This window comes from Leuresthes tenuis, unplaced genomic scaffold, assembly GCF_036924035.1.
Source record: "Leuresthes tenuis unplaced genomic scaffold, fLeuTen1.0.hap1 SCAF_4, whole genome shotgun sequence".
Lineage (NCBI taxonomy): Eukaryota > Metazoa > Chordata > Actinopteri > Atheriniformes > Atherinopsidae > Leuresthes > Leuresthes tenuis.
This window is the reverse complement of record NW_027325358.1, coordinates 29,905,394-29,976,846: the sequence shown is the minus strand read 5'-3', so window position 1 is coordinate 29,976,846 and position 71,453 is coordinate 29,905,394. Positions and strand designations below refer to the sequence as shown.

At 43.0% G+C, this 71,453-nt stretch overlaps 12 non-coding genes across 12 annotated transcripts; 11 read left to right on the top strand and 1 right to left on the bottom strand.

The window, feature by feature from the left end:
* Positions 1-12,566: 12,566 nt before the first annotated feature.
* Positions 12,567-12,754, top strand: LOC140306135 (U2 spliceosomal RNA). Its single transcript, XR_011915492.1, has one exon. It is a non-coding gene; the product is annotated as a U2 spliceosomal RNA (small nuclear RNA).
* Positions 12,755-13,165: 411 nt separating this feature from the next.
* LOC140306286 (U5 spliceosomal RNA) lies at positions 13,166-13,279 on the top strand. The gene has a single exon (XR_011915608.1). It is a non-coding gene; the product is annotated as a U5 spliceosomal RNA (small nuclear RNA).
* A 298-nt stretch (positions 13,280-13,577) lies between these two features.
* On the top strand, positions 13,578-13,765 carry LOC140306148 (U2 spliceosomal RNA). The gene has a single exon (XR_011915503.1). It is a non-coding gene; the product is annotated as a U2 spliceosomal RNA (small nuclear RNA).
* A 28,710-nt stretch (positions 13,766-42,475) lies between these two features.
* Positions 42,476-42,666, top strand: LOC140306103 (U2 spliceosomal RNA). Its single transcript, XR_011915462.1, has one exon. It is a non-coding gene; the product is annotated as a U2 spliceosomal RNA (small nuclear RNA).
* Positions 42,667-43,054: 388 nt separating this feature from the next.
* On the top strand, positions 43,055-43,168 carry LOC140306348 (U5 spliceosomal RNA). Its single transcript, XR_011915664.1, has one exon. It is a non-coding gene; the product is annotated as a U5 spliceosomal RNA (small nuclear RNA).
* Positions 43,169-43,443: 275 nt separating this feature from the next.
* Positions 43,444-43,634, top strand: LOC140306203 (U2 spliceosomal RNA). The gene has a single exon (XR_011915554.1). It is a non-coding gene; the product is annotated as a U2 spliceosomal RNA (small nuclear RNA).
* Positions 43,635-44,045: 411 nt separating this feature from the next.
* Positions 44,046-44,159, top strand: LOC140306320 (U5 spliceosomal RNA). The gene has a single exon (XR_011915639.1). It is a non-coding gene; the product is annotated as a U5 spliceosomal RNA (small nuclear RNA).
* A 275-nt stretch (positions 44,160-44,434) lies between these two features.
* On the top strand, positions 44,435-44,622 carry LOC140306194 (U2 spliceosomal RNA). The gene has a single exon (XR_011915545.1). It is a non-coding gene; the product is annotated as a U2 spliceosomal RNA (small nuclear RNA).
* A 14,893-nt stretch (positions 44,623-59,515) lies between these two features.
* Positions 59,516-59,706, top strand: LOC140306051 (U2 spliceosomal RNA). The gene has a single exon (XR_011915415.1). It is a non-coding gene; the product is annotated as a U2 spliceosomal RNA (small nuclear RNA).
* Positions 59,707-60,117: 411 nt separating this feature from the next.
* On the top strand, positions 60,118-60,231 carry LOC140306319 (U5 spliceosomal RNA). Its single transcript, XR_011915638.1, has one exon. It is a non-coding gene; the product is annotated as a U5 spliceosomal RNA (small nuclear RNA).
* Positions 60,232-60,506: 275 nt separating this feature from the next.
* Positions 60,507-60,694, top strand: LOC140306193 (U2 spliceosomal RNA). The gene has a single exon (XR_011915544.1). It is a non-coding gene; the product is annotated as a U2 spliceosomal RNA (small nuclear RNA).
* Positions 60,695-63,408: 2,714 nt separating this feature from the next.
* Positions 63,409-63,599, bottom strand: LOC140306100 (U2 spliceosomal RNA). The gene has a single exon (XR_011915460.1). It is a non-coding gene; the product is annotated as a U2 spliceosomal RNA (small nuclear RNA).
* Positions 63,600-71,453: the final 7,854 nt, after the last annotated feature.

Genomic DNA, 71,453 nt, shown 5'->3' with positions numbered 1-71,453 from the left:
GGGTGACTTAGACAACATCAACATGGAAATTAACTCAGCACACATGGTTGTCACAGTGTTATGTATCGCAAAGAAAACTATTCTCATGAACTGGAAAGCGAAGAACAATCTGTGTATTAACCAGTTTAGAAATTTTCTTTTAGATTATATTAGCATGGAAACAATGTCTGCCTCCTCAAAACATCAATTGGCTGAATTTCATTCTCTCTGGTCCCCTCTGATTAGTTTTATCACATAGTGGTGGTGGTGGGTTGCTGGGTGATGGTGGGTCTCAGGCCCGGGCTGCTGCGACTGGTGTGACCGGGTGGTTTGTTTGTTTGTTTTTTGATGTTATTTGTTTGTTTTTTGTAGAGGTCCTCCTGGGTGGGGTTGGATTGAGTGGGGTGGGGCGGGATGGGTACCTTCTGGGGGTACAGTAGCTCCCGGAATATGGTCGCTGCAGGCCCCGAGCCTGGTGGACATCAGGCCCTCCTACCCATTGTTGGCTCCCAGGTAGCGGGGATGCCTATTGCAGCCAGTCCCTGGCTGCCCTCTCTGGGGGAGAGTAGCTCCCCCGGTATATATCCCCATACCCCTCTCCCTTCTGGCTCCTGTACACAGCACACACTCACACATGAAGGGTTTTGGGGGCGTGTGTGTTCGGTGGGGTGTAGTGGATGGGGCCACGTAGGTGGTCCCCTTTGGTTGCACTCTGCAGTTCCCTGCCCCTGTTTTAATTACACCTTAGACATTACTACTTATCAAACACACTCACACACACACATTAGGTCTTGGGGGGTGGTTACACTGAGTGGCATCTGGTGGGCGGGGCTCTTTGGGTATGTAGGCTGCCCAGAGTGCCGCGCTCCCAGTTCTACAAGTTTGGCTGCCCCTCAATTTTAATTGCTCACTATTAGAAAATATTGAAGAGCCAGAAGGGTGAGGGGAGGGGTCTTCTTCGCACACCCCTGCTTCCTGGTGTCTGCTTGGGGCAGGAGGGGCCAGGAGGATTAATTAATTGTTCTGCTGGTTCGGGGTCTTTGGTGGCTGGGGGGTTGCTGGCCTCCTGGTGTGCCCGCTGCACTACACCCCAGCAGAGTCGAGGGAGGTAGGATGTGTGGATGTGTGGATGTATGGGACGTGAAAGTGTGTGTGGTAATGATTGGGCCTGGATCTGGGACTTGCTGTCGCCTGGCCTGCCTGTGTTTCTCCCGATGGGGCATCAGCGTTGCCTCTCCCCACTGCTCGCGACTTCACCCACCTGTGGGCACGTCTTGACTCCCAGGGCACTTGGCCAGGGGCGCTGGGGCAGGCGCTGACCCACTTTGTGGCTGTCTGGGGCGCTTGGCCCTCCTGGGTATTGGGTGGGGCCTCTGCCGGGGGGTTAGGGGGCGCTCGGGCTCCTGGGGCCCAGGTCCAGTGCACGGCCCATGTCTGGGCGGCTGGGGCCTGGCGGGGTCGGTGGGCTGTTACCCCTGGTTCCCGGAGTGCCTCTGCCCTATGCTTATGGGGGCTCTTTCCGGGGGCTTCCTCTGCAGTCTTCTGGGTGGATGCGTGGTTGCCCCTGCAGTGGGCTGCCTGGGTTCTGTGCTCTGTGGGGGCTGCTGGTGGCCTGGGTCTTTTGGCCCTCTCTGCCTGCTTCTGATTGCTTGGGGGGGGGGGGGGGGCTGTGGATTGTGGCCCTGTACGCTTATACACTCATAACTAAGCACGGTTATCATGTAGGTCCTGTGCCATGGGTGTTGCATGTTCTCACACACACACACACACATTCATTAGTCCAGTAGCATGGTCACTAAGCAGTTGATGTATTATCATGTCGTCTCAGGTCATCTATATCCACAGCTGTGTTGTATGCGATTGCCGCTTCTTGTGCTGGTTTTTGTTTGTTTGTGTGTTTGTTTTTTCTCTGCTTGTCTGCTTTCAGGTGCTCCTGGTGGCGCTAAGGCTGGATTCCCCTCATAGGCCATGGATTGTTGTCTGTTTTGTTTTTTACAGGTGTAGCAGCTGGTTGTCTGGTTTTTGTTTCTATTTTTGTTCTGTTTCCTCTTCTTTCCTCTTCTTCTTTCCTTGTCCCCCGGTCCGGTTCAGTTCAGTTCATGTCATATATTGTAAACAGAAATAAATAAATGGGCATCAAGGGGAGCTTTACATTTATAAAACTTCCCTTGGCAAAACAAATCTGTTTGGCATCAAAGGTATTCAGACTACAATTCTTCTGACATAATGCTGAACAGGACAAGGGGAAAAAAAAGTAAAGAAGACAGTTCTGCCGAAAGCCAGGGATAGACCTGTTCTAAGTTCTATACTTTTTAAAAGGGGCGTGTTTATCAACTATGGAATTAGAAGATTTACAAAAATGGTCAAGTGCTAGATCTTCATCTGGGATTTTAACAGTGTCATATAACTATTCAACAGATCAGTTAAAAAAAAGCCTGCTCATGGAGATGTTTCAGGATCTGGATACCAAGCGTGGACCTAATGTTTTCATTTTTGCAATTCTGATACAGGCTATTGAGCAGTGATAACTAACACCAAGTTCAGATACTGCGGATTTTCTACCTTTGATTTGTTAAGATTGAGCCAATCAGGGACAACCTTGAAGGATCTCTTTGGTTTTGTAGGATCAGTAATTACCTGAGAAAGGTTGATATTGGTACACACCTTTTTTAAATGATCAGAGGCAGAGTTCAACTTGTTTAAATTAAAATTGCCACACAGAGATTGGGTTTAGGCCACATGCACACAGAATGACATCAACAAATATAAGAAATATTAAACATTTACACATAGATTTTTGAATACATGTAGAGGAATGATACTTTGAAATGTGCTCATTGCGGAGTTATGATCAGTTGAGTAATGAAGGTTGAACTATTCTAGGAAAGAGGTTCTATTCCCAGCATCATGATGGACACTCCTGATATAGAAGGTTTCGCTAACGCATTGGAATTGTTTTACTATTTTCATATGCATGTGCAATGAAGAATTGCTTGCTGCTGATAAATGCAAAGAAGAACAGCTTACACATAGATGCTCACATATAGGCTGCTGAATGCAATGAAGACCTGCTTATCAAGTAAAGTTCAATGTCAATGTGTAATATTCAATTAGGATTTGCAAAACAGTGAAGTTAAACAATGAATGGGTCCATAGTCGGTATGAGAAGACTACAGGAATATTTACCTGGGTGTACGTTCAAACAGAGATGAGAAAATTGCGATAAATAATTGTTTGTTTGTTTGTTAGTATGTATAGGAATGTTATGTGTATAAACTGTGTTGAGTTATAGTTACTCAGTAGTGTCTCAGTGAAACAACCGACGGGGGAAGCCTTGCGGTGACAACAAAAGCAGTGTTTTACTGATCAGTCAAGTTGCTCCAGTGTACTCCATACAAACTGGTTGGCTACTGAAGGGATAGAAAATGGGGAATACTTGTTTTAAAGCAAACAAGGAATTAGATGGGAAAAATACATGTTTTAACGGGACCCAGACAATATTAAATACTCAGACAGATGGGAGAAGAAGTGTAGTTTTGTAGGAAATCACAAAATTATTACATAGAATTAGTGAAATCAATTGAAGAATGCCTTTCTGAAGAGCTGTTTACCACAGATGAGCAGCTTTGCGACCAAGCACATTGTAGATCGCTTTACTGCCAAAATGATCTAATTTAATGGATTGGTTTAGACATGCATAACAGCATTTTAAGAACAAAGAGAGAAACAAAAAGGGACAACGCTTCATGGTGGAAGGTGATGTATAAATAACTGTGTATATGATGAAGGGGGTGGCAACACCCATTCCGAAATCCCGCCATTCCGACATCCCGCTATTCCGACATCCCACCATTCCGACATACCACCATTCCGACAAACCACCATTCCGACATGCAAACGTCCCACCATTCCGACATCCCACCATTGCGACATCCCGCTATTCTGACGTTCAAATGTCCCACCATTCCGACAAGGCTTTCCGTATAAGGAAATGTGTGTTACTCAACAGGTGAGTCCCTTCTTTCTGTTCATGCAATTTATATGTTTAACACATGTTTATAGACAAGCGTTATTAAAAACACAAAGTCTCGGCAACTGGAGGAGGAGATGCAGTCCGCGGTGGTTTTCAATCACACACTCCAATGCCACTTGTTTCAACTTCCGAAAATTTAATCCAGGAAAAAAAGGCTTACAAACATGGACCAAAACGGCTCCATAACACGCACAAGAATCCAAAAGAAACGAAAGTTAACTAAAAGAAAGCAAATAAACAGTATGAAGTGGTCAAAATTGGTTTTACGCATGCCTATGTGCGTCTGGCACATGCGTCTTCGGGCTCTCCCACGTTGGTTTGTGGATGAAAGCTATATGTTCAGCTGTAATGTCATGTAAAAACAATCTCTACATGACATTTAGTCCCAGGTGTGACCAGTTAGGTGCTTAAGATATCAACAGGCTGTATAAAGCTACAACCGTTGCGGCTGTGTGTTTGTGCCAAATGCGCAAAACCCATCCGCGCTTCCCAAAATTGGAGTGAGTACTCATAAATCACGTGAATAACATGAATAAACGTTTTTACTGCATTTTGTTGTGTTTTATACGTTCTATGCTGTCATTTCTATCTTCTCCTATTGGCAAGGCAAGTTAGAGTGCTCGCAACTGTGTCCTGTGCAGTAGCCGTGATATCTGTAATTGCAATTATTACTTTTGCATATGATGACAGCGTGCAAAAGACGCATGGGCTCTGTGGAGAGCTCCGCTCCAGCTGGCTGCTGTGACAGCTCACTGACACTGTATTTCTGCTTAATCAGTTTCAGTCTCGCCAGAGTTACATTAATATCTGTATTTTTATATTTGAAATTCAGGGGATTTTGATAATAGATTATTAAAGTTTGTTTGCGAGGCTGTGGCCTCTGCATGTGCAAAGCTTGTGCGCCAAACTTTAGGGCGTATTTGCGCCGGCATATCATTAGTGCAAAATGTTTTGGGTAAAAAATAGGCTATTAAAAGGAACTGTCGGAATGGCGGTATGTTAAAAAAAACAAAAAACATACCGCCATTCCGACCATAGGAGGAAAAAAGTGTCGGAATGGTGGGACGTTTGATAAAAAATTAAGTGTCGCCATTCCGACAATTGGAGACCCATGTCGGAATGACGAGATGTCGGAATGGCAGCATGTAACCATGATGAAGGAGAGACCATTTGAGCAGCACAGCCATTTCGTAGCACAGGGACAGCAATCCAAGTTACAGGATCTCCCACGTGGTATCACCTGTCACATTGTGTCAAGGCATCAAAAGAAGAAAAAATCACCAAACTCAAGGACAAAAAGACAAAGACTCCGGTGAACGAAGACAGAGGACTGACAAACCAGAAATACAAAAGGATTCTCGATATCAAGATCCAGAAGAAGAGGCTAACAATGCCACGAACACTTACGATGCTGGGAATGATGCCAGCAATGAACAGAGAAGAAGATTCAGTGTCATCAATCTGCATTACGTGCCTCTAATGAGGGGGTGAATATAGAATCCTCAACGATTACAACGTCTCTGGGAACTGTGACAACAACAAGGTTTAAACCATTTTGATATATATTGTAACCTATTGTCTAAGGAATAGTGCTGAAAATGAGGTAAATCTAATCCACCACTGTCCTTGGTCTTCTGTAGGGTTTTTAAACTAATACGTGGTGGTTTGTTTTTCCACAGAAATTTGGAGATGCATGAATCTAGTGACTTAAACCAAGTAGCAGATGGTTTTATGGGGATCATTGAGAACAAATAGTTAACTTTTGGTAGTATCATCATTTTAATGGATGTAACTCTCCCCATAAGTGATATAGGTAAGGACTTCCAACGAGAGATCGTCCTCTACTGTCTTTAATAATTGCACATAATTTAGCTTTGTTAGCTCTGAGATCCTGGAGGAAATGTTTATGCCTGAATATCTAATATTTCCTGACTGTAAAGTGATCGCAGGTATATTATGGACCCTACAGTTAATGGGCAGAACTGTGGTCTTAGACCAGTTGATAGAGTAGTCAGAAAGTGCTGAGAATTTATTTATGAGTGTGATCGTGTGACTGAGAGACGTCTGTGAGTTCTGAAGGAAAAGTAATACATCATCAGCATAAAGACTTATTTTATGCTCAATATTTTGGGATTAATTACTCACAAACGGGTAAGAAAAGGTAGTATTGCCAGACCATACATGATCAAAACAGGGAGCGGAGGGTTTTGGCTACAAGAAGGTTTGAATGTCCGACCATAGTTTGTAAAAAGCGGGTAAGAAAAGGTTACCATACATCATCAAAAGCAGAAGTGGATGTGTTCGGCTACAAGAAGATTTGAATGTCCATCAATAATTGCTTTAAAACATGAAAGAAAATTTTCGAATATCAAACCGCACATGATCATAAGCGGGAGAGGAGTTGTTCAGCTGCAAGAAGGTGTGAATGTCCACCCATAATTACTGAAAAATGGGTAAGAAAAGGTGAAAATGCCCAACCATACATCATCAAAAGCAGGAGTGGATGTGTTCGGCTACAAGAAAGTTTGAATGTCCGACCATAGTTTGTAAAAAGCGGGTAAGAAAAGGTTCGAATGCCCGAACATAGACCATCAAAAGAGGGAGCGGAGGTGTTCCGCTGTAAGAAGGTGTAAATGTCCGACCATAGTTGGTAAAAAGCGGGTAAGAAAAGGTTAAAATACCCGACTGTACACAATCAATAGCGGGAGCGGAGTTGTTTGGCTACAAGAAGGTGTGAAAGTCCGACCACGGTTTGTAAAAAGCGGGTAAGAAAAGGTTCGAATGCCCGAATATATACCATCAAAAGTGGAAGTGGATGTGTTCGGCTGCAAGAAGGTGTGAACGTCCGACCAAAGTTTGTAAAAAGCAGTTAAGAAAAGGTTCGAATATCCAACCAAACATAATCAAAAGCGGGAGCAGAGCTGTTCGACTGCAAGTAGGTGTGAATGTCAGATCATAATTTGCAAAAAGCTGATGAGAAAGGGTGAGAATGTCCGGCTATACACCATCAAATGTGGGAGCGGAAGTGTTCGGCTGTGAGTAGGTGTGAATGTCCAACCATAATTGCTGAAAAATGTGTTAGAAGAGACTAGAATGCCGGACAAGACATCATCAAATGCGGGAGCGGAGTTGTTCGGCTGTGAGTAGGTGTGAATCTCCGAGCATAGTTTGTAAAAAGGGGGTAAGAATAGGTTCGAATGCCCGAACATACACTATCAAAACAGGGAGCTGAGGTGGCTCAGCTGCAAGGTGTGAATGTCTGACTATAGTTTGTAAATAAGGTGCGAATGCCCAACAATGTATAATCAAAAGAGGGAGCGGAGGTTTTCGGCTACAAGAAGGTTTGAATGTCCGACCATAGTTTGTAAAAAGCGGGTAAGAAAAGGTTACCATACATCATCAAAAGCAGGAGTGGATGTGTTCGGCTACAAGAAGATTTGAATGTCCATCAATAATTGCTTTAAAACATGAAAGAAAATTTTCGAATATCAAACCGCACATGATCATAAGCGGGAGAGGAGTTGTTCAGCTGCAAGAAGGTGTGAATGTCCACCCATAATTACTGAAAAATGGGTAAGAAAAGGTGAAAATGCCCAACCATACATCATCAAAAGCAGGAGTGGATGTGTTCGGCTACAAGAAAGTTTGAATGTCCGACCATAGTTTGTAAAAAGCGGGTAAGAAAAGGTTCGAATGCCCGAACATAGACCATCAAAAGAGGGAGCGGAGGTGTTCCGCTGTAAGAAGGTGTAAATGTCCGACCATAGTTGGTAAAAAGCGGGTAAGAAAAGGTTAAAATACCCGACTGTACACAATCAATAGCGGGAGCGGAGTTGTTTGGCTACAAGAAGGTGTGAAAGTCCGACCACGGTTTGTAAAAAGCAGGTAAGAAAAGGTTCGAATGCCCGAATATATACCATCAAAAGTGGAAGTGGATGTGTTCGGCTGCAAGAAGGTGTGAACGTCCGACCAAAGTTTGTAAAAAGCAGTTAAGAAAAGGTTCGAATATCCAACCAAACATAATCAAAAGCGGGAGCAGAGCTGTTCGACTGCAAGTAGGTGTGAATGTCAGATCATAATTTGCAAAAAGCTGATGAGAAAGGGTGAGAATGTCCGGCTATACACCATCAAATGTGGGAGCGGAAGTGTTCGGCTGTGAGTAGGTGTGAATGTCCAACCATAATTGCTGAAAAATGTGTTAGAAGAGACTAGAATGCCGGACAAGACATCATCAAATGCGGGAGCGGAGTTGTTCGGCTGTGAGTAGGTGTGAATCTCCGAGCATAGTTTGTAAAAAGGGGGTAAGAATAGGTTCGAATGCCCGAACATACACTATCAAAACAGGGAGCTGAGGTGGCTCAGCTGCAAGGTGTGAATGTCTGACTATAGTTTGTAAATAAGGTGCGAATGCCCAACAATGTATAATCAAAAGAGGGAGCGGAGGTTTTCGGCTACAAGAAGGTTTGAATGTCCGACCATAGTTTGTAAAAAGCGGGTAAGAAAAGGTTACCATACATCATCAAAAGCAGGAGTGGATGTGTTCGGCTACAAGAAGATTTGAATGTCCATCAATAATTGCTTTAAAACATGAAAGAAAATTTTCGAATATCAAACCGCACATGATCATAAGCGGGAGAGGAGTTGTTCAGCTGCAAGAAGGTGTGAATGTCCACCCATAATTACTGAAAAATGGGTAAGAAAAGGTGAAAATGCCCAACCATACATCATCAAAAGCAGGAGTGGATGTGTTCGGCTACAAGAAAGTTTGAATGTCCGACCATAGTTTGTAAAAAGCCGGTAAGAAAAGGTTCGAATGCCCGAACATAGACCATCAAAAGAGGGAGCGGAGGTGTTCCGCTGTAAGAAGGTGTAAATGTCCGACCATAGTTGGTAAAAAGCGGGTAAGAAAAGGTTAAAATACCCGACTGTACACAATCAATAGCGGGAGCGGAGTTGTTTGGCTACAAGAAGGTGTGAAAGTCCGACCACGGTTTGTAAAAAGCGGGTAAGAAAAGGTTCGAATGCCCGAATATATACCATCAAAAGTGGAAGTGGATGTGTTCGGCTGCAAGAAGGTGTGAACGTCCGACCAAAGTTTGTAAAAAGCAGTTAAGAAAAGGTTCGAATATCCAACCAAACATAATCAAAAGCGGGAGCAGAGCTGTTCGACTGCAAGTAGGTGTGAATGTCAGATCATAATTTGCAAAAAGCTGATGAGAAAGGGTGAGAATGTCCGGCTATACACCATCAAATGTGGGAGCGGAAGTGTTCGGCTGTGAGTAGGTGTGAATGTCCAACCATAATTGCTGAAAAATGTGTTAGAAGAGACTAGAATGCCGGACAAGACATCATCAAATGCGGGAGCGGAGTTGTTCGGCTGTGAGTAGGTGTGAATCTCCGAGCATAGTTTGTAAAAAGGGGGTAAGAATAGGTTCGAATGCCCGAACATACACTATCAAAACAGGGAGCTGAGGTGGCTCAGCTGCAAGGTGTGAATGTCTGACTATAGTTTGTAAATAAGGTGCGAATGCCCAACAATGTATAATCAAAAGAGGGAGCGGAGGTTTTCGGCTACAAGAAGGTTTGAATGTCCAACCATAGTTTGTAAAAAGCGGGTAAGAAAAGGTTACCATACATCATCAAAAGCAGGAGTGGATGTGTTCGGCTACAAGAAGATTTGAATGTCCATCAATAATTGCTTTAAAACATGAAAGAAAATTTTCGAATATCAAACCGCACATGATCATAAGCGGGAGAGGAGTTGTTCAGCTGCAAGAAGGTGTGAATGTCCACCCATAATTACTGAAAAATAGGTAAGAAAAGGTGAAAATGCCCAACCATACATCATCAAAAGCAGGAGTGGATGTGTTCGGCTACAAGAAAGTTTGAATGTCCGACCATAGTTTGTAAAAAGCGGGTAAGAAAAGGTTCGAATGCCCGAACATAGACCATCAAAAGAGGGAGCGGAGGTGTTCCGCTGTAAGAAGGTGTAAATGTCCGACCATAGTTGGTAAAAAGCGGGTAAGAAAAGGTTAAAATACCCGACTGTACACAATCAATAGCGGGAGCGGAGTTGTTTGGCTACAAGAAGGTGTGAAAGTCCGACCACGGTTTGTAAAAAGCGGGTAAGAAAAGGTTCGAATGCCCGAATATATACCATCAAAAGTGGAAGTGGATGTGTTCGGCTGCAAGAAGGTGTGAACGTCCGACCAAAGTTTGTAAAAAGCAGTTAAGAAAAGGTTCGAATATCCAACCAAACATAATCAAAAGCGGGAGCAGAGCTGTTCGACTGCAAGTAGGTGTGAATGTCAGATCATAATTTGCAAAAAGCTGATGAGAAAGGGTGAGAATGTCCGGCTATACACCATCAAATGTGGGAGCGGAAGTGTTCGGCTGTGAGTAGGTGTGAATGTCCAACCATAATTGCTGAAAAATGTGTTAGAAGAGACTAGAATGCCGGACAAGACATCATCAAATGCGGGAGCGGAGTTGTTCGGCTGTGAGTAGGTGTGAATCTCCGAGCATAGTTTGTAAAAAGGGGGTAAGAATAGGTTCGAATGCCCGAACATACACTATCAAAACAGGGAGCTGAGGTGGCTCAGCTGCAAGGTGTGAATGTCTGACTATAGTTTGTAAATAAGGTGCGAATGCCCAACAATGTATAATCAAAAGAGGGAGCGGAGGTTTTCGGCTACAAGAAGGTTTGAATGTCCGACCATAGTTTGTAAAAAGCGGGTAAGAAAAGGCTCGAAAGCCCGACTATACACAATCAAAAGCGGGAGCGGGAGGTTTTCAGCTGCAAATCCTTCACTCAAACCAAGTGAAAACTGCTTTGTCCTTCATATTTATCAATTTCTAGATTGACTTCAACAAAGAACAACACTGGATTTTGCAGTAGAAGAAAGAGCAACACTGAAGGATCAGTAATCCGAGAATAAGCTTATTTTCATACGTTCTGCATGATTTGGGATTTTATGTATAAAATGAATTCCTTCACTCAAACCAAGTTAAAACTGCTTTGTCCTTCATATTTATCAATGTCTAGATCGACTTCAACAAAGAACAACATTGTATTTTGCAGTAGAAGAAAAAGCAACACTGAAGGATCAGGAATCCGAGAATAAGCTTCTTTTCATACGTTCTGCATGATTTGGGATTTTATGTATAAAATTAATTCCTTCACTCAAACCAAGTGAAAACTGCTTTGTCATATTTTTCAGCAAGTATGGTCGGACATTCACACCTACTCACAGCCGAACACCTCCGCTCCCGCATTTGATGGTGTATAGTCGGGCATTCTCACCATTTCTCATCAGGTTTTTACAAATTATGATCTGACATTCACACCTGCTTTTGATGTTGTATGGTTGGGCATTCGCACCTTTTTTTTACCCATTTTTCAGGAATTATGGGTGGACATTCACACCATCTTGCAGCTGAACACCTTCTCTCCCGCATATGATCATGTGCGGTTTGATATTCGAAAATTTTCTTTCATGTTTTTTAGCAATTATTGATGGACATTCAGACCTTCTTGCAGCTGAACACCTCTGCTCCCGCTTTTGATGGTGTATAGTCGGGCTTTCGAGCCTTTTCTTCCCCGGTTTTTACAAATTATGGTTGGACATTCAGACCTTCTTGCAGCCGAAAACCTCCGCTCCCTCTTTTGATCATACATTGTCGGGCATTCGCACCTTGTCTTACCCGCTATTTACAAAACATGGTCGGACTTTCACACCTTCTTGTAGCCGAACACATTCGCTCCCGCTATTGATTGTGTACAGTCGGGTATTTTAACCTTTTCTTACCCACTTTTTACCAACTATGGTCGGACATTCACACCATCTTACAGCGGAACACCTCCGCTCCCTCTTTTGATGGTGTATGTTCGGGCATTCAAATTTTTTCTTACCCACTTTTTACAAACTATGGTCGGACATTCAAACCTTCTTGTAGCAGAACACATCCACTTCTTCTTTTGATGATGTATGGTTGGGCATTCGCACCTTTTCTTACCCATTTTTCAGGAATTATGGGTGGACATTCACACCTACTTGCAGTCGAACAGCTCTGCTCCCTCTTTTGATGGTGTATGTTAGGGCATTCGCACCTTTTCTTACCTGCTTTTTACAAACTTTGGTCGGACGTTCACACCTTCTTGCAGCCGAACACCTCCGTTCCCTCTTTTGATGGTGTATGTTTGGGCATTCAAACCTTTTCTTACCCGCTTTTTACAAACTATGCTCGGACATTCACACCTTCTTGTAGCCGAACACATCCACTTCTGCTTTTGATGATCATGGAAATCTCTGAGTAGAGTCGCCTTACTTGTTGTGACTGTGCCGATGTTCGAAGCTGGAGTGCAAAGTTGTTGCTTGAATGGTGCTTGCTGGAGCGTGCGGTAGTGTAAAGTTATACCATTTAAAAGGGTTGAAGAGTGCTCAGTGCAGCGGGTGGGCGGAGGTGCAAAGTGACACTATGGCCATAAAACGAACACCGCTACAAGTGCGCATTGTGCCAGGAAGGGCCCTCGGACGTGAACCAGTGGACAGATATCGCTTCTCGGCCTTTTGGCTAAGATCAAGTGTAGTATCTGTACTTATCAGTTTAATATGTGATATGTCTATGCAAGGACTACATATTAAATGGATTTTTATCAATAGGAGTTGAAAAAGGAGCTTGCTCCGTTCACTCCAAGCATCGACCCGGTACTGCAGTGCCGCTGGGAACGGTGCGCTCTCCTCTGCTCTTGTGAAAAAGCAAACAGCGGTGCAAGATGGAAGTTTCAGGGAGCCTAAGATGAAACTTTCTTTTAATCTGCTGAGAAAAGAGAGTGAATGCGAAGCAGACTTTAACACGGCTCTGGGAGCGAGCCGAGTGTGGGCTAACCGGGAGAATTGCTTGAAAGAAACGCGACACCGAATGAGCAGTCAGAACAAAGCCTCAATACGGTGTTCCCGTGTTGTTTGTGGCAGCCTTGTCTTTTGCACAGAGTAAAAGACAAAGCAGCCATCGAATAGGGCCCGATTGTTCCTACTTAGTCAGCCGAGGAGCAAGGGGGGGGAGCAAGCGTCTCAACCAAGCAAAGCTCACCATGGGGAAGGTGGCTATGCCAACTAGCCTGATGCCCTGCTCCCGCAGTGATGGATAATCGTACACTGGTTTCTCTTCATAATGTACAAGTCTTTCGCCTTTTACTAAAGACTTCCGTGGAGAGCAGCACTAATGAATTGTTTCTATTTTTGGCAGGCTTTACCTTTGCGGGTGAAGCCCTTTCTGTCTGTGCAAAAGAAATCTTGTTACTGTGCAGAGTGACTTCTCTGAGTAGATTCGCCTTACTTGTTGTGACTGTGCCGATGTTCGAAGCTGGAGTGCAAAGTTGTTGCTTGAATGGTGCTTGCTGGAGCGTGCGGTAGTGTAAAGTTATACCATTTAAAAGGGTTGAAGAGTGCTCAGTGCAGCGGGTGGGCGGAGGTGCAAAGTGACACTATGGCCATAAAACGAACACCGCTACAAGTGCGCATTGTGCCAGGAAGGGCCCTCGGACGTGAACCAGTGGACAGATATCGCTTCTCGGCCTTTTGGCTAAGATCAAGTGTAGTATCTGTACTTATCAGTTTAATATGTGATATGTCTATGCAAGGACTACATATTAAATGGATTTTTATCAATAGGAGTTGAAAAAGGAGCTTGCTCCGTTCACTCCAAGCATCGACCCGGTACTGCAGTGCTGCTGGGAACGGTGCGCTCTCCTCTGCTCTTGTGAAAAAGCAAACAGCGGTGCAGGATGGAAGTTTCTTTTAATCTGCTGAGAAAAGAGAGTGAATGCGAAGCAGACTTTAACACGGCTCTGGGAGCGAGCCGAGTGCGGGCTAACCAGGAGAATTGCTTGAAAGAAACGCGACACCGAATGAGCGGTCAGAACAAAGCCTCAATACGGTGTTCCTGTGGTGTTTTTATAAAATGCGGTGTAAAAAAAGGTGTGAATGCCCCATAGAAAACTAAAAGGTGGAGCGGAAGTGTTCAGCTGCAAGAAGGTGTGAATGTCCGACTATATTTGATGAAAAGCAGGTGAAGCAAGGTCTGAATGCCCAACCTTACATCATCAAAAGCGAGATCAGAGGTTTTTGGCTGCAAGAAGGCCATAGTTTGCCAAAAGCGGGTAAGGTGCGAATGATCGGCTAAATATCAACAAAAGTGGGGGCGGAGGTCTTCGGATGCAAGTGGGTGTGAATATCCCACCATACAAGTATGGTGGAGAGGAAGCTGTGAATGGCCGACCATAGTTTGCAAAATGCGGGTGAGAAAAGGTGCGAATGTCCAACCATACATGATCAAAACAGGGAGCGGAGGTGTTTGGCTGCGACAAGGTGTGAATGTCCACCCATAATTAATGAAAAGCGGGCAACAAGTAGGTTCGAATGCCCAACCATACATCATCAAAAGCAGGAGTGGATGTGTTCGGCTACAAGAAGGTTTGAATGTCCGAGCATAGTTTGTAAAAAGCGGGTAAGAAAAGGTTCGAATGCCCGAACATACACCATCAAAAGAGGGAGCGGAGGTGTTCCGCTGTAAGACGGTGTGAATGTCCGACCATAGTTGGTAAAAAGTGGGTATGAAAAGGTTCGAATGCCCAAATTCGGCTGCAAAAAAGTGTGTTCGGCTGCAAAAAGGTGTGAATGTTCGACTAAATTTTGTAAAAAGCGGGTAAGACAAGGTGCGAATGTCCGAACATACACCATCAAAAGAGGGAGCGGAGGTGTTCCGCTGTAAGATGCTGCGAATGTCCGGCCATAGTTGGTAAAAAGCGGGTAAGAAAAGGTTAAAAAACCCGACTGTACACAATCAATAGCGGAAGCGGAGTTGTTCGGCTACAAGAAGGTGTGAAAGTCCACCAATAATTACTGAAAAATGGGTAAGAAAAGACGTGAATGCCCAACTATACATCATCAAAAGCAGAAGTGGATGTGTTCGGCCACAAGAAGGTTTGAATGTCCGACCATAGTTTGTAAAAGGCGGGTAAGAAAAGGTTCGAATGCCCGTACATACACAATCAAAAGAGGGAGCGGAGGTGTTTCGCTGCAAGAAGGTGTGAATGTCCGAGCATAGTTTGTAGAAAGTGGGTAAGAAAAGGTTCGAATGCCAGAACATACACCATCAAAAGAGGGAGCGGAGGTGTTCCGCTGTAAGAAGGTGTGAATGTCCGACCATAGTTGGTAAAAAGCGGGTAAGAAAAGGTTCGAATGCCAAAATATACACCATCAAAAGCGGAAGCCGAGGTGTTCGGCTGCAAGTAGGTGTGAATGTCAGATCATAATTTGCAAAAAGCTGATGAGAAAGGTGTGAATGACCGACAATAATTGCTGAAAAATGTGTTAGAAAAGGTAAGAATGCCGGACCATTCATCATCAAAAGCGGGAGAAGAGGTGTTCGGCTGCAAGAAGCTGTGAATGTCCAGCCATAATTACTCAAAAACGGGTAAGAAAAGGTAGTATTGCCAGACCATAAATGATCAAAAAAGGGAGCGGAGGTTTTCCGCTGTAAGAAGGTGTGAATATCCGACCATAATTGGTAAAAAGCGGGTAAGAAAAGGTGCGAATGCCCGACAATGTATGATCAAAAGAGGGAACGGAGGTTTTCGGCTGCAAGAAGGTCTAAATGTCCAACCATAATTTGTAAAAACCGGGGAAGAAAAAGGCTCAGAAGCCCAACTATACACCATCAAAAGCGGGAGCGGAGGTGTTCAACTGCAAGAAGGTCTGAATGTCCATCAATAATTGCTAGAAAACATGAAAAAAAATTTTCGAATATCCAACCGCACATGATCATAAGTGGGAGAGGAGGTGTTCAGCTGCAAGAAGGTGTGAATGTCCACCCATAATTCCTCAAAAATGGGTAAAAAAAAAGGTGCGAATGCCCAACCATACATCATCAAAAGCAGGACTGGATGTGTTAGGCTACAAGAAGGTTTGAATGTAAGAGCATAGTTTGTAAAAAGCGGGTAAGAAAAGGTTCGAATGCCCGAACATACACCATCAAAAGAGGGAGCGGAGGTGTTCCGCCATAAGAAGGTGTGAATGTCCGACCGTAGTTGGTTAAAATACCCGACTGTACACAATCAATAGCGGGAGCGAATGTGTTCGGCTACAAGGTGTGAATGGCCGACCATTTTTTGTAAATAGCGGGTAAGAAAAGGTGCGAATGCCCAACAATGTATGATCAAAAGAGGGAGCGGAGGTTTTCGGCTAAAAGAAGGTCTGAATGTCCAACCATAATTTGTAAAAACCGGGGAAGAAAAGGCTCGAAAGCCCGACTATACACCATCAGAAGCGGGAGCAGAGGGGTTCAGCTGCAAGAATGTCTGAATGTCCATCAATAATTGCTAGAAAACATGAAAGAAAATTTTCGAATATCAAACCGCACATGATCATATGCGGGAGAGGAGGTGTTCAGCTGCAAGAAGGTGTGAATGTCCACCCATAATTCCTGAAAAATGGGTAAAAAAAGGTGCGAATGCCCAACCATACATCATCAAAAGCATGTGTGAATGTCAGATCATAATTTGCAAAAACCTGATTGTGTGCAGCTGAACACCTCTGCTCCCGCTTTTGATGGTGTATAGTCGGGCTTTCGAGGCTTTTCTTCAACGGTGTTTACAAATTATGGTTGGAAATTCAGACCTTGCAGCCGAACACCTCCGCTCCCTCTTTTGATCATACATTGTCAGGCATTCGCACCTTGTCTTACCCGCTTTTTACAAACCATGGTCGGACTTTCACACCTTCTTGTAGCCGAACACATACGCTCCCACTATTGATTGTGTACAGTCGGGTATTTTAACCTTTTCTTACCCGCTTTTTACCAACTATGGTCGGACATTCCATTGCATGCAATACTCTCCCATGGTCCTGATTCATTACCCAAATCCCTTGGTCTCTGATGACCGCTGTGCTTGCTGACTTTCTCAAGGATGCGGTGTACAAAATCATCAGTCCCTTCACCAGGTTTCTGTTTGCAGGTGTAAATGTGGGACATATTGATTTTGGTTGGAAATTGAGTGGTGATGGCTTGACACAGTCTTTGGATGGCTGCTTCATATTGAGCGTTATCATTATGTCCTCGTTCACTGTTGGTAGGTCGCAAATCCAGTTGTAGCATACTGGCCTCTATTTTGCCGAGGTCGGTCGGTTTGAACTTTTTTGCCAATATGCGACGCAATTCAACCCCAGTCAGGCAGAATTGTGCGCAGAAATCTCGCAACTCGTCAGCAAAATGGGGTCCAGAAATCTCTGGATCTGGTAAGCATTGTTATGCTTCCATGATGTCAGTCTCAGTCCAGGGTCGATAAACCAGTAATGGTCCAGTGGGAACTGCAACTTTAACCATAGGCATGGTTTGAATCTGGTTTTGTTTTTTCTCACGTTTAGATCTCTGAAGTCCAGATTGTGGGTAAAGGATTTTTGTCACTTGCGTTAAAAGTTCTTGGGCAGGTACGCTGGAGAACCAAACGTCTTCCTTTTCCTCATCATCAGACCTATGTAACTGATGTTGTGAGAATGATGGAATTTCTTCCCGAGGGAGGATGGAAGAAGTCCCTTCTTCCCGAGAGCCAGAGGCTTGTGGCAGGGCTGGCTGTTGTTGTTGCAGGCGTCGTGGAGGGCAGGAGTCCAGGTCTGGATCCGGCACAGCTAATACTAAATTATTATCATCATTCCGTCATGGCATTTGTTTAACATTTTCCTTTCTTTCTCTTAATACACTTTATTTTTTCCAAAATTCTATACCTTTCTTACTTCTTATTTAAACTTAATTTTCTTTTTTTTGCTTCATCTCTTCTTCTTCTTCTCATATTTGCAAAACTTTTCTTCTAATTTTCTTATTTCTAACGGTAGGGTCAAAAGTCTGAGACCTACTGTTTCCCATTCTCAGACTTGGAATGGGGAAATATATTCCTTTACTCAAAGGACGTCTCCAATGAGGACCTTAATCTGTACTCACACTTCTTCGGAGTACTTCACACTTCTTCGGACTGCTTCAAAAGTTTCACTTACCCATGAAATCTCTGTCTCACTAATGACACAACCGGGAAACCCTCTTTTATTCAAATAAAAACTAAAAAGCAGTCCTATCGTCTCAGACTATCATATTTCAAAAATGATCCCAGCGCTGGTATTCAGGAAAAGGACCTGCCAGTCCTCTCTCTCAGAAAAGGCCTTGGAGGTATGAGGCTGGAACAGCTACTTCAGTCCAGGCTGGCCATGCACTGCGATCCGGTCCAGAGACACCAGTCGAGGGATCCTGTTCGTGACGCCAAAATTGTGGTGGAAATTTAGTAACGCACAGAGTCAGTTATTTTCTTCTGAGGAGATAAGAGGCTTTAATAATAATATCTTGAAAGAGAGAACAACACAGTACATAATACAGAGTTGCTCTGACCACTGAAGTAAAAACACACAGTTATATTGCCCGCTCATCACGTCATCTGTCTTTGGTTGATAGTTGATTGTTCTTCTAACTTTCCTCCCCAACCATCAGTTTAGGTTACCCAAAAGGAGTGTATTGCTCCATCACAAGTATGCTTCTTTCACATACAGGGTAATATGAAGAATTTTATGCCTGAAACCTATTTAGACATGCAAAAATATGAAGGACAAAGCAGTTTTAACTTGGTTTGAGTGAAGGAATTCATTTTATAACAAAATCTGAAATTGTGTAGAACTCGTGAAAAGAAGCTTATTCTTGGATTCCTGAAAAAATTTAGTGTTGTTGTTTCCTATCCTGAAAAGTACTACGTTTGTTTTTGTTTAAAGCTATTTAGACATGGATAAATATGAAGTACAAAGCAGTTTTAACTAATAATACCATTATATTAATCAACCCAAAAGAAACAAGGAAAATAATAACTTTATCTGTAAAACATCAGCCTGCATTTGCACACAACATGAGTTTAAAATGGAGGCATCATAGTAATAAAGGGTCCAATGATAAACAATCAAAACATGAACAATTAAACATGATTATCTTCATCCCTCTCTAAGTCAGCGTCACTAGAGGAAAAATTTTGAAAGCAAGAAAGTTATTTGAGTCATTTGGTCTTTTTCACACTGTTGTTTAGATGGACTACATAAAAGGATGTCATCCACATACTGCAAAAGAGCAGAGCCTGTGGTTGATTGAAGTTAATCCAGACTAGCTTTGAGGGCAGCATTGTAAATAGTGGGACTTTCACAGTACCCCTGGCATAACCGGGTAAAAGTCCAAGATCTCCCTTCAAACTAAAAAGCAAACCAAAATGGGCTATCAGGGTGCACTGGCGACAAGTCAACCACTGAGAAAAACTGTGCATCTGATGTAATTTGAGACAAAATAGTGTGTGGGTTGGGCACAGTAGGAGCATGTGGCTGAACTGCAGCATTCACCGCTTGGAGGTCCTGTACAAAACGCCATTCATCTGGCTGGCCAGCATCTTTAATCTTTTTAACAGGAATCAATGGAGTAAGCACAGGTGAATTTTCAAAAGGAACAATAACGCCTGTTTTCTGAAAAGATTGAAAAACAGGTTTAATCCCTTTAATTGCTTCAGGCTTAAAAGGGTATTGTTTTTTACATGGACAAAAGTCTGATTTAGGGGTGACAATTACTGGTTCACAGCCTTTTATCAACCCCACATCATATTTGCTCTTAGCCCAAAGATCATTGGGCACTTCAGCCAACATGGGTATCGAAGACAAATCTGTTTCAGATAAAAAACATGCTTCAAAATGTGATTCTGTGGTAGGAATTAAGTCCACAGTTCTTTGACAATGCATTGTACTCAAAAATGTTTTTTTGTATGCTGACAATCGTTCAGAAAACATCAAATTTGGATCAGCAGGTGAAACGGTCCACTCCATTTCTTTCTGACATGTAGCAACAAACTCTCCCACACCTTGTCACTGCCTGTGTGTACGTTTGGCCAAGGAAATGTGAGGGCGAGTACCACAAACATTAAAAAAATCGAAGTGCTCTGGAGTCAATAAAGTAGGCGCACATATTTTTTCACTTCTTCTCATAGTCATTGTCAGGCCCCAAAGAAATGTGTGATGTGCAGTGCAAATCAGTAGGTTGCATGAAATCAGAAAGGGGTGAAACTAACGCTTTTGCTTCTTCCACTAGTTGTTGTGAAAAAGGAGAGCTGGGAAGTTTCCACTCATAAGCATATGTAAGTGCCGATGAATCAAACTGCACTGCTGTGAAAACTTTGTCAGGCTGTAACATAACCTTAACACCCTCTGGTGTAGAAGTTAAAATAATGCCTAATTTACACATGAGATCACAGCCCATCAGGTTAATGGGACACAACTCTGATAACAAAAATGAGTGTTTGAAGGAGAGCTCAGTGACAACACGCAATGGGCATTGTCATTTTCTCCTTCACAACCTGGCCTGATGCAGACATACAGTAAACGTGGTTTCCACTTAACTTTGGAGGACAATCAAACTCCCCTGACGTCACTACTGATGAACATAAGTTCCTATATTCTGAGAGAAATATCTTTGCTCTAGGACGGAAATAGCATGCAAAACTTTACTACGTGAATCACAGTCGGCAAGCGTTGCTTCACTACACAGAGCAGGAAAAATGTGTGAGTGTGTTTGTGCTATCACCCATTAGTGGAGGCTCCGCTGCCGCGTGACGTCCAGAACCTGCCTCCCACCCTCAGTCAGTCTTTTGCCCAATTTCATCACTTTTCAGCTGTGGACAGTCCTTCTTCCAGTGTCCAGTCTGGCCACAGTAAAAACAAATATTCGGATCATAGCTCTGGCGTGGCCCATTTCGACCTCCTCTCCCACACGTCCACGTCTTCGACTTCGGCCTCGTCCTCTGTTTACACCAACTGCGTAATACATGGTCATGGTTGCCAAATGCAGCTCCTTTTCACACTTGTCCCTTTTGGTTGTCTTACGCGTCTCAACTTGGTTCTGAGCATGGCGAGCATATCAGCGAACGTCAGCCAAACGAGGACCCTCACACCATCCCACGTAAATGTTCTTTACTTCAGTGGCGACATCTATATAATATTGTCTGGGTCCCGTTAAAACATGTATTTTTCCCATCTAATTCCTTGTTTGCTTTAAAACAAGTATTCCCCATTTTCTATCCCTTCAGTAGCCAACCAGTTTGTATGGAGTACACTGGAGCAACTTGACTGATCAGTAAAACACTGCTTTTGTTGTCACCGCAAGGCTTCCCCCGTCGGTTGTTTCACTGAGACACTACTGAGTAACTACAACTCAACACAGTTTATACACATAACATTCATATACATACTAACAAACAAACAAACAATAATTTATCGCAATTTTCTCATCTCTGTTTGAACGTACACCCAGGTAAATATTCCTGTAGTCTTCTCATACCGACTATGGACCCATTCATTGTTTAACTTCACTGTTTTGCAAATCCTAATTGAATATTACACATTGACATTGAACTTTACTGGATAAGCAGGTCTTCATTGCATTCAGCAGCCTATATGTGAGCATCTATGTGTAAGCTGTTCTTCTTTGCATTTATCAGCAGCAAGCAATTCTTCACTGCACATGCATATGTAAATAGTAAAACAATTCCAATGTGTTAGCGAAACCTTCTATATCACAGTGGTTTCTAAGATCTATTTTAAGTTCTTTGCCATCAGTGAGATGACATAGTTTACAAAGTGTGTCAAATTATCACTGAAGATCTTTTCAGGAATTTCAAATCTAGAAATGAGTTATTTTACGCGTGATTTTGCTACTGAGAGTGCATCTGCTTGTGCACATGGAAATATTTCAGACCATTTGGTAAAAACCTCTGTTGTCACTGAGCAGAATCGTTTCCCTTAACATTAATTTAGTTCAATGAAATCTACACAATAATGAAATAATGAAATCCAAACAAATATGTTGAAAAAGATACACTGGCTTAGGGAATTATCTTCGTTTTGGTCTTAGATTGCCCTGTGGAATGTATTTTGCACATATTTGACCTGCTAGACAAAACTTTATTCATTTATTTATTCTAAAAAAAAAAATTCAATAATTAGTAAAACCATATGCTGTAAAAACCTTGTTCATTATTGCTTCCATCCCTCCTGTTGAGACATGACATGGTGCGTGGCTCAATACTGCAGCATATTTAAACAAATTCTTTGGCAGTATGGTTTTCCTTCCGGTCATTCATACGAGTCTATTGTAGATGGCAATTGAATAACATCTAATAATGCTAAAATATTTGTAGTTTATACATTTAGCTGTGGATGTCAACATACCTGTTTTTCCAATGCTGTGTTAACACATGTACAGTTGAGAAGGCATACTGACTGTCAGTGTAAACGTTAACAACCTTTTTGTTATTTAATTTACAAGCTTCAGTTAAAGCTACCAATTCGACTGCTTGAACAGAGTAATTTTTTGGTAGTGGTTGTTTTAAGAAAACTTCAGTTTCTGTTACTACTGCAAATCCTGTAGCATTTGTGCCATCAGGGTTTTTTGCTTGACCTGTTGAATAAATATAGTTATTTCTGCATTTTCATAACGTATATCAGTTAAGTCTGGCCTGGGTAAAACACTGATGGTTATTTCTGACATGCAATCATGAGGCTTTCCATCTGTGGGGTAGGTAGCAGTGTGACAACAAGGTGTGGCTGTGAAAGAAGAACTGTTATGTAGGAGAGATGTCTGGTAAAGATATTTTGTTAAGTAACCATATCACAGCCACTGCATGAGGTACCTTAAGTGTTAATGGGTGAAATAACACCATTATTGTTGATGCCTGCACTGCCAATGGCTTCTGGCCATTGATTCAAAAGTACAATCTCGTCCCTTTTTCCCCCTTTCAGTGGACACTGGCCCCTAATTACCGCAATTCAGCAGGGGGTCTTTCATTAGGAGTACTGGACTCCCCCGTGCACGGTTTCAGCTCCAACCCTGGAAAGCGGAAAAAACGTTGAGATCTGGTTTGAGGACCCAATTGTTGAGAAAAGTCTCTCAATGAGACTCAGAGTTGCTGGAGTCAGTTAATGCAAATGTTTAATCTTGCAGCAAGTTCAAGAATGTGTGTGTGTATGGGTGTATGTGTGCAAACGTGTGTGAGTTTGTGTGTGTGAGAGTTTAAAGAACCTGTTATCCACAGGCAGGTCTTAACTAGTATGGCACAGGTCCAGCCTGTCTCATCTTTTTTGGAAGGTCCAGCGCTCGGCCGTAACCCTTCTGTCTGTTTGGACTCTCACATACATTCGGTTAATCATAGAAAAACGAGAACAAAACTTTTTAGCCCCTTAAATTCATAAAACAGACATGGTGCAGTTATTTCCATTCTAGAAAATAAGAGTAATCACCACCATTCCTATAAATTCTGGATATTCTAACAATCTGAATCTTTTTTAAATGTTCGATGAAGCCCTTTGCTGTTCTGTTTAGAGACTCAGCTGATCATAAACCAAGTTTTGCTCTTGAACCAAGCTTCTAAACTCTTCACCTTTTTCATTTCTCAGTTAGTATTCACTTTAAAACTGATTAAAAGAAAAATTAAATGAATGCCTATCAACAAATGTGGGATCTAAACTCTAGTGCTTTCTCTAAAATAATTTCCTTTCTCAATTCAGAAATGTGTGTGTGTAAGTCACAACACCCGTGACACCAAAACGGCTTTCTTTTCTCTCTTTTCTCTACACTCTGCACTGTGAGCACACACACCAAATCAGAAAGGCTTTTTTCTCTCTTTTCTACATTATGGACTGTGGGGACACAAAACCGCTCTCTCTCTTTTTTTTTTTTGATTGTGTGCCAGGGCGTTGTCTCACGTATTAGATTATGCTTAAGATACGAATGGGTTTATCAGTCACATCAGAATCCATACATACTGATCCTCCCGTAATAAAATGGTCGGATCTTATCAAACACACTTTGTTTCTTGTGACAAGTCAGCGAAACAGCGTATACACGTCAAGACACTGAATCAAGTTTGCCACAAGAACTCATAAGTTTGGCAGTATTGCTCTGCCGTCAGCAATCATACACCCATTTTATTTTCATGAGACATGTGCAGGCACCTGTTCATCTACTGTTCTATCACTATGAATTAGTTTATCTATTATCAATAAGGATACTTCTACAACTACTATCAAAGTATGTCCGGACTTCTTATGTTGTCAGTTGCTATATATGAATAAGTGGGTTGCTACTGAAAAGCATTAAGCATGTCACACAGCCCAAACATATAACATTTCAGGACACACCACACAGTTAACAACCACAGTGAAGCGTGTCAAAGCCCAAACATGTAACATTCAACAGGACACTTACGCAACACATTCAAATCAAACAGTCAGACAACATACAAGAACATATACCCCAGCCGGCATTGCTCCCTGCCTATTTTCCTACAACTCACTATGTCGACTAAATTCGGACGTTCACAACTTCTTACAACCGAACACCTCCGCTTCCGCTTTTGATGGTATATATTCGGGCATTCGAACCTTTTCTTACCCGCTTTTTACCAACTATGGTCGGACATTCACACCGTCTTTCAGTGGAACACCTCCGCTCCCTCTTTTGATGGTGTATGTTCGGGCATTCGCACCTTTTTTTACCCGCTTTTTACAAACTATGGTCGTACATTCAAACCTTCTTGTAGCCGAAAACCTCCACTCCCTCTTTTGATCATACTTTGTCGGGCATTCGCACCTTTTCTTACCCGCTTTTTACAAACTATGCTCGGACATTCAAACCTTCTTGTAGCCAAACACATCCACTCCTGATTTTGTTGATGTATGGTTGGGCATTCGAACCTACTTGTTGCCCGCTTTTCATTAATTATGGGTGGACATTCACACCTTGTCGCAGCCAAACACCTCCGCTCCCTGTTTTTATCATGTATGGTTGGACATTCGCACCTTTTCTCACCCGCTTTTTGCAAACTATGGTCGGCCATTCACAGCTTCCTCTCCACCATACTTGTATGGTGGGATATTCACACCCACTTGCATCCGAAGACCTCCGCCCCCACTTTTGTTGATATTTAGTCGGTCATTCACACCTTACCCGTTTTCTTGCCGCCAAACACCTCTGATCTCGCTTTTGATGATGTAAGATTGGGCATTCAGACCTTGCTTTTCCTGCTTTTCACCAACTATATATATAACATTCACACCTTCTTGCAGCCGAACACTTCCGCTCCACCTTTTAGGTATCTATCACACCTTTTTTTTCACCGCATTTTATAGATTATGGTTGGAAATTCTCAACCACTCATCCGAAGACCTCTCCTCCCGCTTTTGTTAATATATTTGAACTTTAGTCAGACATTCACACCTACTTGCAGCCGAACACCACCTCTCTAGCTTTTGATGATGTATGGTCCGGTATTCTTACCGTTTCTAACACATTTTTCAGCAATTATGGTAGGACATTCACACCTTCTTGCAGCTGAACACCTCCTCTCCCACTTATGATCATGTGCGGATTGATTTTCGAAAATTTTCTTTCATGTTTTCTAGCAATTAAAAATGGACATTTAGACCTTCTTGCAGCTGAACACCTCCGCTCCCGCTTTTGATCATACATTGTCAGGCATTCGCACCTTGTCTTACCCGCTTTTTACAAAATTTAGTCGAACATTCACACCTTTTTGCAGCCGAACACAGTTTTTTGCAGCCGAATTTGGGCATTCGAACCTTTTCATACCCACTTTTTACCAACTATGGTCGGACATTCACACCGTCTTACAGCGGAACACCTCCGCTCCCTCTTTTGATGGTGTATGTTCGGGCATTCGAACCTTTTCTTACCCGCTTTTTACAAACTATGCTCGGACATTCAAACATTCTTGTAGCCGAACACATCCACTCCTGCTTTTGATGATGTATGGTTGGGCATTCGAACCTACTTGTTGCCCGCTTTTCATTAATTATGGGTGGACATTCACACCTTGTCGCAGCCAAACACCTCCGCTCCCTGTTTTGATCATGTATGGTTGGACATTCGCACCTTTTCTCACCCGCTTTTTGCAAACTATGGTCGGCCATTCACAGCTTCCTCTCCACCATACTTGTATGGTGGGATATTCACACCCACTTGCATCCGAAGATATTTAGTCGGTCATTCACACCTTACCCGTTTTCTTGCCGCCAAACACCTCTGATCTCGCTTTTGATTATGTAAGATTGGGCATTCAGACCTTGCTTTTCCTGCTTTTCACCAACTATATATATAACATTCACACCTTCTTGCAGCCGAACACTTCCGCTCCACCTTTTAGGTATCTATCACACCTTTTTTTTCACCGCATTTTATAGATTATGGTTGGAAATTCTCAACCACTCATCCGAAGACCTCTCCTCCCGCTTTTGTTAATATATTTGAACTTTAGTCAGACATTCACACCTACTTGCAGCCGAACACCACCTCTCTAGCTTTTGATGATGTATGGTCCGGCATTCTTACCGTTTCTAACACATTTTTCAGCAATTATGGTAGGACATTCACACCTTCTTGCAGCTGAACACCTCCTCTCCCACTTATGATCATGTGCGGATTGATTTTCGAAAATTTTCTTTCATGTTTTCTAGCAATTAAAAATGGACATTTAGACCTTCTTGCAGCTGAACACCTCCGCTCCTGCTTTTGATCATACATTGTCAGGCATTCGCACCTTGTCTTACCCGCTTTTTACAAAATTTAGTCGAACATTCACACCTTTTTGCAGCCGAACACAGTTTTTTGCAGCCGAATTTGGGCATTCGAACCTTTTCATACCCACTTTTTACCAACTATGGTCGGAAATTCACACCGTCTTACAGCGGAACACCTCCGCTCCCTCTTTTGATGGTGTATGTTCGAGCATTCGAACCTTTTCTTACCCGTTTTTTACAAACTATGCTCGGACATTCAAACCTTCTTGTAGCCGAACACATCCACTCCTGCTTTTGATGATGTATGGTTGGGCATTCAAACCTACTTGTTGCCCGCTTTTCATTAATTATGGGTGGACATTCACACCTTGTCGCAGCCAAACACCTCCGCTCCCTGTTTTGATCATGTATGGTTGGACATTCGCACCTTTTCTCACACGCTTTTTGCAAACTATGGTCGGCCATTCACAGCTTCCTCTCCACCATACTTGTATGGTGGGATATTCACACCCACTTGCATCCGAAGACCTCCGCCCCCACTTTTGTTGATATTTAGTCAGTCATTCGCACCTTACCCGCTTTTGGCAAACTATGGCCAAACCTCTGATCTCGCTTTTGATGATGTAAGGTTGGGCATTCAGACCTTGCTTCACCTGCTTTTCACCAAATAAAGCCGAACCTTTTAGTTTTTAGTTTTAGTTTTCTACGGGGCATTCACACCTTTTTTTTCACGGCATTTTATAAAAACACCACAGGAACACTGTATTGAGGCTTTGTTCTGACCGCTCATTCGGTGTCGCGTTTCTTTCAAGCAATTCTCCTGGTTAGCCCGCACTCGGCTCGCTCCCAGAGCCGTGTTAAAGTCTACTTCGCTGAAAAATGTGTTAGAAACGGTAAGAATGCCGGACCATACATCATCAAAAGCTAGAGAGGTGGTGTTCGGCTGCAAGTAGGTGTGAATGTCTGACTAAAGTTCAAATATATTAACAAAAGCGGGAGGAGAGGTCTTCGGATGAGTGGTTGAGAATTTCCAACCATAATGTATAAAATGCGGTGAAAAAAAGGTGTGATAGAAACCTAAAAGGTGGAGCGGAAGTGTTCGGCTGCAAGAAGGTGTGAATGTCCGTCTATAGTTGGTGAAAAGCAGGAAAAGCAAGGTCTTAATGCCCAATCTTACATCATCAAAAATGAGATCAGAGGGGTTTGGCTGCAAGAAAACGGGTAAGGTGTGAATGACCGACTAAATATCAACAAAAGTGGGGGCGGAGGTCTTCGGATGCAAGTGGGTGTGAATATCCCACCATACAAGTATGGTGGAGAGGAAGCTGTGAATGGCCGACCATAGTTTGCAAAAAGCGGGTGAGAAAAGGTGCGAATGTCCAACCATACATGATCAAAACAGGGAGCGGAGGTGTTTGGCTGCGACAAGGTGTGAATGTCCACCCATAATTAATGAAAAGCGGGCAACAAGTAGGTTCGAATGCCCAACCATACATCAACAAAAGCAGGAGTGGATGTGTTTGGCTACAAGAGGGTTTGAATGTCCGAGCATAGTTTGTAAAAAGTGGGTAAGAAAAAGTTCGAATGCCCGAACATACACCATCAAAAGAGGGAGCGAAGGTGTTCCGCTGTAAGACGGTGTGAATGTCCGACCATAATTGGTAAAAAGCGGGTAAGAAAAGGTTAAAATACCCGACTGTACACAATCAATAGTGGGAGCGGAGTTGTTCGGCTACAAGAAGGTGTGAAAGTCCGACCATGGTTTGTAAAACGCGGGTAAGAAAAGGTGCGAATGCCCGACAATGTATGATCAAAAGAGGGAGCGGAGGTGTTCGGCTGCAAGGTCTGAATTTCCAACCATAATTTGTAAACACCGTTGAAGAAAAGCCTCGAAAGCCCGACTATACACCATCAACAGCGGGAGCAGAGGTGTTCAGCTGCAAGAAGGTCTGAATGTCCACCAATAATTACTGAAAAATGGGTAAGAAAAGGTGTGAATGCCCAACTATACATCATCAAAAGCAGAAGTGGATGTGTTCAGCCACAAGAAGGTTTGAATGTCCGACCATAGTTTGTAAAAGGCGGGTAAGAAAAGGTTTGAATGCCCGAACATACACAATCAAAAGAGGGAGCGGAGGTGTTTCGCTGCAAGAAGGTGTGAATGTCCGAGCATAGTTTGTAAAAAGTGGGTAAGAAAAGGTTCGAATGCCAGAACATACACAATCAAAAGAGGGAGCGGAGGTGTTCCGCTGTAAGAAGGTGTGAATGTCCGACCATAGTTGGTAAAAAGCGGGTAAGAAAAGGTTAAAATACCCGACTCTACACAATCAATAGCGGGAGCGGAGTTGTTCGGCTAAAAGAAGGTGTGAAAGTCCGACCATGGTTTGTAAAAAGCGGGTAAGAAAAGGTTTGAATGCCAAAATATACACCATCAAAAGCGGAAGCCGAGGTGTTTGGCTGCAAGTAGGTGTGAATGTCAGATCATAATTTGCAAAAATCTGATGAGAAAGGTGTGAATGACCGACAATAATTGCTGAAAAATGTGTTAGAAAAGGTAAGAATGCCGGACCATTCATCATCAAAAGCGGGAGAAGAGGTGTTCCGCTGTAAGATGGTGCGAATGTCCGACCATAGTTGGTAAAAAGCGGGTAAGAAAAGGTTCGAATGCCCGAATATATACCATCAAAAGAGGGAGCGGAGGTGTTCCGCTGTAAGATGATGCGAATGTCCGACCATAGTTGGTAAAAAGCGGGTAAGAAAAGGTTCGAATGCCCGAATATATACCATCAAAAGCGGAAGCGGAGGTTTTCGGCTGCAAGAAGGTGTGAACGTCCGACCAAAGTTTGTAAAAAGCAGGTAAGAAAAGGTGCGAATGCCCGAACATACACCATCAAAAGAGGGAGCAGAGCTGATCGACTGCAAGTAGGTGTGAATGTCCACCCATAATTCCTGAAAAATGGGTAAGAAAAGGTGCGAATGCCCAACCATACATCATCAAAAGAAGAAGTGGATGTGTTCTGCTACAAGAAGGTTTGAATGTCCGACCATAGTTTGTAAAAAGTGGGTAAGAAAAAGTTTGAATGCCCGAACATACACCATCAAAAGAGGGAGCGGAGGTGTTCCGCTGTAAGAAGGTGTGAATGTCCGACCATAGTTGGTAAAAAGCGGGTAAGAAAAGGTTAAAATACCCGACTCTACACAATCAATAGCGGGAGCGGAGTTGTTCGGCTAAAAGAAGGTGTGAAAGTCCGACCATGGTTTGTAAAAAGCGGGTAAGAAAAGGTTCAAATGCCAAAATATACACCATCAAAAGCGGAAGCCGAGGTGTTCGGCTGCAAGAAGGTGTGAATGTCAGATCATAATTTGCAAAAAGCTGATGAGAAAGGTGTGAATGACCGACAATAATTGCTGAAAAATGTGTTAGAAAAGGTAAGAATGCCGGACCATTCATCATCAAAAGAGGGAGAAGAGGTGTTCCGCTGTAAGATGGTGCGAATGTCCGACCATAGTTGGTAAAAAGCGGGTAAGAAAAGGTTCGAATGCCCAAATATATACCATCAAAAGCGGAAGCTGAGGTGTTCGGCTGCAAGAAGGTGTCAACGTCCGACCAAAGTTTGTAAAAAGCAGGTAAGAAAAGGTGCGAATGCCCGAACATACACCATCAAAAGAGGGAGCGGAGGTGTTCCGTTGTAAGATGATGCGAATGTCCGACCATAGTTGGTAAAAAGCGGGTAAGAAAAGGTTCGAATGCCCGAATATATACCATCAAAAGCGGAAGCGGAGGTGTTCGGCTGCAAGAAGGTGTGAACGTCCGACCAAAGTTTGTAAAAAGCAGGAAAGAAAAGGTGCGAATGCCCGAACATACACCATCAAAAGTGGGAGCAGAGCTGTTCGACTGCAAGTAGGTGTGAATGTCCACCCATAATTCCTGAAAAATGGGTAAGAAAAGGTGCGAATGCCCAACCATACATCATCAAAAGAAGAAGTGGATGTGTTCTGCTACAAGAAGGTTTGAATGTCCATAGTTTGTAAAAAGTGGGTAAGAAAAAGTTTGAATGCCCGAACATACACCATCAAAAGAGGGAGGGGAGGTGTTCCGCTGTAAGACGGTGTGAATGTCCGACCATAATTGGTAAAAAGCGGGTAAGAAAAGGTTAAAATAGCCGACTATACACAATCAATAGCGGGAGCGGAGTTGTTCGGCTACAAGAAGGTGTGAAAGTCCGACCATGGTTTGTAAAACGCGGGTAAGACAAGGTGCGAATGTCTGACAATGTATGATCAAAAGAGGGAGCGGAGGTGTTCGGCTGCAAGGTCTGAATTTCCAACCATAATTTGTAAACACCGTTGAAGAAAAGCCTCGAAAGCCCGACTATACACCATCAAAAGCGGGAGCAGAGGTGTTCAGCTGCAAGAAGGTCTGAATGTCCATCAATAATTACTGAAAAATGGGTAAGAAAAGGTGTGAATGCCCAACTATACATCATCAAAAGCAGAAGTGGATGTGTTCGGCCACAAGAAGGTTTGAATGTCCGACCATAGTTTGTAAAAGGCGGGTAAGAAAAGGTTCGAATGCCCGAACATACACAATCAAAACGGGGAGCGGAGGTGTTTCGCTGCAAGAAGGTGTGAATGTCCGAGCATAGTTTGTAAAAAGCCGGTAAGAAAAGGTTCGAATGCCCGAACATACACCATCAAAAGAGGGAGCGGAGGTGTTCCGCCATAAGAAGGTGTGAATGTCCGACCGTAGTTGGTAAAAAGCGGGTAAGAAAAGGTTAAAATGTCCGACTGTACACAATCAATAGCGGGAAGGGATGTGTTCGGCTACAAGAAGGTGTGAATGTCCGAGCATAGTTTGTAAAAAGCGGGTAAGAAAAGGTTTGAATGCCCAAACATACACCATCAAAAGAGGGAGCGGAGGTGTTCGGCTGCAAGAAGGTGTGAACGTCCGACCAAAGTTTGTAAAAAGCAGGTAAGAAAAGGTGCGAATGCCCTAACATACACCATCAAAAGAGGGAGCAGAGCTGTTCGACTGCAAGTAGGTGTGAATGTCCACCCATAATTCCTGAAAAATGGGTAAGAAAAGGTGCGAATGCCCAACCATACATCATCAAAAGAAGAAGTGGATGTGTTCTGCTACAAGAAGGTTTGAATGTCCGACCATAGTTTGTAAAAAGTGGGTAAGAAAAAGTTTGAATGCCCGAACATACACCATCAAAAGAGGGAGCGGAGGTGTTCCGCTGTAAGAAGGTGTGAATGTCCGACCATAGTTGGTAAAAAGCGGGTAAGAAAAGGTTAAAATACCCGACTCTACACAATCAATAGCGGGAGCGGAGTTGTTCGGCTAAAAGAAGGTGTGAAAGTCCGACCATGGTTTGTAAAAAGCGGGTAAGAAAAGGTTCAAATGCCAAAATATACACCATCAAAAGCGGAAGCCGAGGTGTTCGGCTGCAAGTAGGTGTGAATGTCAGATCATAATTTGCAAAAAGCTGATGAGAAAGGTGTGAATGACCGACAATAATTGCTGAAAAATGTGTTAGAAAAGGTAAGAATGCCGGACCATTCATCATCAAAAGAGGGAGAAGAGGTGTTCCGCTGTAAGATGGTGCGAATGTCCGACCATAGTTGGTAAAAAGCGGGTAAGAAAAGGTTCGAATGCCCGAATATATACCATCAAAAGCGGAAGCTGAGGTGTTCGGCTGCAAGAAGGTGTCAACGTCCGACCAAAGTTTGTAAAAAGCAGGTAAGAAAAGGTGCGAATGCCCGAACATACACCATCAAAAGAGGGAGCGGAGGTGTTCCGTTCTAAGATGATGCGAATGTCCGACCATAGTTGGTAAAAAGCGGGTAAGAAAAGGTTCGAATGCCCGAATATATACCATCAAAAGCGGAAGCGGAGGTGTTCGGCTGCAAGAAGGTGTGAACGTCCGACCAAAGTTTGTAAAAAGCAGGAAAGAAAAGGTGCGAATGCCCGAACATACACCATCAAAAGTGGGAGCAGAGCTGTTCGACTGCAAGTAGGTGTGAATGTCCACCCATAATTCCTGAAAAATGGGTAAGAAAAGGTGCGAATGCCCAACCATACATCATCAAAAGAAGAAGTGGATGTGTTCTGCTACAAGAAGGTTTGAATGTCCAACCATAGTTTGTAAAAAGTGGGTAAGAAAAAGTTTGAATGCCCGAACATACACCATCAAAAGAGGGAGGGGAGGTGTTCCGCTGTAAGACGGTGTGAATGTCCGACCATAATTGGTAAAAAGCGGGTAAGAAAAGGTTAAAATAGCCGACTATACACAATCAATAGCGGGAGCGGAGTTGTTCGGCTACAAGAAGGTGTGAAAGTCCGACCATGGTTTGTAAAACGCGGGTAAGACAAGGTGCGAATGTCTGACAATGTATGATCAAAAGAGGGAGCGGAGGTGTTCGGCTGCAAGGTCTGAATTTCCAACCATAATTTGTAAACACCGTTGAAGAAAAGCCTCGAAAGCCCGACTATACACCATCAAAAGCGGGAGCAGAGGTGTTCAGCTGCAAGAAGGTCTGAATGTCCATCAATAATTACTGAAAAATGGGTAAGAAAAGGTGTGAATGCCCAACTATACATCATCAAAAGCAGAAGTGGATGTGTTCGGCCACAAGAAGGTTTGAATGTCCGACCATAGTTTGTAAAAGGCGGGTAAGAAAAGGTTCGAATGCCCGAACATACACAATCAAAACGGGGAGCGGAGGTGTTTCGCTGCAAGAAGGTGTGAATGTCCGAGCATAGTTTGTAAAAAGCCGGTAAGAAAAGGTTCGAATGCCCGAACATACACCATCAAAAGAGGGAGCGGAGGTGTTCCGCCATAAGAAGGTGTGAATGTCCGACCGTAGTTGGTAAAAAGCGGGTAAGAAAAGGTTAAAATGTCCGACTGTACACAATCAATAGCGGGAAGGGATGTGTTCGGCTACAAGAAGGTGTGAATGTCCGAGCATAGTTTGTAAAAAGCGGGTAAGAAAAGGTTTGAATGCCCAAACATACACCATCAAAAGAGGGAGCGGAGGTGTTCGGCTGCAAGAAGGTGTGAACGTCCGACCAAAGTTTGTAAAAAGCAGGTAAGAAAAGGTGCGAATGCCCTAACATACACCATCAAAAGAGGGAGCAGAGCTGTTCGACTGCAAGTAGGTGTGAATGTCCACCCATAATTCCTGAAAAATGGGTAAGAAAAGGTGCGAATGCCCAACCATACATCATCAAAAGAAGAAGTGGATGTGTTCTGCTACAAGAAGGTTTGAATGTCCGACCATAGTTTGTAAAAAGTGGGTAAGAAAAAGTTTGAATGCCCGAACATACACCATCAAAAGAGGGAGCGGAGGTGTTCCGCTGTAAGAAGGTGTGAATGTCCGACCATAGTTGGTAAAAAGCGGGTAAGAAAAGGTTAAAATACCCGACTCTACACAATCAATAGCGGGAGCGGAGTTGTTCGGCTAAAAGAAGGTGTGAAAGTCCGACCATGGTTTGTAAAAAGCGGGTAAGAAAAGGTTCAAATGCCAAAATATACACCATCAAAAGCGGAAGCCGAGGTGTTCGGCTGCAAGTAGGTGTGAATGTCAGATCATAATTTGCAAAAAGCTGATGAGAAAGGTGTGAATGACCGACAATAATTGCTGAAAAATGTGTTAGAAAAGGTAAGAATGCCGGACCATTCATCATCAAAAGAGGGAGAAGAGGTGTTCCGCTGTAAGATGGTGCGAATGTCCGACCATAGTTGGTAAAAAGCGGGTAAGAAAAGGTTCGAATGCCCGAATATATACCATCAAAAGCGGAAGCTGAGGTGTTCGGCTGCAAGAAGGTGTCAACGTCCGACCAAAGTTTGTAAAAAGCAGGTAAGAAAAGGTGCGAATGCCCGAACATACACCATCAAAAGAGGGAGCGGAGGTGTTCCGTTGTAAGATGATGCGAATGTCCGACCATAGTTGGTAAAAAGCGGGTAAGAAAAGGTTCGAATGCCCGAATATATACCATCAAAAGCGGAAGCGGAGGTGTTCGGCTGCAAGAAGGTGTGAACGTCCGACCAAAGTTTGTAAAAAGCAGGAAAGAAAAGGTGCGAATGCCCGAACATACACCATCAAAAGTGGGAGCAGAGCTGTTCGACTGCAAGTAGGTGTGAATGTCCACCCATAATTCCTGAAAAATGGGTAAGAAAAGGTGCGAATGCCCAACCATACATCATCAAAAGAAGAAGTGGATGTGTTCTGCTACAAGAAGGTTTGAATGTCCAACCATAGTTTGTAAAAAGTGGGTAAGAAAAAGTTTGAATGCCCGAACATACACCATCAAAAGAGGGAGGGGAGGTGTTCCGCTGTAAGACGGTGTGAATGTCCGACCATAATTGGTAAAAAGCGGGTAAGAAAAGGTTAAAATAGCCGACTATACACAATCAATAGCGGGAGCGGAGTTGTTCGGCTACAAGAAGGTGTGAAAGTCCGACCATGGTTTGTAAAACGCGGGTAAGACAAGGTGCGAATGTCTGACAATGTATGATCAAAAGAGGGAGCGGAGGTGTTCGGCTGCAAGGTCTGAATTTCCAACCATAATTTGTAAACACCGTTGAAGAAAAGCCTCGAAAGCCCGACTATACACCATCAAAAGCGGGAGCAGAGGTGTTCAGCTGCAAGAAGGTCTGAATGTCCATCAATAATTACTGAAAAATGGGTAAGAAAAGGTGTGAATGCCCAACTATACATCATCAAAAGCAGAAGTGGATGTGTTCGGCCACAAGAAGGTTTGAATGTCCGACCATAGTTTGTAAAAGGCGGGTAAGAAAAGGTTCGAATGCCCGAACATACACAATCAAAAGGGGGAGCGGAGGTGTTTCGCTGCAAGAAGGTGTGAATGTCCGAGCATAGTTTGTAAAAAGCCGGTAAGAAAAGTTCGAATGCCCGAACATACACCATCAAAAGAGGGAGCGGAGGTGTTCCGCCATAAGAAGGTGTGAATGTCCGACCGTAGTTGGTAAAAAGCGGGTAAGAAAAGGTTAAAATGTCCGACTGTACACAATCAATAGCGGGAAGGGATGTGTTCGGCTACAAGAAGGTGTGAATGTCCGAGCATAGTTTGTAAAAAGCGGGTAAGAAAAGGTTTGAATGCCCAAACATACACCATCAAAAGAGGGAGCGGAGGTGTTCGGCTGCAAGAAGGTGTGAACGTCCGACCAAAGTTTGTAAAAAGCAGGTAAGAAAAGGTGCGAATGCCCTAACATACACCATCAAAAGAGGGAGCAGAGCTGTTCGACTGCAAGTAGGTGTGAATGTCCACCCATAATTCCTGAAAAATGGGTAAGAAAAGGTGCGAATGCCCAACCATACATCATCAAAAGAAGAAGTGGATGTGTTCTGCTACAAGAAGGTTTGAATGTCCGACCATAGTTTGTAAAAAGTGGGTAAGAAAAAATTTGAATGCCCGAACATACACCATCAAAAGAGGGAGCGGAGGTGTTCCGCTGTAAGATGGTGTGAATGTCCGACCATAGTTGGTAAAAAGTGGGTAAGAAAAGGTTAAAATACCCGACTGTACACAATCAATAGCGGGAGCGAATGTGTTCGGCTACAAGAAGGTGTGAAAGTCCGACCATGTTTTGTAAATAGCGGGTAAGACAAGGTGCGAATGCCCGACAATGTATGATCAAAAGAGGGAGCGGAGGTTTTCGGCTGCAAGAAGGTCTGAATGTCCAACCATAATTTGTAAAAACCGGGGAAGAAAAGGCTCGAAAGCCCGACTATACACCATCAAAAGCGGGAGCAGAGGTGTTCAGCTGCAAGAAGGTCTGAATGTCCATCAATAATTGCTAAAAAACATGAAAGAAAATTTTCGAATATCAAACCGCACATGATCATATGCGGGAGAGAAGATGTTCAGCTGCAAGATGGTGTGAATGTCCACCCATAATTCCTGAAAAATGGGTAAAAAAAAGGTGCGAATGCCCAACCATACAACATCAAAAGCAGGTGTGAATGTCAGATCATAATTTGTAAAAACCTGATGAGAAATGGTGAGAATGCCCGACTATACACCATCAAATGCGGGAGCGGAGGTGTTCGGCTGTGAGTAGGTGTGAATGTCCGACCATACTTGCTGAAAAATATGACAAAGCAGTTTTCACTTGGTTTGAGTGAAGGAATTAATTTTATACATAAAATCCCAAATCATGCAGAACGTATGAAAAGAAGCTTATTCTCGGATTCCTGATCCTTCAGTGTTGCTTTTTCTTCTACTGCAAAATACAATGTTGTTCTTTGTTGAAGTCGATCTAGACATTGATAAATATGAAGGACAAAGCAGTTTTAACTTGGTTTGAGTGAAGGAATTCATTTTATACATAAAATCCCAAATCATGCAGAACGTATGAAAATAAGCTTATTCTCGGATTACTGATCCTTCAGTGTTGCTCTTTCTTCTACTGCAAAATCCAGTGTTGTTCTTTGTTGAAGTCAATCTAGAAATTGATAAATATGAAGGACAAAGCAGTTTTCACTTGGTTTGAGTGAAGGATTTGCAGCTGAAAACCTCCCGCTCCCGCTTTTGATTGTGTATAGTCGGGCTTTCGAGCCTTTTCTTACCCGCTTTTTACAAACTATGGTCGGACATTCAAACCTTCTTGTAGCCGAAAACCTCCGCTCCCTCTTTTGATTATACATTGTTGGGCATTCGCACCTTATTTACAAACTATAGTCAGACATTCACACCTTGCAGCTGAGCCACCTCAGCTCCCTGTTTTGATAGTGTATGTTCGGGCATTCGAACCTATTCTTACCCCCTTTTTACAAACTATGCTCGGAGATTCACACCTACTCACAGCCGAACAACTCCGCTCCCGCATTTGATGATGTCTTGTCCGGCATTCTAGTCTCTTCTAACACATTTTTCAGCAATTATGGTTGGACATTCACACCTACTCACAGCCGAACACTTCCGCTCCCACATTTGATGGTGTATAGCCGGACATTCTCACCCTTTCTCATCAGCTTTTTGCAAATTATGATCTGACATTCACACCTACTTGCAGTCGAACAGCTCTGCTCCCGCTTTTGATTATGTTTGGTTGGATATTCGAACCTTTTCTTAACTGCTTTTTACAAACTTTGGTCGGACGTTCACACCTTCTTGCAGCCAAACACATCCACTTCCACTTTTGATGGTATATATTCGGGCATTCGAACCTTTTCTTACCTGCTTTTTACAAACCGTGGTCGGACTTTCACACCTTCTTGTAGCCAAACAACTCCGCTCCCGCTATTGATTGTGTACAGTCGGGTATTTTAACCTTTTCTTACCCGCTTTTTACCAACTATGGTCGGACATTTACACCTTCTTACAGCGGAACACCTCCGCTCCCTCTTTTGATGGTCTATGTTCGGGCATTCGAACCTTTTCTTACCCGCTTTTTACAAACTATGGTCGGACATTCAAACTTTCTTTTAGCCGAACACATCCACTCCTGCTTTTGATGATGTATGTATTGGTTCCTCATGCTGTTGCCATTATTCTTCTCGAGCAGAAAACTTCACATCTTTCAACTGCTCGTTGGCTCAGATACACCTCTGTGATATGCCAAATGTCACTGTTAAACGTTGTACTGTTCTGAATCCTGCTACTTTGCTTCCGACTCCTGAGGATGGGGAGCCTCATGACTGTGAAGCTGTTTTGGAACAAGTTTGTACACCCCGACCTGATCTTTTAGAGACTCCTCTTCCAAACTCTGACATGATTCTTTTTGTAGATGGATCAGCTTTGCGTGATCCAGCCACAGGTACTAACTGTGTTTGGTTTGCAGTATGTTCTTCACATGACACTTTGTTGTCTGGTTCTCTTCCTAAACATTTCTCTGCTCAAACTACTGAGCTTATTGCACTTACTGAAGCTTGTAAGTTGGCAGCTGGTAAGTCTGTCACTATTTACACAGATTCCAGATATGCTTTTGGTGTTGTTCATGACTTTGGTGCGCTGTGGAAACACAGGCATTTCCTTAAATCAGATGGTAAAACTATTCTGAACTCCAAGCAGGTTTCTGATCTTCTTGATGCGATCCTTTTGCCTACAGCAATCTCGGTCTGTAAGTGTGCGGCTCACACTAACTCAGACGATCCTGTTGCTTGTGGCAATGCCAGAGCTGATGCTGCAGCTAAGCAAGCAGCTAAATCTTTTCCTGTTTTCTCTTCCCTCTCTTTGCAGGCAGAAGACTCCCTCACAGATCTCCATGCTTTGCAAACTTTTGCCTCTGCAGATGAAATTTGGTCCTCTGGACGCATTTGGTCCTCTGTGGGTGCAACTCATATGGATGGTGTTTGGATGGGACCTAATGGTAAACCCTGTCTACCTAAACATTTTTTTCCTCATTTTTCAAAATTGACACATGGGTTGGACCATGTGTCAAAAGGGGGGATGCTGAATGCACTCACTGCTCAGTGGTTCACAAAAGGGTTCAGTTCATATGCGCAAAAATACTGTCAGTCATGTATGGTTTGTGCCACACATAATGTAGGAAAGGCATTACACACATCGCAAGTTGCACACCCTCCACCAGAGAAACCTTTTGAACATTTGATGATGGATTTTGTTGAACTCACACCAGCTGAAGGAAAGAAATATGCACTAGTAATAGTGGACGTGTTTAGTAAATGGGTTGAAGTTTTCCCTGCAAAACATGCAAACAGTAATGCAGTGACTAAAGCACTGCTAAACAGAAATCATTCCTAGATGGGGCATTCCAGAGAAGATCAGCAGTGATAATGGCACACATTTTGTAAACACTGCATTGACTGAGGTTGGTAAATTCCTGGGAATAACCTTGCGCACACATTGTGCTTATCATCCACAGAGTGGAGGTGCTGTGGAAAGAGAAAATGGTACATTAAAGTCCAAGTTAGCCAAATGTTGTGAAGAAACAGGTCTGCCATGGACAAAAGCATTACCTATTGTGCTTACCTACATGAGAATGAGAATCAGAGCTCAAGTGAATCTCAGCCCATTTGAAATTTTATTTGGCAGACCTCCTAACCTGGGATTGGGACCTGTAACCAGACCCCTCCCTTCCACAACTGTTTGTGATGATGCTATGTTGTCTTACTGTCGAAACCTTTCCACTGTTCTATCTCAAGTTTCACAGAAAGTAAAAGCAGCCCTTCCAGCCACAGAAAACACACCACTCCAACCAGATGACAGGTGGAGTGTTACTACTGCAAATCCTGTAGCATTTGTGCCATCAGGGTTTTTTGCTTGACCTGTTGAATAAATATAGTTATTTCTGCATTTTCATAACGTATATCAGTTAAGTCTGGCCTGGGTAAAACACTGATGGTTATTTCTGACATGCAATCATGAGGCTTTCCATCTGTGGGGTAGGTAGCAGTGTGGATGGATTAAGTGTAGCACATCTCTTGACAACAAGGTGTGGCTGTGAAAGAAGAACTGTTATGTAGGAGAGATGTCTGGTAAAGATATTTTGTTAAGTAACCATATCACAGCCACTGCATGAGGTACCTTAAGTGTTAATGGGTGAAATAACACCATTATTGTTGATGCCTGCACTGCCAATCGCTTCTGGCCATTGATTCAAAAGTACGATCTCGTCCCTTTTTCCCCCTTTCAGTGGACACTGGCCCCTAATTACCGCAATTCAGCAGGGGGTCTTTCATTAGGAGTACTGGACTCCCCCGTGCACGGTTTCAGCTCCGACCCTGGAAAGCGGAAAAAACGTTGAGATCTGGTTTGAGGACCCAATTGTTGAGAAAAGTCTCTCAATGAGACTCAGAGTTGCTGGAGTCAGTTAATGCAAATGTTTAATCTTGCAGCAAGTTCAAGAATGTGTGTGTGTATGGGTGTATGTGTGCGAACGTGTGTGAGTTTGTGTGTGTGAGAGTTTAAAGAACCTGTTATCAACAGGCAGGTCTTAACTAGTATGGCACAGGTCCAGCCTGTCTCATCTTTTTTGGAAGGTCCAGCGCTCGGCCGTAACCCTTCTGTCTGTTTGGACTCTCACATACATTCGGTTAATCATAGAAAAACGAGAACAAAACTTTTTAGCCCCTTAAATTCATAAAACAGACATGGTGCAGTTATTTCCATTCTAGAAAATAAGAGTAATCACCACCATTCCTATAAATTCTGGATATTCTAACAATCTGAATCTTTTTTAAATGTTCGATGAAGCCCTTTGCTGTTCTGTTTAGAGACTCAGCTGATCATAAACCAAGTTTTGCTCTTGAACCAAGCTTCTAAACTCTTCACCTTTTTCATTTCTCAGTTAGTATTCACTTTAAAACTGATTAAAAGAAAAATTAAATGAATGCGTATCAACAAATGTGGGATCTAAACTCTAGTGCTTTCTCTAAAATAATTTCCTTTCTCAATTCAGAAATGTGTGTGTGTAAGTCACAACACCCGTGACACCAAAACGGCTTTCTTTTCTCTCTTTTCTCTACACTCTGCACTGTGAGCACACACACCAAATCAGAAAGGCTTTTTTCTCTCTTTTCTACATTATGGACTGTGGGGACACAAAACCGCTCTCTCTCTTTTTTTTTTTGATTGTGTGCCAGGGCGTTGTCTCACGTATTAGATTATGCTTAAGATACGAATAGGTTTATCAGTCACATCAGAATCCATACATACTGATCCTCCCGTAATAAAATGGTCGGATCTTATCAAACACACTTTGTTTCTTGTGACAAGTCAGCGAAACAGCGTATACACGTCAAGACACTGAATCAAGTTTGCCACAAGAACTCATAAGTTTGGCAGTATTGCTCTGCCGTCAGCAATCATACACCCATTTTATTTTCATGAGACATGTGCAGGCACCTGTTCATCTACTGTTCTATCACTATGAATTAGTTTATCTATTATCAATAAGGATACTTCTACAACTACTATCAAAGTATGTCCGGACTTCTTATGTTGTCAGTTGCTATATATGAATAAGTGGGTTGCTACTGAAAAGCATTAAGCATGTCACACAGCCCAAACATATAACATTTCAGGACACACCACACAGTTAACAACCACAGTGAAGCGTGTCAAAGCCCAAACATGTAACATTCAACAGGACACTTACACAACACATTCAAATCAAACAGTCAGACAACATACAAGAACATATACCCCAGCTGGCATTGCTCCCTGCCTATTTTCCTACAACTCACTATGTGTGCGCACACCTTTATTCACAAACTCTTCAACTTATACTCTTTTACCGAAGCTGCTACAGCTCGATTGGCCAAATACCCTTAGATCCTATTTCGGTGAATTTGACATCTGCCTTGTATGTAACAGATTAGCGGTTTAGCAGTTTTAATTTAGTTTGAGTGAAGGAATTCATTTTATAGCAAAATCCGAAATCGTGAAGAACTCATGAAAGTAAGCTTATTCTCGGATTCCTGAAACTTTAGATTTGCTCTTTCTTTTACTGCAAAGTACAACGTTGAGCAGCACTAATGAGTTGTTTCTATTTTTGGCAGGCTTTACCTTTGCGGATGAAGCCCTTTCTGTCTGTGCAAAAGAAATCTTGTTACTGTGCAGAGTGACTTCTCTGAGTAGAGTCGCCTTACTTGTTGCGACTGTGCCGATGTTCGAAGCTGGAGTGCAAAGTTGTTGCTTGAATGGTGCTCGCTGGAGCGTGTGGTAGTGTAAAGTTATACCATTTAAAAGGGCTGAAGAGTGCTCAGTGCAGCGGGTGGGCGGAGGTGCAAAGTGACACTATGGCCATAAAAAGAACACCGCTACAAGTGCGCATTGTGCCAGGAAGGGCCCTCGGACGGGAACCAGTGGACAGTTATCGCTTCTCGGCCTTTTGGCTAAGATCAAGTGTAGTATCTGTTATTATCAGTTTAATGTCTGATATGTCCTCTATGCGAGGACTACATATTAAATGGATTTTTATCAGTAGGAGTTGAAAAAGGAGCTTACTCCGTTCACTCCAAGCATCGACCCGGTACTGCAGTGCCGCTGGGAACAGTGCGCTCTCCTCTGCTCTTGTGAAAAAGCAAACAGCGGTGCAGGATGGAAGTTTCTTTTAATCTGCTGAGAAAAGAGAGTGAATGCGAAGCAGACTTTAACACGGCTCTGGGAGCGAGCCGAGTGCGGGCTAACCGGGAGAATTGCTTGAAAGAAACGCGACACCGAATGAGCAGTCAGAACAAAGCCTCAATACGGTGTTCCCGTGTTGTTTGTGGCTGCCTTGTCTTTTGCACAGAGTAAAAGACAAGGCAGCCATCGAATAGGGCCCGATTGTTCCTACTTGGTCAGCCGAGGAGCAAGGGGGGGGAGCAAGCGTCTCAACCAAGCAAAGCTCACCATGGGGAAGGTGGCTATGCCAACTAGCCTGATGCCCTGCTCCCGCAGTGATGGATAATCGTACACTGGTTTCTCTTCATAATGTACAAGTCTTTCGCCTTTTACTAAAGACTCCCGTGGAGAGCAGCACTAATGAATTGTTCCTATTTTTGGCAGGCTTTACCTTTGCGGGTGAAGCCCTTTCTGTCTGTGCAAAAGAAATCTTGTTACTGTGCAGAGTGACTTCTCTGAGTAGAGTCGCCTTACTTGTTGCGACTGTGCCGATGTTGCTTGAATGGTGCTCGCTGGAGCGTGCGGTAGTGTAAAGTTATACCATTTAAAAGGGTTGAAGAGTGCTCAGTGCAGCGGGTGGGTGGAGGTGCAAAGTGACACTATGGCCATAAAAAGAACACCGCTACAAGTGCGCATTGTGCCAGGAAGGGCCCTCGGACGTGAACCAGTGGACAGTTATCGCTTCTCGGCCTTTTGGCTAAGATCAAGTGTAGTATCTGTTCTTATCAGTTTAATGTCTGATATGTCCTCTATGCGAGGACTACATATTAAATGGATTTTTATCAATAGGAGTTGAAAAAGGAGCTTGCTCCGTTCACTCCAAGCATCGACCCGGTACTGCAGTGCCGCTGGGAACGGTGCGCTCTCCTCTGCTCTTGTGAAAAAGCAAGCAGCGGTGCAGGATGGAAGTTTCAGGGAGCCTAAGATGAAACTTTCTTTTAATCTGCTGAGAAAAGAGAGTGAATGCGAAGCAGACTTTAACACGGCTCTGGGAGCGAGCCGAGTGCGGGCTAACCGGGAGAATTGCTTGAAAGAAACGCGACACCGAATGAGCAGTCAGAACAAAGCCTCAATACGGTGTTCCCGTGTTGTTTGTGGCTGCCTTGTCTTTGGCACAGAGTAAAAGACAAGGCAGCCATCGAATAGGGCCCGATTGTTCCTACTTGGTCAGCCGAGGAGCAAGGGGGGGGAGCAAGCGTCTCAACCAAGCAAAGCTCACCATGGGGAAGGTGGCTATGCCAACTAGCCTGATGCCCTGCTCCCGCAGTGATGGATAATCGTACTCTGGTTTCTCTTCATAACGTACAAGTCCTTCGCCTTTTACTAAAGACTTCTGTGGAGAGCAGCACTAATGAATTGTTTCTATTTTTGGCAGGCTTTACCTTTGGGGGTGAAGCCCTTTCTGTCTGTGCAAAAGAAATCTTGTTACTGTGCAGAGTGACTTCTCTGAGGAGAGTCGCCTTACTTGTTGCGACTGTGCCGATGTTGCTTGAATGGTGCTCGCTGGAGCGTGCGGTAGTGTAAAGTTATACCATTTAAAAGGGTTGAAGAGTGCTCAGTGCAGCGGGTGGGCGGAGGTGCAAAGTGACACTATGGCCATAAAACGAACACCGCTACAAGTGCGCATTGTGCCAGGAAGGGCCCTCGGACGTGAACCAGTGGACAGATATTGCTTCTCGGCCTTTTGGCTAAGATCAAGTGTAGTATCTGTTCTTATCAGTTTAATATGTGATATGTCTATGCAAGGACTACATATTAAATGGATTTTTATCAATAGGAGTTGAAAAAGGAGCTTACTCCGTTCACTCCAAGCATCGACCCGGTACTGCAGTGCCGCTGGGAACGGTGTGCTCTCCTCTGCTCTTGTGAAAAAGCAAACAGCGGTGCAGGATGGAAGTTTCTTTTAATCTGCTGAGAAAAGAGAGTGAATGCGAAGCAGACTTTAACACGGCTCTGGGAGCGAGCCGAGTGCGGGCTAACCAGGAGAATTGCTTGAAAGAAACGCGACACCGAATGAGCGGTCAGAACAAAGCCTCAATACGGTGTTCCTGTGGTGTTTTTATAAAATGCGGTGTAAAAAAAGGTGTGAATGCCCCATAGAAAACTAAAAGGTGGAGCGGAAGTGTTCGGCTGCAAGAAGGTGTGAATGTCCGACTATATTTGGTGAAAAGCAGGTGAAGCAAGGTCTGAATGCCCAACCTTACATCATCAAAAGCGAGATCAGAGGTTTTTGGCTGCAAGAAGGCCATAGTTTGCCAAAAGCGGGTAAGGTGCGAATGATCGGCTAAATATCAACAAAAGTGGGGGCGGAGGTCTTCGGATGCAAGTGGGTGTGAATATCCCACCATACAAGTATGGTGGAGAGGAAGCTGTGAATGGCCGACCATAGTTTGCAAAAAGCGGGTGAGAAAAGGTGCGAATGTCCAACCATACATGATCAAAACAGGGAGCGGAGGTGTTTGGCTGCGACAAGGTGTGAATGTCCACCCATAATTAATGAAAAGCGGGCAACAAGTAGGTTCGAATGCCCAACCATACATCATCAAAAGCAGGAGTGGATGTGTTCGGCTACAAGAAGGTTTGAATGTCCGAGCATAGTTTGTAAAAAGCGGGTAAGAAAAGGTTCGAATGCCCGAACATACACCATCAAAAGAGGGAGCGGAGGTGTTCCGCTGTAAGACGGTGTGAATGTCCGACCATAGTTGGTAAAAAGTGGGTATGAAAAGGTTCGAATGCCCAAATTCGGCTGCAAAAAACTGTGTTCGGCTGCAAAAAGGTGTGAATGTTCGACTAAATTTTGTAAAAAGCGGGTAAGACAAGGTGCGAATGCCTGACAATGTATGATCAAAAGCGGGAGCGGAGGTGTTCAGCTGCAAGAAGGTCTAAATGTCCATTTTTAATTGCTAGAAAACATGAAAGAAAATTTTCGAAAATCAATCCGCACATGATCATAAGTGGGAGAGGAGGTGTTCAGCTGCAAGAAGGTGTGAATGTCCTACCATAATTGCTGAAAAATGTGTTAGAAACGGTAAGAATACCGGACCATACATCATCAAAAGCTAGAGAGGTGGTGTTCGGCTGCAAGTAGGTGTGAATGTCTGACTAAAGTTCAAATATATTAACAAAAGCGGGAGGAGAGGTCTTCGGATGAGTGGTTGAGAATTTCCAACCATAATCTATAAAATGCGGTGAAAAAAAAGGTGTGATAGATACCTAAAAGGTGGAGCGGAAGTGTTCGGCTGCAAGAAGGTGTGAATGTTATATATATAGTTGGTGAAAAGCAGGAAAAGCAAGGTCTGAATGCCCAATCTTACATCATCAAAAGCGAGATCAGAGGTGTTTGGCGGCAAGAAAACGGGTAAGGTGTGAATGACCGACTAAATATCAACAAAAGTGGGGGCGGAGGTCTTCGGATGCAAGTGGGTGTGAATATCCCACCATACAAGTATGGTGGAGAGGAAGCTGTGAATGGCCGACCATAGTTTGCAAAAAGCGGGTGAGAAAAGGTGCGAATGTCCAACCATACATGATAAAAACAGGGAGCGGAGGTGTTTGGCTGCGACAAGGTGTGAATGTCCACCCATAATTAATGAAAAGCGGGCAACAAGTAGGTTCGAATGCCCAACCATACATCAACAAAATCAGGAGTGGATGTGTTTGGCTACAAGAAGGTTTGAATGTCCGAGCATAGTTTGTAAAAAGCGGGTAAGAAAAGGTGCGAATGCCCGACAAAGTATGATCAAAAGAGGGAGTGGAGGTTTTCGGCTACAAGAAGGTTTGAATGTACGACCATAGTTTGTAAAAAGCGGGTAAGAAAAGGTGCGAATGCCCGAACATACACCATCAAAAGAGGGAGCGGAGGTGTTCCACTGAAAGACGGTGTGAATGTCCGACCATAGTTGGTAAAAAGCGGGTAAGAAAAGGTTCGAATGCCCGAATATATACCATCAAAAGCGGAAGCGGAGGTGTTCGGTTGTAAGAAGTTGTGAACGTCCGAATTTAGTCGACATAGTGAGTTGTAGGAAAATAGGCAGGGAGCAATGCCGGCTGGGGTATATGTTCTTGTATGTTGTCTGACTGTTTGATTTGAATGTGTTGCGTAAGTGTCCTGTTGAATGTTACATGTTTGGGCTTTGACACGCTTCACTGTGGTTGTTAACTGTGTGGTGTGTCCTGAAATGTTATATGTTTGGGCTGTGTGACATGCTTAATGCTTTTCAGTAGCAACCCACTTATTCATATATAGCAACTGACAACATAAGAAGTCCGGACATACTTTGATAGTAGTTGTAGAAGTATCCTTATTGATAATAGATAAACTAATTCATAGTGATAGAACAGTAGATGAACAGGTGCCTGCACATGTCTCATGAAAATAAAATGGGTGTATGATTGCTGACGGCAGAGCAATACTGCCAAACTTATGAGTTCTTGTGGCAAACTTGATTCAGTGTCTTGACGTGTATACGCTGTTTCGCTGACTTGTCACAAGAAACAAAGTGTGTTTGATAAGATCCGACCATTTTATTACGGGGGGATCAGTATGTATGGATTCTGATGTGACTGATAAACCCATTCGTATCTTAAGCATAATCTAATACGTGAGACAACGCCCTGGCACACAATCAAAAAAAAAAAAGAGAGAGAGCGGTTTTGTGTCCCCACAGTCCATAATGTAGAAAAGAGAGAAAAAAGCCTTTCTGATTTGGTGTGTGTGCTCACAGTGCAGAGTGTAGAGAAAAGAGAGAAAAGAAAGCCGTTTTGGTGTCACGGGTGTTGTGACTTACACACACACATTTCTGAATTGAGAAAGGAAATTATTTTAGAGAAAGCACTAGAGTTTAGATCCCACATTTGTTGATAGGCATTCATTTAATTTTTCTTTTAATCAGTTTTAAAGTGAATACTAACTGAGAAATGAAAAAGGTGAAGAGTTTAGAAGCTTGGTTCAAGAGCAAAACTTGGTTTATGATCAGCTGAGTCTCTAAACAGAACAGCAAAGGGCTTCATCGAACATTTAAAAAAGATTCAGATTGTTAGAATATCCAGAATTTATAGGAATGGTGGTGATTACTCTTATTTTCTAGAATGGAAATAACTGCACCATGTCTGTTTTATGAATTTAAGGGGCTAAAAAGTTTTGTTCTCGTTTTTCTATGATTAACCGAATGTATGTGAGAGTCCAAACAGACAGAAGGGTTACGGCCGAGCGCTGGACCTTCCAAAAAAGATGAGACAGGCTGGACCTGTGCCATACTAGTTAAGACCTGCCTGTGGATAACAGGTTCTTTAAACTCTCACACACACAAACTCACACACGTTTGCACACATACACCCATACACACACACATTCTTGAACTTGCTGCAAGATTAAACATTTGCATTAACTGACTCCAGCAACTCTGAGTCTCATTGAGAGACTTTTCTCAACAATTGGGTCCTCAAACCAGATCTCAACGTTTTTTCCGCTTTCCAGGGTCGGAGCTGAAACCGTGCACGGGGGAGTCCAGTACTCCTAATGAAAGACCCCCTGCTGAATTGCGGTAATTAGGGGCCAGTGTCCACTGAAAGGGGGAAAAAGGGACGAGATTGTACTTTTGAATCAATGGCCAGAAGCCATTGGCAGTGCAGGCATCAACAATAATGGTGTTATTTCACCCATTAACACTTAAGGTACCTCATGCAGTGGCTGTGATATGGTTACTTAACAAAATATCTTTACCAGACATCTCTCCTACATAACAGTTCTTCTTTCACAGCCACACCTTGTTGTCACACTGCTACCTACCCCACAGATGGAAAGCCTCATGATTGCATGTCAGAAATAACCATCAGTGTTTTACCCAGGCCAGACTTAACTGATATACGTTATGAAAATGCAGAAATAACTATATTTATTCAACAGGTCAAGCAAAAAACCCTGATGGCACAAATGCTACAGGATTTGCAGTAGTAACAGAAACTGAAGTTTTCTTAAAACAACCACTACCAAAAAATTACTCTGTTCAAGCAGTCGAATTGGTAGCTTTAACTGAAGCTTGTAAATTAAATAACAAAAAGGTTGTTAACGTTTACACTGACAGTCAGTATGCCTTCTCAACTGTACATGTGTTAACACAGCATTGGAAAAACAGGTATGTTGACATCCACAGCTAAATGTATAAACTACAAATATTTTAGCATTATTAGATGTTATTCAATTGCCATCTACAATAGACTCGTATGAATGACCGGAAGGAAAACCATACTGCCAAAGAATTTGTTTAAATATGCTGCAGTATTGAGCCACGCACCATGTCATGTCTCAACAGGAGGGATGGAAGCAATAATGAACAAGGTTTTTACAGCATATGGTTTTACTAATTATTGAATTTTTTTTTTTAGAATAAATAAATGAATAAAGTTTTGTCTAGCAGGTCAAATATGTGCAAAATACATTCCACAGGGCAATCTAAGACCAAAACGAAGATAATTCCCTAAGCCAGTGTATCTTTTTCAACATATTTGTTTGGATTTCATTATTTCATTATTGTGTAGATTTCATTGAACTAAATTAATGTTAAGGGAAACGATTCTGCTCAGTGACAACAGAGGTTTTTACCAAATGGTCTGAAATATTTCCATGTGCACAAGCAGATGCACTCTCAGTAGCAAAATCACGCGTTTCTAGATCTCATTTCTAGATTTGAAATTCCTGAAAAGATCTTCAGTGATAATTTGACACACTTTGTAAACTATGTCATCTCACTGATGGCAAAGAACTTAAAATAGATCTTAGAAACCACTGTAATATAGAAGGTTTCGCTAACACATTGGAATTGTTTTACTATTTACATATGCATGTGCAGTGAAGAATTGCTTGCTGCTGATAAATGCAAAGAAGAACAGCTTACACATAGATGCTCACATATAGGCTGCTGAATGCAATGAAGACCTGCTTATCCAGTAAAGTTCAATGTCAATGTGTAATATTCAATTAGGATTTGCAAAACAGTGAAGTTAAACAATGAATGGGTCCATAGTCGGTATGAGAAGACTACAGGAATATTTACCTGGGTGTACGTTCAAACAGAGATGAGAAAATTGCGATAAATTATTGTTTGTTTGTTTGTTAGTATGTATATGAATGTTATGTGTATAAACTGTGTTGAGTTGTAGTTACTCAGTAGTGTCTCAGTGAAACAACCGACGGGGGAAGCCTTGCGGTGACAACAAAAGCAGTGTTTTACTGATCAGTCAAGTTGCTCCAGTGTACTCCATACAAACTGGTTGGCTACTGAAGGGATAGAAAATGGGGAATACTTGTTTTAAAGCAAACAAGGAATTAGATGGGAAAAATACATGTTTTAACGGGACCCAGACAATATTATATAGATGTCGCCACTGAAGTAAAGAACATTTACGTGGGATGGTGTGAGGGTCCTCGTTTGGCTGACGTTCGCTGATATGCTCGCCATGCTCAGAACCAAGTTGAGACGCGTAAGACAACCAAAAGGGACAAGTGTGAAAAGGAGCTGCATTTGGCAACCATGACCATGTATTACGCAGTTGGTGTAAACAGAGGACGAGGCCGAAGTCGAAGACGTGGACGTGTGGGAGAGGAGGTCGAAATGGGCCACGCCAGAGCTATGATCCGAATATTTGTTTTTACTGTGGCCAGACTGGACACTGGAAGAAGGACTGTCCACAGCTGAAAAGTGATGAAATTGGGCAAAAGACTGACTGAGGGTGGGAGGCAGGTTCTGGACGTCACGCGGCAGCGGAGCCTCCACTAATGGGTGATAGCACAAACACACTCACACATTTTTCCTGCTCTGTGTAGTGAAGCAACGCTTGCCGACTGTGATTCACGTAGTAAAGTTTTGCATGCTATTTCCGTCCTAGAGCAAAGATATTTCTCTCAGAATATAGGAACTTATGTTCATCAGTAGTGACGTCAGGGGAGTTTGATTGTCCTCCAAAGTTAAGTGGAAACCACGTTTACTGTATGTCTGCATCAGGCCAGGTTGTGAAGGAGAAAATGACAATGCCCATTGCGTGTTGTCACTGAGCTCTCCTTCAAACACTCATTTTTGTTATCAGAGTTGTGTCCCATTAACCTGATGGGCTGTGATCTCATGTGTAAATTAGGCATTATTTTAAATTCTACACCAGAGGGTGTTAAGGTTATGTTACAGCCTGACAAAGTTTTCACAGCAGTGCAGTTTGATTCATCGGCACTTACATATGCTTATGAGTGGAAACTTCCCAGCTCTCCTTTTTCACAACAACTAGTGGAAGAAGCAAAAGCGTTAGTTTCACCCCTTTCTGATTTCATGCAACCTACTGATTTGCACTGCACATCACACATTTCTTTGGGGCCTGACAATGACTATGAGAAGAAGTGAAAAAATATGTGCGCCTACTTTATTGACTCCAGAGCACTTCGATTTTTTTAATGTTTGTGGTACTCGCCCTCACATTTCCTTGGCCAAACGTACACACAGGCAGTGACAAGGTGTGGGAGAGTTTGTTGCTACATGTCAGAAAGAAATGGAGTGGACCGTTTCACCTGCTGATCCAAATTTGATGTTTTCTGAACGATTGTCAGCATACAAAAAAACATTTTTGAGTACAATGCATTGTCAAAGAACTGTGGACTTAATTCCTACCACAGAATCACATTTTGAAGCATGTTTTTTATCTGAAACAGATTTGTCTTCGATACCCATGTTGGCTGAAGTGCCCAATGATCTTTGGGCTAAGAGCAAATATGATGTGGGGTTGATAAAAGGCTGTGAACCAGTAATTGTCACCCCTAAATCAGACTTTTGTCCATGTAAAAAACAATACCCTTTTAAGCCTGAAGCAATTAAAGGGATTAAACCTGTTTTTCAATCTTTTCAGAAAACAGGCGTTATTGTTCCTTTTGAAAATTCACCTGTGCTTACTCCATTGATTCCTGTTAAAAAGATTAAAGATGCTGGCCAGCCAGATGAATGGCGTTTTGTACAGGACCTCCAAGCGGTGAATGCTGCAGTTCAGCCACATGCTCCTACTGTGCCCAACCCACACACTATTTTGTCTCAAATTACATCAGATGCACAGTTTTTCTCAGTGGTTGACTTGTCGCCAGTGCACCCTGATAGCCCATTTTGGTTTGCTTTTTAGTTTGAAGGGAGATCTTGGACTTTTACCCGGTTATGCCAGGGGTACTGTGAAAGTCCCACTATTTACAATGCTGCCCTCAAAGCTAGTCTGGATTAACTTCAATCAACCACAGGCTCTGCTCTTTTGCAGTATGTGGATGACATCCTTTTATGTAGTCCATCTAAACAACAGTGTGAAAAAGACCAAATGACTCAAATAACTTTCTTGCTTTCAAAATTTTTCCTCTAGTGACGCTGACTTAGAGAGGGATGAAGATAATCATGTTTAATTGTTCATGTTTTGATTGTTTATCATTGGACCCTTTATTACTATGATGCCTCCATTTTAAACTCATGTTGTGTGCAAATGCAGGCTGATGTTTTACAGATAAAGTTATTATTTTCCTTGTTTCTTTTGGGTTGATTAATATAATGGTATTATTAGTTAAAACTGCTTTGTACTTCATATTTATCCATGTCTAAATAGCTTTAAACAAAAACAAACGTAGTACTTTTCAGGATAGGAAACAACAACACTAAATTTTTTCAGGAATCCAAGAATAAGCTTCTTTTCACGAGTTCTACACAATTCCGGATTTTGATATAAAATTAATTCCTTCACTCAAACCAAGTTAAAACTGCTTTGTCCTTCATATTTATCCATGTCTAAATAGCTTTAAACAAAAAAGAACGTTGTACTTTGCAGGATAGGAAAGAACAACACTAAACCTTTAGGAATCCGAGAATAAGCTTATTTTCACGAGTTCTACACAATTTCAGATTTTGTTATAAAATGAATTCCTTCACTCAAACCAAGTTAAAACTGCTTTGTCCTTCATATTTTTGCATGTCTAAATAGGTTTCAGGCATAAAATTCTTCATATTACCCTGTATGTGAAAGAAGCATACTTGTGATGGAGCAATACACTCCTTTTGGGTAACCTAAACTGATGGTTGGGGAGGAAAGTTAGAAGAACAATCAACTATCAACCAAAGACAGATGACGTGATGAGCGGGCAATATAACTGTGTGTTTTTACTTCAGTGGTCAGAGCAACTCTGTATTCTGTACTGTGTTGTTCTCTCTTTCAAGATATTATTATTAAAGCCTCTTATCTCCTCAGAAGAAAATAACTGACTCTGTGCGTTACTAAATTTCCACCACAATTTTGGCGTCACGAACAGGATCCCTCGACTGGTGTCTCTGGACCGGATCGCAGTGCATGGCCAGCCTGGACTGAAGTAGCTGTTCCAGCCTCATACCTCCAAGGCCTTTTCTGAGAGAGAGGACTGGCAGGTCCTTTTCCTGAATACCAGCGCTGGGATCATTTTTGAAATATGATAGTCTGAGACGATAGGACTGCTTTTTAGTTTTTATTTGAATAAAAGAGGGTTTCCCGGTTGTGTCATTAGTGAGACAGAGATTTCATGGGTAAGTGAAACTTTTGAAGCAGTCCGAAGAAGTGTGAAGTACTCCGAAGAAGTGTGAGTACAGATTAAGGTCCTCATTGGAGACGTCCTTTGAGTGAAGGAATATATTTCCCCATTCCAAGTCTGAGAATGGGAAACAGTAGGTCTCAGACTTTTGACCCTACCGTTAGAAATAAGAAAATTAGAAGAAAAGTTTTGCAAATATGAGAAGAAGAAGAAGAGATGAAGCAAAAAAAAGAAAATTAAGTTTAAATAAGAAGTAAGAAAGGTATAGAATTTTGGAAAAAATAAAGTGTATTAAGAGAAAGAAAGGAAAATGTTAAACAAATGCCATGACGGAATGATGATAATAATTTAGTATTAGCTGTGCCGGATCCAGACCTGGACTCCTGCCCTCCACGACACCTGCAACAACAACAGCCAGCCCTGCCACAAGCCTCTGGCTCTCGGGAAGAAGGGACTTCTTCCATCCTCCCTCGGGAAGAAATTCCATCATTCTCACAACATCAGTTACATAGGTCTGATGATGAGGAAAAGGAAGACGTTTGGTTCTCCAGCGTACCTGCCCAAGAACTTTTAACGCAAGTGACAAAAATCCTTTACCCACAATCTGGACTTCAGAGATCTAAACGTGAGAAAAAACAAAACCAGATTCAAACCATGCCTATGGTTAAAGTTGCAGTTCCCACTGGACCATTACTGGTTTATCGACCCTGGACTGAGACTGACATCATGGAAGCATAACAATGCTTACCAGATCCAGAGATTTCTGGACCCCATTTTGCTGACGAGTTGCGAGATTTCTGCGCACAATTCTGCCTGACTGGGGTTGAATTGCGTCGCATATTGGCAAAAAAGTTCAAACCGACCGACCTCGGCAAAATAGAGGCCAGTATGCTACAACTGGATTTGCGACCTACCAACAGTGAACGAGGACATAATGATAACGCTCAATATGAAGCAGCCATCCAAAGACTGTGTCAAGCCATCACCACTCAATTTCCAACCAAAATCAATATGTCCCACATTTACACCTGCAAACAGAAACCTGGTGAAGGGACTGATGATTTTGTACACCGCATCCTTGAGAAAGTCAGCAAGCACAGCGGTCATCAGAGACCAAGGGATTTGGGTAATGAATCAGGACCATGGGAGAGTATTGCATGCAATGGAATGTCCGACCATAGTTGGTAAAAAGCGGGTAAGAAAAGGTTAAAATACCCGACTGTACACAATCAATAGTGGGAGCGTATGTGTTCGGCTACAAGAAGGTGTGAAAGTCCGACCATGGTTTGTAAAAAGCGGGTAAGAAAAGGTGCGAATGCCCGACAATGTATGATCAAAAGAGGGAGCGGAGGTTTTCGGCTGCAAGAAGGTCTGAATGTCCAACCATAATTTTTTTAAAAACGGGGAAGAAAATAATCGAAAGCCCGACTATACACCATCAAAAGCGGGAGCGGAGGTGGTCAGCTGCAAGAAGGTCTGAATGTCCATCAATAATTGCTAGAAAACATGAAAGAAAATTTTCGAATATCAAACCGCACATGATCATAAGCGGGAGAGGAGGTGTTCAGCTGCAGGAAGGTTTGAATGTCCACCCATAATTCCTGAAAAATGGGTGAAAAAAAAGGTAAGAATGCCCAACCATACATCATCAAAAGCAGGTGTGAATGTTAGATCATAATTTGCAAAAAGCTGATGAGAAAGGGTGAGAATGCCCGACTATACACCTTCAAATGCAGGAGCGGAGGTGTTCGGCTGTAAGGAGGTGTGAATCTCCGACCATAATTGCTGAAAAATGTGTTAGAAAAGGTAAGAATGCCGGAGCATACATCATCAAGAGCGGGAGAGGTGGTGTTCGGCTGCAAGTAGGTGTGAATGTCCAGCCATAATTACTCACAAACGGGTAAGAAAAGGTAGTATTGCCAGACCATACATGATCAAAACAGGGAGCGGAGGTGGTTTGGCTGAGAGAAGGTGTGAATGTCCGACTAAAGTTCAAATATATTAACAAAAGCGGGAGGAGAGGTCTTCGGATGAGAGTGGTTGAGAATTTCCAACCATAATCTATAAAATGCGGTGAAAAAAAAGGTGTGATAGAACACTAAAAGGTGGAGCGGAAGTGTTCGGCTGCAAGAAGGTGTGAATGTCCGACTATATTTGGTGAAAAGCAGGTGAAGCAAGGTCTGAATGCCCAACCTTACATCATGAAAAGCGAGATCAGAGGTGTTTGGCTGAGAGAAGGCCACAGTTTGCGATGCAATAATTAAAGGCCTCATGCCAGATGTCGCCACTGAAGTAAAGAACATTTACGTGGGATGGTGTGAGGGTCCTCGTTTGGCTGACGTTCACCGATATGCTCGCCATGCTCAGAACCAAGTTGAGACGCGTAAGACAACCAAAAGGGACAAGTGTGAAAAGGAGCTGCATTTGGCAGCCATGACCATGTATTACGCAGTTGGTGTAAACAGAGGACGAGGCCGAAGTCGAAGACGTGGACGTGTGGGAGAGGAGGTCGAAATGGGCCACGCCAGAGCTATGATCCGAATATTTGTTTTTACTGTGGCCAGACTGGACACTGGAAGAAGGACTGTCCACAGCTGAAAAGTGATGAAATTGGGCAAAAGACTGACTGAGGGTGGGAGGCAGGTTCTGGACGTCACGCGGCAGCGGAGCCTCCACTAATGGGTGATAGCACAAACACACTCACACATTTTTCCTGCTCTGTGTAGTGAAGAAACGCTTGCCGACTGTGATTCACGTAGTAAAGTTTTGCATGCTATTTCCGTCCTAGAGCAAAGATATTTCTCTCAGAATATAGGAACTTATGTTCATCAGTAGTGACGTCAGAGGAGTTTGATTGTCCTCCAAAGTTAAGTGGAAACCACGTTTACTGTATGTCTGCATCAGGCCAGGTTGTGAAGGAGAAAATGACAATGCCCATTGCGTGTTGTCACTCCCGATGAGCTCTCCTTCAAACACTCATTTTTGTTATCAGAGTTGTGTCCCATTAACCTGATGGGCTGTGATCTCATGTGTAAATTAGGCATTATTTTAACTTCTACACCAGAGGGTGTTAAGGTTATGTTACAGCCTGACAAAGTTTTCACAGCAGTGCAGTTTGATTCATCGGCACTTACATATGCTTATGAGTGGAAACTTCCCAGCTCTCCTTTTTCACAACAACTAGTGGAAGAAGCAAAAGCGTTAGTTTCACCCCTTTCTGATTTCATGCAACCTACTGATTTGCACTGCACATCACACATTTCTTTGGGGCCTGACAATGACTATGAGAAGAAGTGAAAAAATATGTGCGCCTACTTTATTGGCTGTGTCGCTCACTCCAGAGCACTTCGATTTTTTTAATGTTTGTGGTACTCGCCCTCACATGTCCTTGGCCAAACGTACACACAGGCAGTGACAAGGTGTGGGAGAGTTTGTTGCTACATGTCAGAAATAAATGGAGTGGACCGTTTCACCTGCTGATCCAAATTTGATGTTTTCTGAACGATTGTCAGCATACAAAAAAACATTTTTGAGTACAATGCATTGTCAAAGAACTGTGGACTTAATTCCTATCACAGAATCACATTTTGAAGCATGTTTTTTATCTGAAACAGATTTGTCTTCGATACCCATGTTGGCTGAAGTGCCCAATGATCTTTGGGCTAAGAGCAAATATATCAGTTAAGTCTGGCCTGGGTAAAACACTGATGGTTATTTCTGACATGCAATCATGAGGCTTTCCATCTGTGGGGTAGGTAGCAGTGTGGATGGATTAAGTGTAGCACATCTCTCGACAACAAGGTGTGGCTGTGAAAGAAGAACTGTTATGTAGGAGAGATGTCTGGTAAAGATATTTTGTTAAGTAACCATATCACAGCCACTGCATGAGGTACCTTAAGTGTTAATGGGTGAAATAACACCATTATTGTTGATGCCTGCACTGCCAATGGCTTCTGGCCATTGATTCAAAAGTACGATCTCGTCCCTTTTTCCCCCTTTCAGTGGACACTGGCCCCTAATTACCGCAATTCAGCAGGGGGTCTTTCATTAGGAGTACTGGACTCCCCCGTGCACGGTTTCAGCTCCGACCCTGGAAAGCGGAAAAAACGTTGAGATCTGGTTTGAGGACCCAATTGTTGAGAAAAGTCTCTCAATGAGACTCAGAGTTGCTGGAGTCAGTTAATGCAAATGTTTAATCTTGCAGCAAGTTCAAGAATGTGTGTGTGTATGGGTGTATGTGTGCGAACGTGTGTGAGTTTGTGTGTGTGAGAGTTTAAAGAACCTGTTATCAACAGGCAGGTCTTAACTAGTATGGCACAGGTCCAGCCTGTCTCATCTTTTTTGGAAGGTCCAGCGCTCGGCCGTAACCCTTCTGTCTGTTTGGACTCTCACATACATTCGGTTAATCATAGAAAAACGAGAACAAAACTTTTTAGCCCCTTAAATTCATAAAACAGACATGGTGCAGTTATTTCCATTCTAGAAAATAAGAGTAATCACCACCATTCCTATAAATTCTGGATATTCTAACAATCTGAATCTTTTTTAAATGTTCGATGAAGCCCTTTGCTGTTCTATTTAGAGACTCAGCTGATCATAAACCAAGTTTTGCTCTTGAACCAAGATTCTAAACTCTTCACCTTTTTCATTTCTCAGTTAGTATTCACTTTAAAACTGATTAAAAGAAAAATTAAATGAATGCGTATCAACAAATGTGGGATCTAAACTCTAGTGCTTTCTCTAAAATAATTTCCTTTCTCAATTCAGAAATGTGTGTGTGTAAGTCACAACACCCGTGACACCAAAACGGCTTTCTTTTCTCTCTTTTCTCTACACTCTGCACTGTGAGCACACACACCAAATCAGAAAGGCTTTTTTCTCTCTTTTCTACATTATGGACTGTGGGGACACAAAACCGCTCTCTCTCTTTTTTTTTTTGATTGTGTGCCAGGGCGTTGTCTCACGTATTAGATTATGCTTAAGATACGAATGGGTTTATCAGTCACATCAGAATCCATACATACTGATCCTCCCGTAATAAAATGGTCGGATCTTATCAAACACACTTTGTTTCTTGTGACAAGTCAGCGAAACAGCGTATACACGTCAAGACACTGAATCAAGTTTGCCACAAGAACTCATAAGTTTGGCAGTATTGCTCTGCCGTCAGCAATCATACACCCATTTTATTTTCATGAGACATGTGCAGGCACCTGTTCATCTACTGTTCTATCACTATGAATTAGTTTATCTATTATCAATAAGGATACTTCTACAACTACTATCAAAGTATGTCCGGACTTCTTATGTTGTCAGTTGCTATATATGAATAAGTGGGTTGCTACTGAAAAGCATTAAGCATGTCACACAGCCCAAACATATAACATTTCAGGACACACCACACAGTTAACAACCACAGTGAAGCGTGTCAAAGCCCAAACATGTAACATTCAACAGGACACTTACACAACACATTCAAATCAAACAGTCAGACAACATACAAGAACATATACCCCAGCCGGCATTGCTCCCTGCCTATTTTCCTACAACTCACTATGTGTGCGCACACCTTTATTCACAAACTCTTCAACTTATACTCTTTTACCAAATCTGCTACAGCTCGATTGGCCAAATACCCTTAGATCCTATTTCGGTGAATTTGACATCTGCCTTGTATGTAACAGATTAGCGGTTTAGCAGTTTTAATTTAGTTTGAGTGAAGGAATTCATTTTATAGCAAAATCCGAAATCGTGAAGAACTCATGAAAGTAAGCTTATTCTCGGATTCCTGAAACTTTAGATTTGCTCTTTCTTTTACTGCAAAGTACAACGTTGAGCAGCACTAATGAGTTGTTTCTATTTTTGGCAGGCTTTACCTTTGCGGATGAAGCCCTTTCTGTCTGTGCAAAAGAAATCTTGTTACTGTGCAGAGTGACTTCTCTGAGTAGAGTCGCCTTACTTGTTGCGACTGTGCCGATGTTCGAAGCTGGAGTGCAAAGTTGTTGCTTGAATGGTGCTCGCTGGAGCGTGTGGTAGTGTAAAGTTATACCATTTAAAAGGGCTGAAGAGTGCTCAGTGCAGCGGGTGGGCGGAGGTGCAAAGTGACACTATGGCCATAAAAAGAACACCGCTACAAGTGCGCATTGTGCCAGGAAGGGCCCTCGGACGGGAACCAGTGGACAGTTATCGCTTCTCGGCCTTTTGGCTAAGATCAAGTGTAGTATCTGTTATTATCAGTTTAATGTCTGATATGTCCTCTATGCGAGGACTACATATTAAATGGATTTTTATCAATAGGAGTTGAAAAAGGAGCTTGCTCCGTTCACTCCAAGCATCGACCCGGTACTGCAGTGCCGCTGGGAACGGTGCGCTCTCCTCTGCTCTTGTGAAAAAGCAAGCAGCGGTGCAGGATGGAAGTTTCAGGGAGCCTAAGATGAAACTTTCTTTTAATCTGCTGAGAAAAGAGAGTGAATGCGAAGCAGACTTTAACACGGCTCTGGGAGCGAGCCGAGTGCGGGCTAACCGGGAGAATTGCTTGAAAGAAACGCGACACCGAATGAGCAGTCAGAACAAAGCCTCAATACGGTGTTCCCGTGTTGTTTGTGGCTGCCTTGTCTTTGGCACAGAGTAAAAGACAAGGCAGCCATCGAATAGGGCCCGATTGTTCCAACTTGGTCAGCCGAGGAGCAAGGGGGGGGAGCAAGCGTCTCAACCAAGCAAAGCTCACCATGGGGAAGGTGGCTATGCCAACTAGCCTGATGCCCTGCTCCCGCAGTGATGGATAATCGTACTCTGGTTTCTCTTCATAACGTACAAGTCCTTCGCCTTTTACTAAAGACTTCTGTGGAGAGCAGCACTAATGAATTGTTTCTATTTTTGGCAGGCTTTACCTTTGGGGGTGAAGCCCTTTCTGTCTGTGCAAAAGAAATCTTGTTACTGTGCAGAGTGACTTCTCTGAGGAGAGTCGCCTTACTTGTTGCGACTGTGCCGATGTTGCTTGAATGGTGCTCGCTGGAGCGTGCGGTAGTGTAAAGTTATACCATTTAAAAGGGTTGAAGAGTGCTCAGTGCAGCGGGTGGGCGGAGGTGCAAAGTGACACTATGGCCATAAAACGAACACCGCTACAAGTGCGCATTGTGCCAGGAAGGGCCCTCGGACGTGAACCAGTGGACAGATATTGCTTCTCGGCCTTTTGGCTAAGATCAAGTGTAGTATCTGTTCTTATCAGTTTAATATGTGATATGTCTATGCAAGGACTACATATTAAATGGATTTTTATCAATAGGAGTTGAAAAAGGAGCTTACTCCGTTCACTCCAAGCATCGACCCGGTACTGCAGTGCCGCTGGGAACGGTGTGCTCTCCTCTGCTCTTGTGAAAAAGCAAACAGCGGTGCAGGATGGAAGTTTCTTTTAATCTGCTGAGAAAAGAGAGTGAATGCGAAGCAGACTTTAACACGGCTCTGGGAGCGAGCCGAGTGCGGGCTAACCAGGAGAATTGCTTGAAAGAAACGCGACACCGAATGAGCGGTCAGAACAAAGCCTCAATACGGTGTTCCTGTGGTGTTTTTATAAAATGCGGTGTAAAAAAAGGTGTGAATGCCCCATAGAAAACTAAAAGGTGGAGCGGAAGTGTTCGGCTGCAAGAAGGTGTGAATGTCCGACTATATTTGGTGAAAAGCAGGTGAAGCAAGGTCTGAATGCCCAACCTTACATCATCAAAAGCGAGATCAGAGGTTTTTGGCTGCAAGAAGGCCATAGTTTGCCAAAAGCGGGTAAGGTGTGAATGACCGACTAAATATCAACAAAAGTGGGGGCGGAGGTCTTCGGATGCAAGTGGGTGTGAATATCCCACCATACAAGTATGGTGGAGAGGAAGCTGTGAATGGCCGACCATAGTTTGCAAAAAGCGGGTGAGAAAAGGTGCGAATGTCCAACCATACATGATCAAAACAGGGAGCGGAGGTGTTTGGCTGCGACAAGGTGTGAATGTCCACACATAATTAATGAAAAGCGGGCAACAAGTAGGTTCGAATGCCCAACCATACATCATCAAAAGCAGGAGTGGATGTGTTCGGCTACAAGAAGGTTTGAATGTCCGAGCATAGTTTGTAAAAAGCGGGTAAGAAAAGGTTCGAATGCCCGAACATACACCATCAAAAGAGGGAGCGGAGGTGTTCCGCTGTAAGACGGTGTGAATGTCCGACCATAGTTGGTAAAAAGTGGGTATGAAAAGGTTCGAATGCCCAAATTCGGCTGCAAAAAACTGTGTTCGGCTGCAAAAAGGTGTGAATGTTCGACTAAATTTTGTAAAAAGCGGGTAAGACAAGGTGCGAATGCCTGACAATGTATGATCAAAAGCGGAGGTGTTCAGCTGCAAGAAGGTCTAAATGTCCATTTTTAATTGCTAGAAAACATGAAAGAAAATTTTCGAAAATCAATCCGCACATGATCATAAGTGGGAGAGGAGGTGTTCAGCTGCAAGAAGGTGTGAATGTCCTACCATAATTGCTGAAAAATGTGTTAGAAACGGTAAGAATGCCGGACCATACATCATCAAAAGCTAGAGAGGTGGTGTTCGGCTGCAAGTAGGTGTGAATGTCTGACTAAAGTTCAAATATATTAACAAAAGCGGGAGGAGAGGTCTTCGGATGAGTGGTTGAGAATTTCCAACCATAATCTATAAAATGCGGTGAAAAAAAAGGTGTGATAGATACCTAAAAGGTGGAGCGGAAGTGTTCGGCTGCAAGAAGGTGTGAATGTTATATATATAGTTGGTGAAAAGCAGGAAAAGCAAGGTCTGAATGCCCAATCTTACATCATCAAAAGCGAGATCAGAGGTGTTTGGCGGCAAGAAAACGGGTAAGGTGTGAATGACCGACTAAATATCAACAAAAGTGGGGGCGGAGGTCTTTGGATGCAAGTGGGTGTGAATATCCCACCATACAAGTATGGTGGAGAGGAAGCTGTGAATGGCCGACCATAGTTTGCAAAAAGCGGGTGAGAAAAGGTGCGAATGTCCAACCATACATGATCAAAACAGGGAGCGGAGGTGTTTGGCTGCGACAAGGTGTGAGCATAGTTTGTAAAAAGCGGGTATTGTCAGGCATTCGCACCTTGTCTTACCCGCTTTTTACAAAATTTAGTCGAACATTCACACCTTTTTGCAGCCGAACACAGTTTTTTGCAGCCGAATTTGGGCATTCGAACCTTTTCATACCCACTTTTTACCAACTATGGTCGGACATTCACACCGTCTTACAGCGGAACACCTCCGCTCCCTCTTTTGATGGTGTATGTTCGGGCATTCGAACCTTTTCTTACCCGCTTTTTACAAACTATGCTCGGACATTCAAACCTTCTTGTAGCCGAACACATCCACTCCTGCTTTTGATGATGTATGGTTGGGCATTCGAACCTACTTGTTGCCCGCTTTTCATTAATTATGGGTGGACATTCACACCTTGTCGCAGCCAAACACCTCCGCTCCCTGTTTTGATCATGTATGGTTGGACATTCGCACCTTTTCTCACCCGCTTTTTGCAAACTATGGTCGGCCATTCACAGCTTCCTCTCCACCATACTTGTATGGTGGGATATTCACACCCACTTGCATCCGAAGACCTCCGCCCCCACTTTTGTTGATATTTAGCCGATCATTCGCACCTTACCCGCTTTTGGCAAACTATGGCCTTCTTGCAGCCAAAAACCTCTGATCTCGCTTTTGATGATGTAAGGTTGGGCATTCAGACCTTGCTTCACCTGCTTTTCACCAAATATAGTCGGACATTCACACCTTCTTGCAGCCGAACACTTCCGCTCCACCTTTTAGTTTTCTATGGGGCATTCACACCTTTTTTTACACCGCATTTTATAAAAACACCACAGGAACACCGTATTGAGGCTTTGTTCTGACCGCTCATTCGGTGTCGCGTTTCTTTCAAGCAATTCTCCTGGTTAGCCCGCACTCGGCTCGCTCCCAGAGCCGTGTTAAAGTCTGCTTCGCATTCACTCTCTTTTCTCAGCAGATTAAAAGAAACTTCCATCCTGCACCGCTGTTTGCTTTTTCACAAGAGCAGAGGAGAGCGCACTGTTCCCAGCAGCACTGCAGTACCGGGTCGATGCTTGGAGTGAACGGAGTAAGCTCCTTTTTCAACTCCTATTGATAAAAATCCATTTAATATGTAGTCCTCGCATAGAGGACATATCAGACATTAAACTGATAATAACAGATACTACACTTGATCTTAGCCAAAAGGCCGAGAAGCGATAACTGTCCACTGGTTCCCGTCCGAGGGCCCTTCCTGGCACAATGCGCACTTGTAGCGGTGTTCTTTTTATGGCCATAGTGTCACTTTGCACCTCCGCCCACCCGCTGCACTGAGCACTCTTCAGCCCTTTTAAATGGTATAACTTTACACTACCACACGCTCCAGCGAGCACCATTCAAGCAACAACTTTGCACTCCAGCTTCGAACATCGGCACAGTCGCAACAAGTAAGGCGACTCTACTCAGAGAAGTCACTCTGCACAGTAACAAGATTTCTTTTGCACAGACAGAAAGGGCTTCATCCGCAAAGGTAAAGCCTGCCAAAAATAGAAACAACTCATTAGTGCTGCTCAACGTTGTACTTTGCAGTAAAAGAAAGAGCAAATCTAAAGTTTCAGGAATCCGAGAATAAGCTTACTTTCATGAGTTCTTCACGATTTCGGATTTTGCTATAAAATGAATTCCTTCACTCAAACTAAATTAAAACTGCTAAACCGCTAATCTGTTACATACAAGGCAGATGTCAAATTCACCGAAATAGGATCTAAGGGTATTTGGCCAATCGAGCTGTAGCAGCTTTGGTAAAAGAGTATAAGTTGAAGAGTTTGTGAATAAAGGTGTGCGCACACATAGTGAGTTGTAGGAAAATAGGCAGGGAGCAATGCCGGCTGGGGTATATGTTCTTGTATGTTGTCTGACTGTTTGATTTGAATGTGTTGTGTAAGTGTCCTGTTGAATGTTACATGTTTGGGCTTTGACACGCTTCACTGTGGTTGTTAACTGTGTGGTGTGTCCTGAAATGTTATATGTTTGGGCTGTGTGACATGCTTAATGCTTTTCAGTAGCAACCCACTTATTCATATATAGCAACTGACAACATAAGAAGTCCGGACATACTTTGATAGTAGTTGTAGAAGTATCCTTATTGATAATAGATAAACTAATTCATAGTGATAGAACAGTAGATGAACAGGTGCCTGCACATGTCTCATGAAAATAAAATGGGTGTATGATTGCTGACGGCAGAGCAATACTGCCAAACTTATGAGTTCTTGTGGCAAACTTGATTCAGTGTCTTGACGTGTATACGCTGTTTCGCTGACTTGTCACAAGAAACAAAGTGTGTTTGATAAGATCCGACCATTTTATTACGGGAGGATCAGTATGTATGGATTCTGATGTGACTGATAAACCCATTCGTATCTTAAGCATAATCTAATACGTGAGACAACGCCCTGGCACACAATCAAAAAAAAAAAAGAGAGAGAGCGGTTTTGTGTCCCCACAGTCCATAATGTAGAAAAGAGAGAAAAAAGCCTTTCTGATTTGGTGTGTGTGCTCACAGTGCAGAGTGTAGAGAAAAGAGAGAAAAGAAAGCCGTTTTGGTGTCACGGGTGTTGTGACTTACACACACACATTTCTGAATTGAGAAAGGAAATTATTTTAGAGAAAGCACTAGAGTTTAGATCCCACATTTGTTGATACGCATTCATTTAATTTTTCTTTTAATCAGTTTTAAAGTGAATACTAACTGAGAAATGAAAAAGGTGAAGAGTTTAGAAGCTTGGTTCAAGAGCAAAACTTGGTTTATGATCAGCTGAGTCTCTAAATAGAACAGCAAAGGGCTTCATCGAACATTTAAAAAAGATTCAGATTGTTAGAATATCCAGAATTTATGGGAATGGTGGTGATTACTCTTATTTTCTAGAATGGAAATAACTGCACCATGTCTGTTTTATGAATTTAAGGGGCTAAAAAGTTTTGTTCTCGTTTTTCTATGATTAACCGAATGTATGTGAGAGTCCAAACAGACAGAAGGGTTACGGCCGAGCGCTGGACCTTCCAAAAAAGATGAGACAGGCTGGACCTGTGCCATACTAGTTAAGACCTGCCTGTTGATAACAGGTTCTTTAAACTCTCACACACACAAACTCACACACGTTCGCACACATACACCCATACACACACACATTCTTAAACTTGCTGCAAGATTAAACATTTGCATTAACTGACTCCAGCAACTCTGAGTCTCATTGAGAGACTTTTCTCAACAATTGGGTCCTCAAACCAGATCTCAACGTTTTTTCCGCTTTCCAGGGTCGGAGCTGAAACCGTGCACGGGGGAGTCCAGTACTCCTAATGAAAGACCCCCTGCTGAATTGCGGTAATTAGGGGCCAGTGTCCACTGAAAGGGGGAAAAAGGGACGAGATCGTACTTTTGAATCAATGGCCAGAAGCCATTGGCAGTGCAGGCATCAACAATAATGGTGTTATTTCACCCATTAACACTTAAGGTACCTCATGCAGTGGCTGTGATATGGTTACTTAACAAAATATCTTTACCAGACATCTCTCCTACATAACAGTTCTTCTTTCACAGCCACACCTTGTTGTCAAGAGATGTGCTACACTTAATCCATCCACACTGCTACCTACCCCACAGATGGAAAGCCTCATGATTGCATGTCAGAAATAACCATCAGTGGTTTACCCAGGCCAGACTTAACTGATATACGTTGTGAAAATGCAGAAATAACTATATTTATTCAACAGGTCAAGCAAAAAACCCTGATGGCACAAATGCTACAGGATTTGCAGTAGTAACACTCCACCTGTCATCTGGTTGGAGTGGTGTGTTTTCTGTGGCTGGAAGGGCTGCTTTTACTTTCTGTGAAACTTGAGATAGAACAGTGGAAAGGTTTCGACAGTAAGACAACATAGCATCATCACAAACAGTTGTGGAAGGGAGGGGTCTGGTTACAGGTCCCAATCCCAGGTTAGGAGGTCTGCCAAATAAAATTTCAAATGGGCTGAGATTCACTTGAGCTCTGATTCTCATTCTCATGTAGGTAAGCACAATAGGTAATGCTTTTGTCCATGGCAGACCTGTTTCTTCACAACATTTGGCTAACTTGGACTTTAATGTACCATTTTCTCTTTCCACAGCACCTCCACTCTGTGGATGATAAGCACAATGTGTGCGCAAGGTTATTCCCAGGAATTTACCAACCTCAGTCAATGCAGTGTTTACAAAATGTGTGCCATTATCACTGCTGATCTTCTCTGGAATGCCCCATCTAGGAATGATTTCTGTTTAGCAGTGCTTTAGTCACTGCATTACTGTTTGCATGTTTTGCAGGGAAAACTTCAACCCATTTACTAAACACGTCCACTATTACTAGTGCATATTTCTTTCCTTCAGCTGGTGTGAGTTCAACAAAATCCATCATCAAATGTTCAAAAGGTTTCTCTGGTGGAGGGTGTGCAACTTGCGATGTGTGTAATGCCTTTCCTACATTATGTGTGGCACAAACCATACATGACTGACAGTATTTTTGCGCATATGAACTGAACCCTTTTGTGAACCACTGAGCAGTGAGTGCATTCAGCATCCCCCCTTTTGACACATGGTCCAACCCATGTGTCAATTTTGAAAAATGAGGAAAAAAATGTTTAGGTAGACAGGGTTTACCATTAGGTCCCATCCAAACACCATCCATATGAGTTGCACCCACAGAGGACCAAATGCGTCCAGAGGACCAAATTTCATCTGCAGAGGCAAAAGTTTGCAAAGCATGGAGATCTGTGAGGGAGTCTTCTGCCTGCAAAGAGAGGGAAGAGAAAACAGGAAAAGATTTAGCTGCTTGCTTAGCTGCAGCATCAGCTCTGGCATTGCCACAAGCAACAGGATCGTCTGAGTTAGTGTGAGCCGCACACTTACAGACCGAGATTGCTGTAGGCAAAAGGATCGCATCAAGAAGATCAGAAACCTGCTTGGAGTTCAGAATAGTTTTACCATCTGATTTAAGGAAATGCCTGTGTTTCCACAGCGCACCAAAGTCATGAACAACACCAAAAGCATATCTGGAATCTGTGTAAATAGTGACAGACTTACCAGCTGCCAACTTACAAGCTTCAGTAAGTGCAATAAGCTCAGTAGTTTGAGCAGAGAAATGTTTAGGAAGAGAACCAGACAACAAAGTGTCATGTGAAGAACATACTGCAAACCAAACACAGTTAGTACCTGTGGCTGGATCACGCAAAGCTGATCCATCTACAAAAAGAATCATGTCAGAGTTTGGAAGAGGAGTCTCTAAAAGATCAGGTCGGGGTGTACAAACTTGTTCCAAAACAGCTTCACAGTCATGAGGCTCCCCATCCTCAGGAGTCGGAAGCAAAGTAGCAGGATTCAGAACAGTACAACGTTTAACAGTGACATTTGGCATATCACAGAGGTGTATCTGAGCCAACGAGCAGTTGAAAGATGTGAAGTTTTCTGCTCGAGAAGAATAATGGCAACAGCATGAGGAACCAAAACAGTCAAATTAGCGTAGCCCACAATATCTTGGGAGGCCAGGACAGCTTTCTCTGCAGCTGCAACAACACGAAGACAACCAGGCAGGCCTGCAGCCACAGAGTCCAGTTTTGCTGAGAAATGAGCCACTGGCCTTTGCCTGCCCCATGTTCCTGCATAAGAACAGATGTCATACAACCATGCTTCTCATCAACTGCCTGTATGAAAGGTTTATGAGGATCTGGAATGCCAAGTGTTGGTGCTGTTTGAAGAGCCAGCTTAAGCTGACTAAAGGCTGATTCAGCCTCAGGAGTCCATGGAACACGATCAGCTGACTGGAGGCCTTTACCATGGATAAGAGCACCTAAGAGAGCTTCGAGAAAAGAGTAGTTAGGAATAAAGTTCCTGCAGTAAGATGTTATACCTAAGAATGACATAAGCTGTTTTTTAGTAACCGGTTTAGGAATGATCTGAACTGCAGCAACACGTTTAGGAGAAAGTGAGCGCCCATCCTTAGAAATCACATGACCCAAAAAGGTGACTTCGTCCTGTACAAACTGTAAATTAGAAAGGCTGGCTTTATGGCCATAAGAATGAAGATGTTTCAACAGATTCACTGTCTTTTTCACACTGTTGTTTAGATGGACTACATAAAAGGATGTCATCCACATACTGCAAAAGAGCAGAGCCTGTGGTTGATTGAAGTTAATCCAGACTAGCTTTGAGGGCAGCATTGTAAATAGTGGGACTTTCACAGTACCCCTGGCATAACCGGGTAAAAGTCCAAGATCTCCCTTCAAACTAAAAAGCAAACCAAAATGGGCTATCAGGGTGCACTGGCGACAAGTCAACCACTGAGAAAAACTGTGCATCTGATGTAATTTGAGACAAAATAGTGTGTGGGTTGGGCACAGTAGGAGCATGTGGCTGAACTGCAGCATTCACCGCTTGGAGGTCCTGTACAAAACGCCATTCATCTGGCTGGCCAGCATCTTTAATCTTTTTAACAGGAATCAATGGAGTAAGCACAGGTGAATTTTCAAAAGGAACAATAACGCCTGTTTTCTGAAAAGATTGAAAAACAGGTTTAATCCCTTTAATTGCTTCAGGCTTAAAAGGGTATTGTTTTTTACATGGACAAAAGTCTGATTTAGGGGTGACAATTACTGGTTCACAGCCTTTTATCAACCCCACATCATATTTGCTCTTAGCCCAAAGATCATTGGGCACTTCAGCCAACATGGGTATCGAAGACAAATCTGTTTCAGATAAAAAACATGCTTCAAAATGTGATTCTGTGGTAGGAATTAAGTCCACAGTTCTTTGACAATGCATTGTACTCAAAAATGTTTTTTTGTATGCTGACAATCGTTCAGAAAACATCAAATTTGGATCAGCAGGTGAAACGGTCCACTCCATTTCTTTCTGACATGTAGCAACAAACTCTCCCACACCTTGTCACTGCCTGTGTGTACGTTTGGCCAAGGAAATGTGAGGGCGAGTACCACAAACATTAAAAAAATCGAAGTGCTCTGGAGTGAGCGACACAGCCAATAAAGTAGGCGCACATATTTTTTCACTTCTTCTCATAGTCATTGTCAGGCCCCAAAGAAATGTGTGATGTGCAGTGCAAATCAGTAGGTTGCATGAAATCAGAAAGGGGTGAAACTAACGCTTTTGCTTCTTCCACTAGTTGTTGTGAAAAAGGAGAGCTGGGAAGTTTCCACTCATAAGCATATGTAAGTGCCGATGAATCAAACTGCACTGCTGTGAAAACTTTGTCAGGCTGTAACATAACCTTAACACCCTCTGGTGTAGAAGTTAAAATAATGCCTAATTTACACATGAGATCACAGCCCATCAGGTTAATGGGACACAACTCTGATAACAAAAATGAGTGTTTGAAGGAGTGACAACACGCAATGGGCATTGTCATTTTCTCCTTCACAACCTGGCCTGATGCAGACATACAGTAAACGTGGTTTCCACTTAACTTTGGAGGACAATCAAACTCCCCTGACGTCACTACTGATGAACATAAGTTCCTATATTCTGAGAGAAATATCTTTGCTCTAGGACGGAAATAGCATGCAAAACTTTACTACGTGAATCACAGTCGGCAAGCGTTTCTTCACTACACAGAGCAGGAAAAATGTGTGAGTGTGTTTGTGCTATCACCCATTAGTGGAGGCTCCGCTGACGCGTGACGTCCAGAACCTGCCTCCCACCCTCAGTCAGTCTTTTGCCCAATTTCATCACTTTTCAGCTGTGGACAGTCCTTCTTCCAGTGTCCAGTCTGGCCACAGTAAAAACAAATATTCGGATCATAGCTCTGGCCCATTTCGACCTCCTCTCCCACACGTCCACGTCTTCGACTTCGGCCTCGTCCTCTGTTTACACCAACTGCGTAATACATGGTCATGGCTGCCAAATGCAGCTCCTTTTCACACTTGTCCCTTTTGGTTGTCTTACGCGTCTCAACTTGGTTCTGAGCATGGCGAGCATATCGGCGAACGTCAGCCAAACGAGGACCCTCACACCATCCCACGTAAATGTTCTTTACTTCAGTGGCGACATCTGGCATGAGGCCTTTAATTATTGCATCGCAAACTGTGGCCTTCTCTCAGCCAAACACCTCTGATCTCGCTTTTCATGATGTAAGGTTGGGCATTCAGACCTTGCTTCACCTGCTTTTCACCAAATATAGTCGGACATTCACACCTTCTTGCAGCCGAACACTTCCGCTCCACCTTTTAGTGTTCTATCACACCTTTTTTTTCACCGCATTTTATAGATTATGGTTGGAAATTCTCAACCACTCTCATCCGAAGACCTCTCCTCCCGCTTTTGTTAATATATTTGAACTTTAGTCGGACATTCACACCTTCTCTCAGCCGAACCACCTCCGCTCCCTGTTTTGATCATGTATGGTCTGGCAATACTACCTTTTCTTACCCGTTTGTGAGTAATTATGGCTGGACATTCACACCTACTTGCAGCCGAACACCACCTCTCCCGCTTTTGATGATGTATGCTCCGGCATTCTTACCTTTTCTAACACATTTTTCAGCAATTATGGTCGGAGATTCACACCTCCTTACAGCCGAACACCTCCGCTCCTGCATTTGAAGGTGTATAGTCGGGCATTCTCACCCTTTCTCATCAGCTTTTTGCAAATTATGATCTAACATTCACACCTGCTTTTGATGATGTATGGTTGGGCATTCTTACCTTTTTTTTCACCCATTTTTCAGGAATTATGGGTGGACATTCAAACCTTCCTGCAGCTGAACACCTCCTCTCCCGCTTATGATCATGTGCGGTTTGATATTCGAACATTTTCTTTCATGTTTTCTAGCAATTATTGATGGACATTCAGACCTTCTTGCAGCTGAACACCTCCGCTCCCGCTTTTGATGGTGTATAGTCGGGCTTTCGATTATTTTCTTCCCCGTTTTTAAAAAAATTATGGTTGGACATTCAGACCTTCTTGCAGCCGAAAACCTCCGCTCCCTCTTTTGATCATACATTGTCGGGCATTCGCACCTTTTCTTACCCGCT